We start from the raw sequence: 72,089 nt of genomic DNA, 5'->3' as shown, positions 1-72,089 counted from the left end.
TTCGCCAGGATGCTCAGTTAATCTCTGGCAAGTTCTTGTTGCTTCCCAGCTCTCTAAATACCCCTCCCTGGCAGCTACAGGTGTTCCCTATTGAGTTGGCGTCTAGTATAAATACGCAGAGATCTGCGCCGGGCCTCCTTTTCCGCCCTATGATGTCTAAACAACTGTGCAGGTAAGTTTGTTGTTTCTCCCTCTGTGTCTTCTGAATTGGCCAAGCTCCCTGCTGGTTTAATCACCGGCACACTGGTACTTGGCTCTGCTTCCCCTTCATTCTCTGAGTTGGCCCCACTCCCAGCTGGCACCAGTTCAGCAGCCGTGACACTAGCCTCTGCCTGCACAGGTTCTGTTTCCTCCTCCTCTGAGTCCATCCCCAGCAACTCCTCAGAGGGCCTAACAATGAGCTTCTGATAATAAAAAGTAAAAATAGATTCTTTAAGGAACTCTGAGTTTGCAGGCTTTCAAAAATTGGAGAAAAGGATGGGGGAAAACTTTTTTTAAAAAAACATTTTATGTTACTTGGATTCCCTGCTGTTGGACATGCCACAACAGCTGAGCTAAATTCTCATCCATCAGCACCAACCAAACTCAATAGGTACAGCTATTCCAGTATGGAAGGGGCCAGGTTGGATCTGCCAGCCATTCAGCTGTTAGAGATGAAGAGCCCTTCTGAAAAACGAAGCCCCAACCATAATTCAGTGCTACAAACCTGGTTGAACACACAGCCATCCAAAGCCAGACTTTTAAGAGTGTTTTTGGAGTGCAACTCCTATTGTCCTCCATTATTGACTATACTGGCTAGGCCCGATGGGAGTTGCAGTCCAACTACAGCTGGAAGGCCATATGTTCCCCATCTCTTCTTTAAAGTAAAATAAGCTTTGGGTCCAAGACTTACTCCTAGGAAAACGTGTATAGGTTCAATAGATGGTCACTTTTATCTATGAGCACTACTGAAATAACAGAGAAATGAAAACCTGCCTGAACACTATGAGCTTTTCTCTACATTTAAATACCCAATTTAAATTTCTAAAACCATGTTTTCATTTATGTTCTCATAACAGAGTTTAAAAGCAGATACAGGAAGGGATTAGCAGCAAATATTCCACACATTGGCACAAGATCCCCAAACAGATGTTATTTTAGTCCTCTGACGTTAAACACTATTATTACTTTTCTCTGCTATTTGCAGCATGCCCTATAGACAGGAATCACTATTCAAGACAGGTATTAAACAGTTTGCAGTTTTCAGAGATATTCACCAAATACCTTTTCAAATATAACTGACAGAATGAACATCACAATTACTCCATTAGGGAACTGGAGACAGACACAGGGGCCCTCTGTGTGTAGGGAAAGCCCCATGGTGGCTGTGGATCTGTGCTGCATTGGTTAGAGTATGCAAACGCCACTCCAGAGCCACCATGGAGGGTCCTGTTGTGAAAAAGTCAGGGATTTTCCCTGCTTGTTTCAAAGGAAGCACTTTTGCCATATAACATTGCTCTATGGCCAGTCCAGGGTCAATGCGTGAGCAGTGCCTGGTGGAAGGTGACTGGTGATTGGTTGACTTCCACCAGGAAGAGGACAGCAGAAAGACAGCTGCCATGACAGCCCTTGAATGAGTGGCAGCAGAGTAAAGAGCCTGCTCGCCTCTGTCTCTGCCTTCTTTCACTTTTCCGGAGCATGGAGGAACTGCTGGCAACAGTGGTGGCCATTACATCCTGGCATGCAGCGCCTTCATAAATTGCCCCTTGCTCCTCTCCCTGGGGTCAGGGGTGTGGTGAATAAGGGTGTGGGGGGGGCACCATTCTGTGACGGCTCTCATCTGCCTTCCGTCCCTGACATCTTTGGGGAAAGTGCAGGAAAAGGGCAGGGGTGGCTACCACCCAACCCAGAACCCATGCACTCCCTTCTTGGCATCAGGATTACCCGACTCCACCCCAGGAGAGGGAAAGCACGGGGTTTGAGAGGGAGGCAGTTGTACCCACCTGTAGGACCGAGAAGACATTCCAGAAAGGTTGCAATTGGGCTATTCACTTACTGGAACAAAATGAATCCAGTACACCAGAAGATTTCTAAAAAGCAATAAGGTACTGATAAAACATTGCATTTTGGGATTATTACATTTCTGAGATTAAAGAGCACAAATAAAAACAGGCTTGAAATTTTCGCAACTAGCCAAAACACAATCTTGCAGCATTTATTTGTTCATTACAGCTGAATCTACAATATGAATCCCATAAAGCAAAGAACTCAACAGTAATAAATGGTGTATGTTTTCCCATTGCTTTAGAGGGAAATAGCATTTTGAAACCAACCAAACAAGTGAACAGGGGATTTTACAAAAGGTTAATTTCTAGGCTTTTCAAATCCTCCTGTTTGTATCCTTTCATAGATTTGGCATCCACCCCGGTAAATGATTTGTCTTTAATATTCCTTCTGTTATTTGTCCTTCACATGTTAACATTCATGGAGATGAGCTGGCTTCCAAAATTCATTGAAAGAGGACTGCAAATATGTTTGTATAAGATGGTGAGCACAGTTTATAAAATAACTATTTTAAAATCTGTAGATAAACATTAGATTCCCCCCCCCACACACAATCCTTCATTGTTGACACTGAATGGAAGCTCCTTGCCAGAGTTTCAGGCAAGACTTTCTCCAGTCTCCTTCCCTGACTGCCTGAAATCTACAAGAGAACACCATGCAATTCTGCTATATAACAACTAATAGAGTGTTGTGTAGAAAGGGAATTGATCTATCTGCCTTCTTCCCCATCTGTGAGTAAAATATTTTAAGTGAAAAATAACTGCATATCTTGTGGCTAATTAGAATAGATCTTCAGATTTATCAGTCCTTGAACAAGAATAAACTTTAAAAGGTCTCTTTGCGCCTGGCTGCTCACCCACATCCCTTCCTCAGCTTCAAAACAATTACTTAATTCAATGTGTAATCTTTGCTGGCCAAATAAACCAGGAGAAGAGGGCCCAGATGTTCGATGCATTACTTGAACATTGGGACTACAATGTAAGTTCAGAAGAACATTGGAAAGAATTCCCTGGTGGTAGCTGATGTACTACATGACCAAAACAAGGTTTTCTTTGGTTGGACATGCTGAATGAAAAAGCTTTGCAGTGGGATTGTCCATTAAGGGTGTGCACGGACCCCCCGCTCCGCTTCTCTTCCAGATCCATGATTTGCGGATCGGGCCGCTCCACTCCGTCCCCGCTCCGCCTATGTCTGCTCCGCTCCGGATCCGGATCGGAGCTCCGTTTCCCCCCATAGGCTTGCATTGAAAGCTAAAAAAGTATACAACTTTTTTTCTGTTAAAGTTAGAAACCTCAAGTTTGGCACCATGACACCTCATGGACGTATACACACGCACGCCAAGTTTCAAGCCAATCCCATCATCCCCTAATTTTGGGGGAATTTTTGAAAATTGGGCACCCCATTCACACCCCTTTCGATAGCTCCGTCAATTTGCACGTTAGAAACCTCAAACTCGGCACCATGATAGCTTATCCAGGGATACACATGCACGCCAAGACTCAAGGCAATCCCATCATCCCCTGATTTTTGGCGGGGCTCTAACCTCTAACACACCACCCATAACCCCAATTCACACCCCTTTCGATAGCTCTGTCAATTTGCATGTTAGAAATCTCAAAATCGCTACCATGATAGCTTATCCATGTGTCCACATGGATGCCAAGTTTCAAGCCAATCCCATCATCCCCTGATTTTTGGCGGGGCTTAAACCTTTTAACTCACCCCAAATCAAGTCCCATTTTAAAACTACGTCAATTTGCATGTCAGAAACCTCACCTTCGGTCCCATAACAGCTTACCCATGTGTCCACATGGACGCTAAGTTTCAAGCCAATCCCATCATCCCGGGATTTTTGGGGAATTTATGAAAGTTGGACACCCCAATATCTGCAGACAGCTCAATGGGCCCATTTCAAAGGAAATCCCAACATGCCATGAATTGGGGAGTAGAGATAAACCTAAATATGAATCTTCTTCCACACTTGAAAAATTGATTTGGAACTTGAGCACAGGAAGGACTTCTCCCCTGAGTCAAAGCAAGACACACAAAAACCATCCCTGCGAGGTGGGCAGGGGAGGAGGGAGGGAAGGCAGGCAGGCAGCAGACATTTCTGGGGGCATAAGGAAGTGCGCCAAGGATAAGCCAGTAATGCATATAAAATGGAATAAATAAATAAATAAATAAACAAAGGAGGGGTGGAATTAAAAGCAGCAGTGTTGCTGAATAAACAACAAGAAGAATTTTTTTAAAAAGGCTATATCTGTCTTTTACCAGTAAGAGGGGAGTGGACGTGCCCAAGAGGAGGGGGAATCATCTGCCAATTTGACTGGTCCTGTCTAGGTACCAGTCTTTAAGAAGCAAATGCTCACTTCAACTCATGATAGGCATTCACTCCAGTGATTTACCTTTGGAGGGCTCTGATGGCCCTCCAAGGACAGGAGAGTGCACAGGGCACGTCCTTGCCCTGGGGGAGCTCATCCCCTTGCACCACATCTATTCAGTTGTTCCCCAAAGTTAGGGTGGGTAGCAGTGCTGTGCTTTTTCTATCTCTTATTATTGGCTTAGTATATGATTTCAGGTTGCGTTTGTGCATTTGGTGGGGCTACTGTTTTAAAAAACACTGGGAAATGTCCGTTCAGACTAAGAAAGAGAAGTTCCCAGAATCCTAAGTTACCCATTTTGCCTATCCCCTCCTCCAACTTTGGGATCATGTGATCATGACTGGGAGTTGACTCTGCCCCTCAGCCCTTCGAAAAAGGTATTTTCCCGCTGTTTTACCCGATTTTCCCATAAATTCTAGCAAGCGAACCGCAGCACACAGAGAGCTGAGCGTAGGCTCAAAATGACCCCCAGCCATGACTCTCTAAGCACAAGAAGTTTCAGAAAGATAGCTTAAAAAACAACACAGTTATCCCCTATTCTTTTCCGCAATGCAATCCTATGAGTGAAATTTTTCAAAATGGCGATTGGATCGGTCCGCGAAAAGAGAAGCGCTCTGCGTATGGCCGCTTCCCTTCGCCGTGCTTCTACGGGTCCCTGGTCCGCTTCTACTCCGCCTCTGTGCAAGGCGTAGCAGGCCAATTCGCTTCTGATTCTCCTCTTCTAATCGGAGTGGAGCACATCCCTATTGTCCATAGACATGCCACAGCCTTTTTGATTACAAGAATTGTCTTGCAGCAAGTGATCTTGATGATCACATGGCTTAATCTGAGGGCCTTGCTACACCTACCTTATAATCCGTCTGGGAGTCGGGGCGATGGTACGCTACAGCTAGCACGCGCTGTCGCCCTCTTCCAGATGTAAGACGCGGCGGGGCAAGGGGAAGACCCGTTGCGTCGGCCATTTTAGTTGGGAGCTTAAAGGGGCCATGTGTGCTGGAGCACCGCCGGAGAAGGTAAGTGTTTTTTTTTTAAAAAAATAAAGCCCCCCCGCTCCCTGATCCCCCCCACAATTCCTGATGCCCCTCTGCCCGCTTGCTCACCCGTCCTCCCCCCATGCCCGATGCCTTGTCCCGCGTCCTTCTTCCCCCACCCGCCCCCTTGCCATCCCTGATGCTTGTGCCCGTCCTTCTTCCCCCGTCCACCCCCTTGCCATCCCCGATGCCCATCCTTCTTCCCCCCTTGCCATCCCCGATGCCCACTGTTCTTCCCTTGCCCTGTCTGCCATTCCCGATGCCCGCTCTTCTCCCCCCCTCTCTCCTGCCGGGTCCGGCCCTCCCCCACGTCCCCTATCTCCCCGTCCCGGGATCCCCCCCGGCCCGATGGGCACAGCATTCCTATGAGCGCTGTGCCCAGTCCGTGGCTTTTCAGAAAAAGCCACGGACCCTGCTAGACATTCCGCAGCCCCGGCCTCAGGCTGGGGCTGCGGAAAAACAGGGCCATAAGCGAATCCGCTTATCCCGGTTTAAGGCAGGTTTTAGCATGGCCTGACCCCGGAATCCCCTGTGCGTCGTCTGGATGCACAGGAGGGAAACCAGGCCTCACACTGCGCTAACGCCTGGTCTAGCAACAGCCTAAGATTCATCCCAGGAACAGGTTTTCTGTGCTAAGGATCAATCCCAAAGAAAGATGTATGAGATGTATTTCAGTTTGTTTCCGATGAGTACTTACCCAATTTGCAGCTCTCAGATCTAAACACAGATCAGAACATAACCTGAGGTTAAAGGCTGAACACTTGCAAGCTTGCAAAGTGATTTACAGAATTAAAAGAAAATGTGTTTGAAAAATGCATACTTTTGAAATATGTGCCTGGGGAAAAATACTTTTGAAAAATGCATTCAAAGACATTCAAATTGATGGGAGGAGAATGTGTACATTTCAAAAATGCACCCAAGCTTGCACTCTGGAATAGACATGAATCAGAAGGAATTTTGAGTTAGAATACAAAGAATGCCAACTGGCTCAGCTTTTGCTGATTTGCACAACATTTCACAGCTGGAGAAAATCAACTGGGCTTTCCAATGGTCTGCTCCAAGCCCAGTGGCTGAGAGTTGGGCAGCACAGAGGTGAGCCTCCAAGCTATCCATTGTACTCATATAGGCCAGTGACAGCCATCTTTTGTAGCCAAGCTGCCTTGGGAGCTGTACTATTCCCAGCATTACATAATTGTGGGATCCAACATGTACGTGAGAGTGACATTAGAGTAGAAGTGTCTTGTTTTCCTTTACCAATCAACTTCAGTCAGGGTGGAACTTAAGAACGTAAACTGAGTTGGGCCATTGGTCCATTTAGCTCAGCAGTCTATAAATCAGGAGTGCAGCGCCTCAACCTTGAGGACCAAATCCAGCCTTCCTGGAGTCCCAATCTGGCCCTCTGGGGTTCCCTGGAAGGACACACCCCTTTCTCTGGCCTCAGCCAATTACTCCCCCAAACACTGAACATTTTGTGCTTTCCTGATTCTGTGCAGTTCTTACCCCCCTTCTAAAAGGAGGAAATGCCTCCCCTAATGCTTGTATTTTTTGTATTTTGGCCCCACCCTTTTCCTTTCAGCTCTACCCACCATAGGGATCATTCTCCAAGAGCTTCTCCAAAATGGAATTCAGCCCTCAGGCTGAAAGAAGTTCTGCAACCCTCCTATACACACTGATTGGCAACAGCTTTCCAAGGTTTCAGACAGGTCTTCTTTCTAACCCATACTGGGAGATGGGTTAGACCTTTGGCATGCAAAGCAGGTGGTCTTCCACTGAGCTACCGCCCAGTGAAACAGAAGCGCATCTGCCTCTTGCACTGTTTCCCTATGCTCTGAACCTGCTGGCAGGGCATCAAGTAGCGTAACAGGACGCATTGCCTGTGTTATGGTTATGGCTTGACTCCCTCCTGCCCAGTGCTTCTGAGGCTGGGACACTCATGGAAGGAGAGCAAACACAGCTAGGGGAAGCATGGGCCATGGAAGTCAGCCAAAGGTCACAGCAAAGAGAGAAAGATTTGCCACTGCTGTGAGGAGCAAAAAAGGGAAAGGTGTTGTCACAGCTTTGGGGAATAGAGAGCAGAAAGTAAATAGGTTATAGACCCAGGGGTTCAGATCGGTAATTTAGAACCTGGTCTTAATGGACTTAATGGCCATGTGTATTCGTTCCATTGTGAAGCACACAACTAACATTCCTCTTCTCCTTCTCCCTGCCATTGCATAGTTTCACAGTGCTTTTACAGTCCTGATAGATTAGGCCAAACAAACATTAAAAAAGAATGATTTCTCTACCCAGATAGATAGATAGAAGAAATGTTCTGGTCATGTGCAGTTTTGCATTTTAAATTCACTTAAATGAGGCGCCACCATGACTACAATGGAGTTTGCTTCACATCTACTTTTGTTGCAAAAGAGATAAATATATATTAAAAACATACTTAACAAGTATAATTATTGCACCATCATCTGTAGTTGTCTGGGTGGTCGTTTGGGGGCTACAGGGCCCTAGACTACTGCATAGATCAGTAACTTGGGTGGATAATACCCAGGAGTCCCATCTAAGAGTGGGATGAAAATACAATAAGTTAAAAAAAAAGTAACTATATCCAACCTGAAAGACAGGCTTTGCCCTTTAAACACTCTTTCAAATCAAGTGAATCTGCCAGATAAGGGAGAGGCTGTGGGATGATGCTAACAGAATTAGTGTCTTGTCCCAGTCCATTTTCTCTTCAGTCTCTCTATCTATTTCACAGCAGGAATCCTAAAGAATGGATGCTGATTAAAGTCATTGAATTTTCTGCCCACTCCTACCACTCAGTAATGTGCATTGTCCCTGTTATACTGTATAGTAATTTTCACAAATACACAGCTAATTCCACCTGAGAGGTAATCCCCCAAATGTGGGTATTTGGGCAAGAAAATAGCTGAGTATACTAACTACTGTTATTCATTCTGTGGTCATTAAGCAATTCCCAGTTCAGAAAATTTCCAAGTGAAGCTGAATCTAATAAAAACGTAGCCGTGTAATCCAAAACTCTACCTGCAAAAAAGAATAACCTAAGGACTCCAGCCCTTTTTGCATGCAATAACACACACACACACGTATACAGCTCTAATTTGTCATCAAAATACAATATGCTAGTGCGCATTTAGGGGGGGGGACTTAATCTCCTGGGAAAATGAAAAGGTGTTAACAAAAGGGCTATCTTGTCAACTCTATTCTCCTGGGAGACATTTTTCTAACTCTTTTTACCCATGCTTAATAACACACCCACAGACCATGTTGACTTTGCGCATTGTGGGCATCTGAAGCCAGGCCGAATAATCAATGTAAGTGTGTTTATGAAGTAATTGCTTAATTGAGAATGTGATGAGCTCTTGATAACAGATGGGAATGACATAAAGGGGAGAGGTTTTTTTCTGTAGCAGTACCCCAGTTATGGGACTCCGTAAGAGGGAAAGTCTTATCAACATGCAATGGTCAAAGGCACCCTTTTATCAGGCAACAGGGAGTCCCAAGAGAGAGGTCTGAGGAACAGCCAAGATCCAAACACAGAGAAGCAGTCAGATACAATACACAGTCCAAAAAGCAGAGTCAAGCAGAAGTCCAAGGGTTAGTTGCACAGAGGTTCAATCACAAGGCAAGGTCATGGAAACAAGACACTAAAAACTGGAGCTAGTAGAAAAATGTTGTTCCAGCAATGATTAGGCTGAAATTGAAAACTTATAGCCAAAGCTCAGTTGCAGTTCATTACTGGCCCTTTGGCAAAAGTCCTACTTGTGAGGAGGGCCTTGCTCATGAGGAGTCTTTTCCTCTTGAGGAGTCTTCATTTGTAATCTAGTACTTTCTCAAAGGAGTTCTACTGGCTTGCCTCTTGAGGCAATGACACTCTCAGGGGGCAGAGGGTCGCTCGGCCTCTGCTTCAGAGGTGGAATCTCTCACCTCTTGTAGGGATAGATCTGTTGCCAGATCCCCCCAGCGTCCACCCTCCTCCTGATCTTCTGACATGGGCTGTTCTGTGGTGTTCTTTATCTCTGGGAGCTCCAGTTCCTCCTCTGATGAAGATTCCTTCAGTGTGAGCATGACAAATATTTTAATTGAAAACAAAACCCTTCATTGAGACCAATGGAAGCTTCCCCACACCCACCCCACCCCACCCCTTTTTAGCTCCAGTCTGGGGAGGGGGTGAATTCTGGAAAACAAGCAGTGGAGATGATTACCCACATATCCCAATCCATATTGGGGCCTCACGTGCTTGCTTGTGAGTAAAAAAAAATGAAGATAGGGGCAGCTGCTCACTTCAAATTTAACATATTGTGTGGTTTGTCCAGAAATCTTCTATTCCTCGGCTAATGACTGAAAGAAACACAAGAATGGAAGCTGGAAGTGGAAATATAAACTTGAGGAAGATCAGCTGCAGTCTGCAACTGGAGTAGGAGGATCCTCTTTTTGGGCCTGTTCAGACAACATACTAATCCACTGTGGATTGCACAAAAATGCGACCCCCAGAGGCTTAGCATATGTATAATAGGAGAATTCCCTCCCCATGGTGGGTCAAGTACCCATGCCCACCATGCATCTTCCGCAAGTTGGGTAGTAGGCATCCATGGTGGTTCCCCTGATGTGTGACGGGACTCCCATGGGTTTCAGGGCTTGGAAAACTTTTTTTTTAATGGCAACCATAAAATCCGCCAGCAAGAGCAACTGCCACTTCTGGTGACACTTTTGCCACCGCAGCATTTTCTATGGTTGTGCAACCCTTTTGGCAACTGAGGAGGCTGATGTGGCCTGAGTCACACCATAGCATCCCTGGGATATGCGGGCACCACGGCAGAAGGCCGTGAAAATGTTCACAGAGCAGCAAGGTAAGTAAACCATGGTGCACTCTACAGGGTAATGATCATGTGGCAGGTGCAGAAGCATTGTGGTTTTCCTAGTCCTTCCCACTCTGTGGATAATTTACCATCCCTCTGTGATCATGTGAATGGAGCCATAGACTTCTTTACCCTTTACATACAGCAATGAAGGCCTTAATATATGGAGATACTACAGCTGTGTAACCTAAGAAAGCAGATGCATTAAAGCATCTCCCTTCAGACTCATCCTTCTGAACACGACTGCCAAATAAGGCAGGGCGGGGGGAGGGGGAAGGAAGATAGTATGTAGATAGATCATTAATCTTATGCCTGTGTTTTGAATGCATTTCTTCATCAAGTTAATTTCCCCCAAATCAGCTTCTGTATTTAAATTTCTTCTTTGTAATCAATAAATATGCCAACTGACTTGTCCCCAAAATCTTGTGAGCTTGTGTGGATCTTTGGGTTGTGAGATCCCTGTGTAGCCATAGAAGGTCTAAAGAACAATGCCTAAAGGTTTGAACACAGACAAGCATATACAGCTTGCAGAAAAAGGAACACGTTTGATAACACTGGTATTATTGTTTGACATGACAAAAGGGATCTGGAATGTAGCTGAGTCAGACAATGTGGCACCAATAAGATCTTCGGAGAAGACCAAGGTTCACCAAACCTGGAATTTATAGCAGATCTTTGAGTCCTAGTTAGGCCGAATCTGCCATAAATAGGAAAGCCCTTTAGAATTGCCAAAAAAGAGGAAAAACATCACTAAAGAAGAGGACAAATGGGGACAGTGATATGGGTAAAAAATCACATATGCTAATTCAAAGATGCAAATTTAGAAATAATCATTATAATTTAAATAGAAATATAGTACATCTCACCATAGACCGGATGTACACTACTGCTTTAAAGCGCTTTATAACAGTTTTGACAACTGTATATGCAGTGTGTCCTGGGCCCCAACAGTTGTCAAAACTGTTATAGAGCACTTTAAAGCAGTAGCGTAGATCCTGCCCAGGTGACCTCTGCGCCTGCCTGCAGTCTGCTGTCCGAGTGCTAATTGGTGATGAGCAATGGTTCTTGTGGTTCTTTTATCTTTAAAGTGGAATTGGAAAAGACAGCCCCTCAAATAGAGGACTGTCCTCTGTAAAAGAAAACACACAGGGCAGTATCCTATTGTGCCCACCACTTCCACAGCAGGCCATGGAGCTGGCTAATAAGCCCTCAACAGGGAGCTCTGCTGACCCATCCTGATCTGGAAACGAGCATTTCCAGGGTTATTTTGTAGTAGCGCAAAGGCGCAGTTGCACAAGCAGTGGGTCCCATGAATGCAAAGGAACATGTGGAGGTGGAGCGTCTCCACTAGATGCTGCCCATGGCAACTTTCGCCACAGAACATGAAGACTGTGCTGTGCGTGCAGAACTCCTAGCCAATACATGCATACAAACCAATGCTGCCATAGTAATTATGCCAGCCCAGCTCCCTATTTATTTATTTATTTATTTATTTAAACATTTGTATCCTACCCTATATCATAAGCATCTCAAGGAGGTGTACAGGTAAAATCATACAAACAATATAAAACAATAAATATACACAGCTAAAAATAAGTCAAACCATTAATAAGCTAAATCCAGTATAGAATTTAAAAACTGTAAAACCAATTAAAACAATTAAAACTGTGTACAGGCTTGGTGAATTTAGCCATTAAAAGCTTCCTTAAATATATGCACTTTAGGGATTTGGCTGCTATCATTAACAGGGCAGCATTAGCCAGTACACATGTGCCGTGGAGGCCTGGAGGTCTGTTCAGCACACCACCACCCAGCTGAGCTACATCCATTGTAGTGACAGGGCTTATAGCCCAGTGGCAGTGAGCCCTGCCAGGGCCCCAGCATTTGCCTCACCATGCTGGGTACTGGTGCCAGTCCTGCAAACCACCTTCAACTCTGTGAACAAGCTGCCTTCTTCAGCCCCACCCTGTTTTTTTTTAGCATCTTATTTGTTATTACTTCATATATTGCAGGGCTAGGGCTTGGAAACCCCAGCTCAAATGAAACCTTCCAGAGAGATGTCCCTGGGGATAAAGCATTAATCTCTAAGATGTTGATAGCAAAGTGGTAATACTAATCTCCTAGTAATTTCTTAAAAGAAGGTTGTGGGAGTACAGGAACAAACAGGGAGATGTTGTTATAGATGCGTACCACAAAAGAGATTTTCCTTTCCAATCTGCTGCTAGTTAGAACTTCTCCTACAGAATGGGTAATGGTATGCTGATTAAAAACTAATTTGATGTGCTAACTTTACTATTTTTTTATACTGTAATTTAATCAGGACTTCAGAAGTGCCATGGCCCTCTTTCCGTACTGATTCAGAAACACTGGTACCCAGGAGGTGAATCTTGATGCCTTGTTGCCTAGGAATTGAATTAACACTACACTACTAAATGGATACAAGAGTGATTCCACCCCCACCCCCCAGAATGCACTTTCCATGAGAACTGTATTCTACTGTGGGGAAATTAGCTATGTTTTTAGCAAAGACAGTTCTATAACCTAAAACAAAGGTGCTTTACAGATACATGTATAGTACACATATACACATGCATGTATAGTCCATTCAGTAGGGAGAGGAGTATGTCAGGAAGATGGCACCAGAAGGAGGAGATCAGGTAATGTAGAGTTCTTAACACTCATGAGGATAGGAAAAGAAATCACCATCATCGCCAGTTATAATGATGGCACACCTCGCTACTAAAAAAACTTACTTCTTATAGATTTTACACACACAAATAGATGTCACAACCAGTACGACACCCAAACTAAAGACTTGCAAAACCTGCCTATGAGCTGGAAGTCATTGTGCTTGACCCAACCTGATTACCCTTCCTGCAAAAAGCCATTATATGGGCAGAGTTTGGCTGGGTTCCAGTGGCAAAAGGAAGAAAACAAATGAGACACCTAGACTTAGCTAGGATAATGTTATTGACTTCCACTTGAATAGGCTTAGCAGTGTTATAGGACATGGAGTCTGTCTTTGGCCAGCCTGCCTGTTGCCAGGAGCACTGGTGGTTGATGGCAGGGCCAGGGGCACGCCATGATGCAGACCGCTAATGTGAACCCTTTCCCACCACACCAGGCATGGCCAGCTTCAGCCTCCATTGTGGGCTGGCCTTGGTGCCATGTCTCTGAGATCCCTTATAGAAATCCCCACCATGGGGGAGTGGAGAGCCCATCCCAGTCCCCCTCACCAATGGATTCAGCCCAATGACTATCACACCTATATAGCTGTGACAAATGTTATAAAATGTAGAATAAAGAATTGTCAGTCCAGCTCAACTTATTTACAAAGGAATTGAATTTGCATTGGGAAAGGCAAAAACAAACAAAACAAACAAACAAAAAACCACCCACCCCTTTGCCAATTGGTATTCCTTTTCAGCCCCATTAACTGGTGACTACTTTCACCACTGCAAGACATCATGCTACCGGGAGTGGGTGGATGCAGAAGTCAGCAACAGTAATGCTGCCGCCGTATCAGAGCCTGCCAATTGGTCCTCCCATTGGCCGCACCCCTGTCAAGCCCATCAAAGTGACGATGGGCTCAGCAGACTTCTCCCTGGGAAGGTGTTGGAGTCGGGCCTCAGCAGATGCTCCTTGACAGCCTTTCCTCCCTACTCAAATAATGCCTCCCCATTAAGTGGGGAACTCAGCTTCTTGATATGAAAAGAAGTACTTTGTGAATGTGGCTGTTTCAACTACACCCATTGAGAAAACCTATTCACAACAAATTGACATATTCCAGAGAGAAATCACCCTTTGTGTGAGACATGCCTACGTTGCTCAATTTTATCCCTCTTTCCTGATTAGGCGCATACTCACATCTGAAAATGCTAGATCTACCCTTGCAGTCTGTGTGATAGTCTCTTTGGACTTATACCTCTGTCTTTGTTTTTCTTGCCTTGCCAAGGTAGTACCACCCAGAGAGCTGCAGCTATTGGGCGGTATAAAAATGTAATAATAAATAAATAAATAAATAAATAGTAGGCGAAAGGCACCCTGCTTGCTGTTTTCTGGCCAAGATGGGGGCCTGTTTGAGTCACTGGAAAACTGAGCTACCATGGTTCTAAAAGTGATAGATCTCTGTGGACTATAACAAGCTCTTCTCCTAGGTGACTGTCATGGAAGAAACTCGTGAAAGTTCTAGCTTTTCTGTGATTGCTAACAGCAGCCTTTGTCAGTTTCCATGGAAGCAGATGTGCCAAAGAAAAGTTTTAAGTGCCAGGCATTTTAAAGCCCTAACCTTTCTCATTGCCATGGAAAGGGCAGTGGGATGTGTGGCATAGGCAGCTGAGCTACCTTTCTTCTTGGCTAATTTCAGTTATCAGCTTTGATAGCTCAGCTCATTACTGCAAGTGGCATTTTACAAAAACGGATTCAGAAGCATCAAGTCTGACAAGCATGCAGGGTGCTCATAGTGTACAGATAAATGACATGACTATCAACCATATAAGAATAGTTTCCGTGTGTGTGTGTGTAATTTTAGATAGAGAAAATGAAGAATGATAACTTCACGTTATTGGGCACGCAGCTACATTGAAAATGGTGGTTACAATCATTTGTGTTAACTTACCCCATGGCTGGATCAATTTGTCCATTACATCATTTGCATTCATCTCCAGGGCTGGATGAAAGCCTTTGTGTGTGTATATATGCACATGCAGAGAAAGTTATTTTATGGACAACAAAAAGTAGTTTGTCTTACTACTTATCTTCCTGGAAAAGTTCAGCTGTGCTTTCTTGGAAGCGAAAGACTAAACTTCATCCAGATTAGAAAACTCAAATACAAACATAAGCTCCCATTTATCATTTCCCGTCTTACAACATACAGACATAGGGAACATAAACTCACATAGAACCCATTGGTGCCAATGGAAGCTTCCATGAGACCAATATTAGCTTTGTGTGGGGTGGGGCTGGAGAGATTTTTGGCAGGACCATACACAAAGGGAAAGGGTTCAACTCTCTTCCCCATGTACTGTGGTCCCAATCCCTATGGGAGCCCTGCAGCTGATATGAATTAAGAAAACGTGACATTAAATGCTTACATGCGTTTTACCTGAATTAAATTTATGCCTAGATGAATTTAATGCCAAGTTTGGCCTTAAGTTTTGAAGTTGCCCTCTGCCCTACACTTGTCCCCCATCCTCCACTCACAAAGTTCCCAAAAAAACCCTATAACTATTGCTACCTTTCTTCCCCACTTGCAAACAGCTATAATTTCCTCCAAAAGGCCTGGCTGGCTGGGGAATACTGGAAGTTGTAGACATTTATAGTTGAGTCATATATAGGATTGTGCCTGTTGTTGTTATTTATTGCATTTCTATACCACCCCTATAGCTGAAGCTCTCTGGGCAGTTTGCAAATATAAATATTGTATAAAGAGTTTAAAACACACAAACAATACACACAAAAACATATTTGAACAGTCAACCATAACTATAGGACAGATCCAGGCTATATAGACACCCCGTCTATCTTCACTGACATGGATGGTTTTATTGATTTTTCAAATTTAATGATATATTAAATGACTTAACAACATGAGATATCAAGAAGAACACCCATACATCTTGAACTTGATCTATGTTATATACAATTATGTTGCTTGTCTGATCTCTTATCACTATCATGTTATACACTGTTAACCCAATAAATCAACCCTTAAGTGATTGGGATACACTGCACTGGTTTATATTACTTGCTCAAAGCCACCAGTAAGTTTTCTGGCTGAATAGGGAATTGAACTCAGGTCTTTCTGGTTCCACATACGAGACCCTATTTCACATTGGCTCTCCTTCCTGTGCATCTTCTGTGCACAGGAGAGGTTTCTAACCTTTTGGTAGTCAATTGAACCAGACACAGAAATATTATAAGATTGTTTCATATTACAATGGCAAAGGTCAAAACTTGGTTTTAAAGTAGAGTCCACTAAATTGCAATCCTAAATCATATAGCCAAAATAAAACAAAACTGCAAGCTGTGATTAGTGACACGGGTTGTTGCAGCCAATGGTGGCTGTTTGCGGAGCAAGAGTTGCCATCTATGTTGCTTGAGCAACATAGATGTCCATGGAGGGAGGGAGTGCAAAAAAGCCAGGCCACCCGCAATCATGTGGGTGATTGTTGGTGATGGTCTCCATCCCAAGGAGAAACATCTTGACCTCATGGAAGATGAAGATGAAGATGAAACAATGTGCAGATTTATGCAAAAGCAGGTTGGTAGTTGTAGTCATTAACTTGGCTGGGGTGGGGGTGAGGAAGCTTCGGCTGTTGGGCGGTATAAAAATGCAATAAATAATAATAATAACAACAACAACAATAATAATAACAAATGTGTATCTCTGTGTAAAGTGTACATTTCAGGAAAAAGCCTGGCCTTCATTGCAAGGCCTTCAGTCTTTAGGTTCATTTCTATTCGTTCCCCCTCTCCAGCATTTTACATAATTGTTCCTCCTCCTTTATTTCAAAAAGCAATTTCTTCAGAGAGGACATGCTCACAATATATGCTGAGCTTATCCAACTACACAATATACTTCATTTCTTTGATCTTGGTAATCCTGAGTTCAGATCAGTGTTATTCTCCCCATATTGCATTTGAGAGGCTGAGATGAAGACATATATGTATGTATTAATTATATAGTCTGCTTTTCCATTAATAGTACAGCTCCAGACACTTACAATAAAATAATAAAAATCAGATAACAGAAAAAATTATAATTAAGACATAACAACAAATCAATTAAAAAGATTTAAAAGAATTAAAAATATTTTTTTTAAAAAATAAATAACACGAACCCAGTTTGGAACTACATTTGGAACTAAAACCCACTAAAATCAATAGAAGTAACTCCTGACATGTATAGGATTGCACTGGACCAGTTACAATTCCTTGTCACAGATGTCAGCACAAAAACTTGAATGTTTCTCACCCTGTGGCATCTCATCTGTAGAACAAGACTTTTCTCAACGTAAAATGTAACCTTACAATTCCTGTGCTTGGGTATCCATGAGTCTATTTACATAGGGCAGTCCTCTATTTGAAGGGCTGCCAGAGGACTGTCCTCTATTTTGGAGGTGTCCTCTATTTTTTGTCCTGTCCAAGTCCTGTATAAAGATAAAGAACCATCAAAAGAAATAACTGGGCTTTCACATTGCTTATCAGCAGCCTCTAGTCAGCAAGGTACACAGCTCACCTGGGGTCACAGTCTTCCACACTATAATGATATGTGCTGTATTTCTTTTTAAAATAATAATTTCTAAATTTGCATGTAAACTTATGAATTAGCATATGCAAACGTTATGCAAATTGGTGTCCTTTATTTTTGGTGGTGCATGTCCTGTTTTTTGGAAATTCACAAGAGGCCACCTGTGGATTCTGCAGCAGACTGGCATCGTCTGAGTCACACAGACTTGTGGACTGTTTTTTGTTTTTGTTTTCTTTTTTCACTTTCCAGAATTGTCTTCTAATTTCGTTGTACAGAAGTAGAAAGTTACTGGAAAATATGCATATATGCTATTAAAACACACATACACACAACATTTTATAAATCTCTGATCTCTCTACAACCTCTATTGTGTGGAGACACAAAATACTTTTATTTTGTGTCTTTTCTGCTCATTGACTTCACCACTGAGCTAACAAAAATGCACAAATTGTTAGGTGCCCACAAAAGTTACATCAATTGTGGTGAACTTTTCCAAATCCAATCCCATCATTGAGAGAACACTGAAATAAAAGTCATCTGACAATCTTCAAAATGTGGATGGAATGGATTAAACAAAATCTGTACATCCCTAGTTTATAATCCTTTTTAGCGATATCATTCTCAGCAATTTAGATCATCAACAGGAAAGCTGCCATTTTAACCATGGTCTCTGTTAGCTTCCTTGCCTAATACTTTATTTTAATTAAACATAACTATGCTTTCCATTATGCTGTTTCTGATATGAATCCACAACCCAGCTAAATATAGCCATTGGAAAAAGATACCCATTTTGGCCTTACTGAAGCAAATAATGTGCAAGAATCCCATTTCAATCTTAATACTTTTATTGATTTATTTATTTTATTGCATTTTATCTTAACCAAGCTGTTGAATGCTCTATTAATTAACAGCTCTTCTTATTTTATTTTATTTTTTGCTTGATTGTACGTATTTGTCTTTTGTTTTCTAAAGTACAGTGCTGATGTAATTCTTTTCCCCCCCGCCCAAAAATGAAACTCCAGAAAGCCAGGCTGAACTCCACAACCTAATCCTACTGGATTCTGAATGCATGACAGATGTTTAAAAAGAGTTGTGTCAGTGTGCAATCAGGCAACAGCAAGCTGAGAGCCACAAAGGATTGACTGTCAGTTTAGTCAGACTACAAATGAGGCACCAACCAAGGATACTAAATCAATTTACAGCAGTTTTCAGTCCTATCTCAGAAAAAGTCTGGAGAAGATTTTTTTTAAGGTTCTTGCTGTCCTTTAAAAATGATGTGAAATATTCTGGGAGTGAGGAGGAAGAGGGAGCAGAACAGGTTGCTATTAAAGACAGCTTTGGGCACACGAGAAGTGGGCCATAGCAAAGAAAGTACACTTGGAAACCAGGTGTCAGGATCAGGCCCATTCTCCCTAGTGTGGTGGATTGGGTTTTGGGGAGACTGAAGAAGAACCAGAACCAGAAGTACACCAACCAAGACAGGAAGTGGGGGAGGAGATTCTCCAAGACTCTTCAGAAGTCAAGGATGAATCTTTGCAGGAGCTTATTGGACAGGATGCCCAGACTCAGAGAGCATCCTGCCCCCAGAAACTCAGGCCACAGCTAGACCTAAGGTTTATCCTGGGATCATCCAGGGTTCGCCCCTGCCTGAGCACTGGATCCCCTGTGTGTCACCTAGATGAACAGGTTTGACCCCTGGACGATCCGGGGATAAACCTTAGGTCTAGCTATGGCCTCAGTCTCCGTTGGAGGGGGAGAGAAGATCAGAGTTGACAGATCCCAGAGTCTGCTGCAGGGACGAGCAGGCATAGTTGAGAGGAGGTGGAAGGCAGTCCACTAGGATAGCCACTCACCTGAGATTTCAATTCAACCTCCCTGACCACAAATTATGCAGTCAAGTTTCCCACATTTGGGGAAATCGCAGGAGTCCGGACACCCAGAATGCAATACAGCAGAGAACTGAGGTGGCCACAGGGGCAATGGGAATTCAGGGGAAGGATTTGTTTGTTAGTACCTTCATCCCCCTGGGCGTCCCATTTGCTGCTGCAGGGAGGGCCAGCAAATCTGTCGAGGTGACCATAGAGAACATTATAGGATGCCTAGACTGTTGGAATTTGTGGCCAGTTTCATTGAAGCTGGCATGAGTGGCAGGCCACTGCCAAAGGTGGCCATCTCTTTGGTGACACATTGCTCCAGGGAGATCAAAAGGGCCAGGGCCTGGTCTTAAAGAAATGGTTGCCTCAGATGGAATTTAAAGATGGAATTTAACGTTGTATTTACTATCAAGCTGTCAAAAGCTGTACTTTCAGACTGGAGAACCAATACGTATTTGGGGGCTAGGAAGGGAGGACTATAGCTTCAGAACGAAAGAGACCACCATGTGTGATGTCAAGGGTGTTATGGTGATGGAGAGCAGAGCAATCTGCAAAGAGGGAGGCAAGGGAGACATCTGTGGGCTCGCTCTCCTTCCAGCCTACTTCCATGCTTAACAAAACTGGTGGCTTCTGTGTGTCTGTCTGAAAGTGCTCTGACTCCAGATCAGTAATCGGGAAGGGATTTTGCTCAATGTCTGAATGAAATACCCACCAGAGCATTGGGGAGGTGAAAGTCCTCCAGCTGAAGGAGGGGCAGATTTAAGAAAAATGTGTGTGTGTGTGCATGTGTTTGTTGCTGTGGCCATGTCTCCTATTTTTCAGAGAACATTTCTCTGCTCTATTTGAAAGGTTCTCAGAAAACAAACCTCTATTTAAAGAAATCTTCTAATTGAACGTCTACCCAGTCCAAGTCCATTTTAAAAAGAAAGAATTATAAGAAAGCATTGCAAATCTGCCTTCATGTAGGCCACTGTTGGTTATTTCATCGGCCACTTGCAAGGCAAGAGTAGTCAAAGTGGCAGCTGCCACTCTAGTCCAGCCGGCAGGATAGTTTTCTGGTAGCAATGGCTGATGGGATATTAGCAGGAGGACTGAGGGGGGAGAGAGGGTGGGGAATAAGTGAGTCAACTCAGCAACTCAGCATGGACAAATAGTCCACTCAACACTGATTCTAATCTACACCACAGTTGATTATTATCATGTTGTGTGGGGTGAACCCTCTAGATAAACAACTCTTGAGTTATTATCCCAGTGTTGACTATTGTGTTGTCCGAACACACCCAATATCTTCTCTTTAAAAAATAACTTCTTAAATGCAGTTGGTATCTCTCTCTCTCTCCCACCCTCCCTGTCTCTTCCGATAATACATAATGTTAACTCATTGAAACTGAGCTGCTGGAGTTTTATTGCTGGATTTTTTTTAAAAATGTAATAACACTTTCTATTCACATATTGATTTTTCTTGTTCACAGATAGGATGATTTATTTATAGACTTAACTTTTTTGGAGACTTGTGCAATATTCAGCATGCACTCAACAAGGAGATAGTTTTCAGTGAAAAAAAATAATGTCCATTGAGACTCTGATGCCACATATAACTAAATTTTGCTGCTGGTTTATTTCTAGTACCAATTTTGCTTTCCAGTGACAGAGTATAGGATCTGGGCCTTTGGCAGGTGGACAACATTCTGTGCTTTTGTATTTAAAACTTGTTGGGGAGGGGACCATAGTCCACATGCTTGGTTCATGCAAGGCTGCGGGTTCAATCTCAAGTTAAAAGGGGCAGGAGCAGGTGATGGAGAAGACCTCTGACTCTGACCCAGAAGAGGTTCTGCCCATCCGAGGAAGCAATAGTTATCTGGGTTTTATTCAGGCAGGCCTTTGGCATATAAGCTGGTCAGTTGCTGAGGGGTGGAGTGTGTGAATTTGCTAGTGCTGTTTATTTCTTTTTACTGTTTTACTGTGTCTTTAATATGTTTTCATTTTTTTTTTTTAAAAAAATAAGAATTTAACCTTTCCTTCTAGGGAACATACTGCAACAGTAATTCTGGTTCCTGTTCTGCACTTTTGCACTTTTTATTCTGCACTTTTTAATATATATATATATATATATATATATATATATATATATATATGCTACCTTTCAAGACCATGGCCTTCCCAAGGCTTTATACTCAGGTTTACTGTATTATAATGAAAACTGCCTTGGTATCTTCCCAACTAGAACCATGCTTTCAAAGAGTAAAAAAGAGAATTAGTACAAGTATTTATGGAAAGATATAGTGAAATTCATGAGAGGTTTGGGTGACAATCATTTATTCAAGAAAACGTGACATTAAATGCTTACATGCATTTTACCTGAATAAAATTTATGCCTAGATGAATTTAATGCCAAGTTTGGCCTTAAGTTTTGAAGTTGCCCTCTGCCCTACACTTGTCCCCCATCCCCCACTCACAAAGTTCCCAAAAAACCCCTATAACTATTGCTAGCTTTTTTCCCCACTTGCAAAGTTGTTAAATCATTGAATCATAGAATAGCAGAGTTGGAAGGGGCCTACATTTTAAAAATGAGCTACTTAAAATGAAAATAAGGTTTCAAATATTTTATGGCAACAAATACCTTCAAATTTTCCCAATTAAAAGCCAGAGAGCACAGATGTTTTTAATGTCCTCTTACAAGCAGCCATAGATGGAGCCAGCCATATCTCACTTAGGAGGGAATTCCAGAGGGGATGGGGCCACCATGGAGAAGGCCCTCTCTCTAGTGCCTGCCAACCTTACTGAACTTAATGGCAGGGCAATACGTAGGACCTCTAAAGATGATCTGAAAGCACAGTCAGGTTTACATAGGTGAAGGTGGTCCTTTTCCAGTTCTACAATATATTTCCAGAAGGTGAACAGAACCACACATTATTCCAGATGTAGGCAGATCATAGATTTTGAAAAGTGCATAATGATACTGGCTGTTTTATTTTCAATCCCTTTTCAATCCTTCCTGACATGAAATGGGTGCCGGCTCCAGTTTTTTGATGGCCCTTGGGAAGTCTCCCTCAGTGAGCCCCTCCCTCAGTGAACCTACCTTGTCAGCACCATTGTCACCAGCTGCAATTGCTCCTCACCCTCTTTCTCATCATTCTCACTTCATTGACAGGCAGAGAGCCAGAAAGCAAGTAAGCAGAGAGCCAGTAAGCAAGTAATCACCAGAGCAAGAGACAGGTATACAAGCGGGGTGGTGGTAACTTCACAGTACTGCTTTGCTACCTCTTCCTAGTAAAACCATGCGGTATCACTGGGGGTGGGTGGGAAATCCCCATGCCTGGAGGGAGCACGGGATCTCTGGCAGCCATTTGGTTAATCCCACCACCACCACCCTCTTCCTGGCTTCTGGCAACCTATCAGCTGTTGCCATCCAGCCCAGAATGCTCTCAGCTCAATGTTGAAGCAAGGTCACACAGCAGAAGGATCATGGTGGCCACTCTTCAAAGGAAAACGTTGGGGTAAGTTCCCAACTCTTTAAATGCGGAGCTTTGGGGAAAAGCTCTGTGGTGGCTATGAGTTGGCGGCTGCACCACAGCGCCACTGCGCAGCCACAGTGGGGCAAATAAGCCATACAGATAGAAACCAAGGGGCAAGTCCAGGGGGCTCTTGTCAGTGGGCCCGTGAGGGGTCTGGGCCTTGGGCAGGTGGCCAACTATACCCACCCTTGAAGCCAGCCTGCATGGAGTTCACCTTCTCAACTGGCAGATATCGGAAATCCCACTTGCATGAGAGGGGATGGCTTCTGTTTGTTAAAAGGGCAGTTTAAGATCTGTACCAATTGTTTAGGATCTGTCATATACACTATAAGTTATAGTCTACCGCTTTGAGGTGCAACCACTGCTACTGTTAATTATCAGTGAAGGAGTTGTGACATTAAGGTGGGCTGGGTTGATTTAGGATAAATACTTAATGGCCCATTTTATTGTTTATAAAAGGCAGGCAAAATTGGATGTGTCAGGCGTATGACTCTGCTCTTCAGATGTAAACACTGTATGAGGAACTACTCAATAAAACATTTTTTTTGGTTTTATTTTTCAGATAGGAAAACTGTACTGCTTTGATAGCATTTATCTTCCCAAACAGGTTTTTCTTTTAATGCGTCCTACTCTGCATCTCATTCCATGACAATGATGAAGTCTAAACACAATCTGCTATTGTATGCTTCTTAGAGATAAGGAGGATGGAGCCAGTTTAGATTGCATATAAACTAGATGGCATATGCTCTGGTATTTTAAAACACGATTCCTCATATTAGCTAAAGAAATTGAAAATGAAATGTTTCTCCTGATTTTTTTTTTATTTGGTTCTCTGCTGAAGTTTAAAGTACAAAAGACTTAAAGTACCAGAGCAGGGCAACAGCCAACTAGCAGGGGTCACTTCAGGAGAGGAGGTAATTTGCACCACTTTTGACCAGCGGTGTCGTAGCACCAGGGTGTGCAGGGATGCAGAGCCAGCCCTATTTTATGAGCAGGGATGCTGATGTCATCTGCCATCCCCACCCCTCAGAATTTCCTGTTTCCTCTGAGCTTAGATGCAATCCCATGGGGATAAATTAATTTTCTCACGAACACAGTTTTAGACTTTTCCTGGAGGTGTGGCTATGGGCAGTACCATGATGACCACTTGTACTTCAAAATTTACCACTTCACCACTGTTTGGGATGTGGTTACTGCTGGGTCTGCATGTCCTATGACCAGGAGGTGGCAAAATTGCCTGTTAGCTGATGGCACGCAGAATGCACCTTTCTGCACTCCACTGCTACTTTGGATTTACAGGATCTTGCTGTGACCTCAGAAGTGTTGCTAGGTTTGAGGGGTGGGGGGAGGTCCTGGCCAAGTTGGTTTCCCCTGCTGCTGCTGCTGCTGCTGAACCAACCTTCCTTGTTCTTTTTCTTTTACGAGGGGGGACACAGTGTTCAGAGGTGGTTCCTTCTCTTGCTTCTAGCCCACTGGTAAAACAAGTTCTATGGCAACTGGTGGGGGGGGGGGCTGCGGTCCCATGCCGTGCTATTTTAAATGAAATGCCCCCCTTAACTTTGAGTAGCAGCACTCTGAACCAATCAGATACTGCCTCTGAGGGGACATGACCAATGAGGGCACAGGAGTGATGAAAGGGTGGTCTTTACACCATTGATAAGATGATTCTTACATCCTATGATCCACTGCCTCAGTAATATAGTAATATGGCTGGTCAGTAATTGGGTAAAGTCAACCAATTTGAGCTCTCTGTTGGTCTGCTAAGCAAGGTGATCAAGGAACTTGAATCTTGGTCTGTTTTAAAATATTGCTCAGCTTTTGATCTATATAGTCAGGTTTTTAAAATGATCTATCTCCTCATGCTTTTGTAAATTACATAGATGATGTAATTTACAGGGCAGTATCCTGTTCTGCATTAGTGCTAACATAAATTACACTCTGCTAGCATAAAATGCTTCTTCTGCAATGCTAGTAGTGTTTGCTGGCAAACATTGTGCTAGACGTGGCTTACTAGCTCAACATAATGTACATTAGCAGTAGTGCTGAATAGGATACTGCCCATTGTTACCAAATATTAAAGTATGATTTATTTTTAGCAAATGCTTGGTCACTTAGATTAATAATATATGGTTTGAACCTAAGAGTCTTTCTACATGAGGCATTTGTTGTGCGCTTTTGATACCCCAGTCATGGGAGTTTGCTGGTGCTTTATATGACATAGTCATCCTCCAGGGGCTCGTCCATGTTTTGCAACCATTATAGCATTTGTTTGTTTATTTTTCTCATGAGGAAACACACAAATTGAGGCATACAACTCTGGGCCTTAGCTAGACCTAGGGTTTATCCCGGGATCATCCCTGTTCATGTAAATGACACACAGGGGATCCCAGGAGCAGGCAGGGATGACCCTAGGATGATCCCGAGATAAACCTTAGGTCTAGCTAAGACCCTGTTGTGCAATTCCATTATACCACAGTGTCATCTATTGGTTGTGTAGTGGAACATATAGAAAGGCAGAGAAGAAAACCCTTGTGTGTGGGGGGGAACACATGTATTATTATTTATTTATTTATTTATTTATTTATTTATTTATTTATATAGCACCATCAATGTACATGGTGCTGTACAGAGTAAAACAGTAAATAGCAAGACCCTGCCGCATAGGTGTAAAGGAGCCAATCTTAATCCCACAAAGGATCTGGAAGCAGAAACCTCAATACAGTGGCAGGTTAAAAGCCTCATATAGAAAAGCCCTTAATGTGCCTTTTCACTTTCAAAGGGATTGCATTACACTTCATAGTAGAGCGTTGTATCAAAAAAGGATATTGTTCTGCATGTACAACAGGTTGAACTATAGGACCCAGCTATGTGAATGCTTAAGCAATGGCTGAACAGCATTTGTGGCTTTTTTCCTTCTGTACACAGTTCTTTGGATTCAGCCCAACTGTTTGTATTGAAGGCGATGTTCCTAGAGAGCTATCCACTCATTCCTTTTGCCTCATGTATGCAGAATATACTGTATACAAGGGGAAGTGGAATTGCACCCGCTGGTCCTTTCCCTAATGTCAATATGCCTGCTTGCCTCAGGTCTGACCACCCTGTGTTCAGAACAAGCTCTGAAAGTGTCTCTATGTGTAAAGTTGAGTATGTGCTGGTTCTCCATATAATTGGGAATGGAGATTGGGCCCAGAGCTTCCACCACGGGAGCTCGAATTGACGGGTATGATGATGCTTCTGCTTGTACATACTCAGTATACACGCGGGAAGGAACAAATTAATAGCATGTTTGAATAACATCTTTTAGCACTGACACTGTTGTAATGATTGATGTGCCTTTATAACCCCCAATTAAAAGAGGATAAGAGAACCTCCAATCAAAGGTGGATAATTCTGCTGTCAATCAAACTGTGCTGAGGGAAAGATTAAGATAACAAGCATTCATAATCATCACAGAGGAGTTAATTTTCAGGACAGTGTAAGCTGCTTTTTCAGAGCAGGGTAAGCTGCAAGGCATAAGGGTTATCAGAGCATAGAGTTGTTTCAAAATATCTGGTAATATTGTGTGTGGGAGGGAAACCCTTAAACTCAACCTGACCTGCTCCTGGCGTTCTAGAATGTCTTGGATAAAATGTGATAGTCTTTGATGATGATAAAGGCTACAGCAAAAGGCCAGCAATGAATTAATATGAACTTTTCAAAGGACAACGGCATGTGTAGAGTTCTGCTTTTGCTGAAATACAAAAAAGAGTCCATCAGAAGATGACAGTTATTTCTGTAGATATATCTGCAGCATCTGCAGTGACTCAGCTAAGCGCATCTTTAGCAGACAAAGGAGAAAAGTGAAAACTTTTTCTTGCAATCAATAGAAAAAGGAACCAAAAAGGAACCGCAGGACTGGTGGGGAAAAATAAGTCTTGTGATACCTGTTCCTAGTGATGATAAAATGATTTTACTTTTCTCCTTTCTTACATCCTTTGATTTCAGAATCCATTAAAAAACAAAAACAAAGTGTGTGCGCACACACACACACTGCTACCCTATTTCTTGGCAATAGAAAATGCCAGAACAACGACACCCAGAGCCTTGACTTATAGAAGCAATTTTTTTAGTGGCCAGATTACTTTTGTTATATTTTAGGACTAACTGTGGTGGTTTATGTATTGCCCACTTACTGTCTTGGTATCTTCCCAACCAGAACCATGCTTTCAAAGAGTAAAAAAGAGAATTAGTACAAGTATTTATGGAAAGATATAGTGAAATTCATGAGAGGTTTGGGTGACAACCCTTTATTCAAGTTGTCTTTGCAGATATCCACTTCACTATTAAGCTTGGCAGCATTTTAATACATTTAGGCTGCAATCCTCTGAAGATAGTTGGCGGTCTCCAAACTTGGAGGCTGTCAAGTATTGAAGCAGGGCAGCTGAAGCAAAGAGACAATCTCCTCCTTCGCTCTCCAGCTGCCTTGCATTTCTATTAGGCAATTTCACCCATCTAGCAGTGGTGCTTTGGAGGGGGTGGCAATGAGGCTGGGCAGCCATTGGAAACATAGTATGGTCGCTCCCTGGGAACACCCCCTTTTCCCATCTCTGCTCCTTTTCTGAGTGTGGAGACATAGCCAGAAACATGCTGGCTATGAGGGGGATCACAGTTTCTGGAAGCATGGCCTTGGAGCCCAGAAAACTTAATACATGTCCTTCACATGACTCTCCATTTAGGCTCCTCCTCCTCTTCCTCCTCTTCTTCTTCCTCCTCTTTCTCCTCTTTTTCCTAAACATGGTTTAGCGTGTTGTCTGAACAGGGCCTATGTTTGGTAGGAATGTGATGGGGCCCTATATATGTACAGATGTATGCACATGAGTGGGAACTTTCACATTTATTTATTTATTTATTTATTTATTACATTTTTATACCGCCCAATAGCCAAAGCTCTCTGGGCAGTTCACAAAAGTTAAAACTATAATAAAACAACCAACAGGTTAAAAGCACAATTATGAAATACAGTATAAAAAGCACAACCAGGATAAAACCACGCAGCAAAATTGATATAAGATTAAAATACAGAGTTAGAACAGTAAAATTTAAATTAAAGTTAAAATTAAGTGTTAAAATACTGAGAGAATAAAAAGGTCTTCAGCTGGCGACGAAAGCAGTACAGTGTAGGCGCCAGGCGGACCTCTCTGGGGAGCTCATTCCACAACCGGGGTGCCACAGCGTAGAAAGCTGTGGGTATTGTTTCACATAACTGCCTTAAAGACTGACAAATGTATTATGCTACAAGCTTTTGTGGCAGGTATATAAAACACCTGGTCAATCTGAGTTCCCATGCATGTGGAGGAACCCTGCCATGAACATCTGTATACATACAGAGCTTCTCCACACTTCTGCCAACCATATGGGCAGCAAAAGGTGTTCAGGGGATCCCACTTCCTCCCCTACATGTTCTTTTAAGGTGTGAGAGAATTTATCTGGACTCCCATCCACACATTGTGAGTGGCTCACTGTGTCAGGTCCCAGCCTTAAATATATATTTGGGGTTCAAGTCCTACATGCCCTGACAAAGGCCAGATCTACACCAAGCAGGATATAACACTTTGAAAATGTTTTGAAAACTGTATGTGGAGTGTGTCTTGGGCCCCAACAGATGTCACTACTGTTATAAACTGCTGGACATCAGAAAAAACTTCCTGGCTGTTAGAGCAGTATGACAATGGAACCAATTACCAAGGGAGGTTGTGGGCTCTCTCACACTAGAGGCATTCAAGAGGCATCTGGACAGCCATACTTCAGGGATGCTTTAAGGAAGATTCCTGCATTGAGCAGTGGGTTGGACTCAGTGGCCTTATAGACCTCTTTCAACTTGACTATTCCATGATTCTATGAAAGCAATGGTGTAGTTCCTGACAAAGTCTAAGATTTAGATCTCTGGAGGAAGAATAATTGTATCAGAGAAGAAAGGAAACACTAACTGGAAAGAATAGTATCTCTCATGACAGTAGTGTCCTATTTACAATCTCCATGACAAGGCCCTTTGGGATTCAACATTAAACCCTACAGATGGCATTTGCAATGCACTAAATCTATTTGCAAGACTGTCATATCCCCAGGTCTTATATGCTTCTCCTTACAAGGATTTTTTATGTCTTTTCCCCCATGAGTTGCATGACAGCCAGATTCCCCACAGACATCTAAGATTTTTGAATCTGTACTATAAGCAGGAAAACTAGGTTCCCTTAGCAACCAGAGCTGCATGAAAGGTCTTAAAACATCTCCTTCCATTATTGAGTCTTTTCTTCCTTTGTTGGTCCATGAGATGTTAAGACATATATTTAGAAGCGCTCAAGTGTATCGAACAGCCACACCATGCATGGATAGATGCATGCTGTTTATATTAAATTGGCAATGTATTCTCTCCCTTGTGTCAATCTCTGGATTGCGAATCCCTTGGGGTAGGATTTTCTTCTTCTTGTAATTTGTAAAATGCCGTGTGCGAATAAATTGTGCTAGAATTTTAATAATATTAATAATGACAGCAATAATAATACCAATCTTATATATTAGCCATGCTTACTGGTCATTGCATGGCTTATGGGATGTTGCCAGATAGCATCATAGGCCTTCTCAGTGGTGGCATCCATCTTTTGGAACACTCTCTCATGTGTGGTTTGAGTGGCAGAGATGGGGGCAAGTTTTAAATGCCTCTTGAAAACATACCCATTCACACAGAGTTTCCTTGACCTGTGAGGGACTTTGTCACCACCTTGTTTTATTGTTCTGGTATCATCATCATATTGTTTTTATAATTTAATGTTGTATTTCAATGTGAACTGCTTTGGGATTTTAATATATTAAGTGGTATAAAAGTATTATAATAAATAAACAATCACTGTATTCAGTTGAGGTGACAGTATGGATTGGTGTGCTTTCCTCAGGCTTAACATGTGGAAATACTATTTTTTGTTTGTTAGGAAATACAAAACAGGAAAATGTTAGGGGAAAACACAGCTTTACATTGCAGTGTAATGTGTGTTCATTCCCCAAAAATAAAATAAAGAAGAGTGCAATCAGAACTTATATATGGGTTTCTTGACACATTTCTCACCTTTTGACATAGAACTATTAGCCCCGGACTCACCATCAAAGGCCCACAGCTTCAACCTTTTACTCTGGATAGCCTCATATAGGGCAAGTGATAGCTCTACAGTAGCCATACCTGAAATATTCTCCTTGTGCTCCTCCTCCTGTATATTCTGGTCAATGGCCAACATTGCAAGAAGGAGATTCTGCTTCCTTTTTCAATTATTATGTAGTGTGCAGTTCAGTAATTTTAGGTTCTGGACTTCATGGCATGCCTCCCCTTTAGGTAGTAACTTGTATTATTTCACTTATTTCAAAATGTGGTAAACCAGCTCTACTCTTTTGGGCCCCCCTCCTTCTCACTCTGCTGAATTGGGCCTTGAACTTCTGCTCCCAAAATCTTGTCCTACAGCACTACTTGCAGCATAGCATTTCATATGAATACTAATCTATGGTTAATCTTTAAATGCTATACCCAAATATTTATATGACCCAACTTGCTCCAATTTCCATCAGTTAAAGCCCCCTACTCTCCCACAAGCAATTTTGATGTGCTCAGTGTGAACAAGAATCCTGTTCCAAAATTGTGAAACAAGTGCAAGTCTTCTAGGTTCATAACTAAAACTTCTCCAGATAGCATTCCTATTCATAAGCCTCTACCAGTGGGAGCTTAGCTCTTAACTCCCTCTGTATTCAGATCTCATTTTCTTGTGAGGCGAGTGGAGCCTAATGCTTTGCATCTATCAGCAGGGGATATCACACTGCAGATCATAGCAATCCCCCGAGAAAATAGCCACGCTGCTTATTAACACCCTGCCCTGGAATATGGCAAGATAGGCTAATAATAAATGAGAAGCAAAGGATTTTCTTGACTATATTGCACAATTCTAAATTACCTTGTGACATAAAGCTTGGGCTATTGAAGCAGATTTTATTCAGCTACAGGCTTATGCCATTCTTTCAGACCTAGCAAATAAGTCACTTGTTAAGTGCAGTAGGATTGCAATGTTAATTTTTAGTGAATTAAGGTCTGCTGTGAAAATGTTATTATCTTACTCCCTCTCCTGCCCTTTGATTGTACAATTAGATGACATATGATGGTTTTGTCTAAATATTCATATTCCTTTAGAATATTGCTAATAAGAATTAAATACTGGGCTGTCAGCCCTTTTACCTATTTATTAAGGTCCTCTCATTTTGTTGGAAGGGAGTTTATTTTAGTGCTAGATTTTAGGTTGATGATATGGTTCTTTGGAAAGCATGGGTATTCATTTGGAAAATATAACAATTTAATTTCTTAGATGGGTGTTGCATCACTTTCAGCTGGAGAGTTGAATTCAATTTTGGGGAAGGTCTTGTGGGGGTACATTCCAGTGGTAAGTAGGAGCAAAGACAAGGTGTGGAGGGGGGAGGGAGCAAAGGAGCTGGACAGACTCTAAAGAAAAAGATAACAATGAGGTTGGACATTTAATTGAGTCCTTAAAGATCAACTTGAGGTATGAGGATAGGAGACCCTGAGGTGCCACATTGTTGACATCTCCAGGTTCAAGTGTGCTTAATTATAATTTTCATGCTGCTGCATTCCTTCCTCCACCCCACCCCAATTGTGTAATAGTGGACTTGACAGGGAACACAAACTCATTCACATTAGCATGTACGGCTTCTTTAGATTAAATGGAAATCACATTTGCTTACCTGCTCTTTGATTCCTGCTTCTCCTCCATAATTGTAATAAGCTGAATTACATGGAAGGAGAGGGGTGACCATATGGTCTGTAATTGAAAATATCAGTGCTCATAGTATTGAATGAGACAGTGCCCTCTAGTGCATGGTTTGTAGTGCAACTTCCCCTGCACACAGTAGGAAATCCCGAGATATTTCAGAAGAATTGAAATATCCATTTTATTTTTTAAACAGAGTAACTGGGGGAAGGAGCAGGAGACATGCAGGAGGTTCACAATGTTATCAAAAGGACCTGCAAACTTCCATGAGTGGCCAGTCACAACCATGCCTTATTTCACTTGTGTGAAGAAACTAGTAGGTGTGTGTATGGAGGACAGTTCTACTCTTAGATGTGATATTATAGTTTGTGGGGTTGAGACAGATAAGGTGGAGTAATCAAGTTCATGTTAGTATAGCTCATAATACCATACAGCTTCCAAACAGAGAATCATAATCTACTTTATCATAGCAGACAGGAATCCCATATGATGCTGTTGCATGGAATGTAAAATCTACGTCTCATCCATATCCAACCTACATTGTCAAGGGGGTGAACAAAGGGATGGCTTGACAGAGGCTGTCAAGCTGTGAGGCAGTAGTTAATCAGGCCATCAGACAACTAATATACAAAAAATAAATAAATGAATGACTGGAGAATTTTAAAAAGAAATGGAGAGCTTATAAAAGTATCTTGAGAAAGACGTCTGCATTCTAAGTGCAGCTTTTGTTGGACTTAGGAGTTGCTTCACAAAACAAGAATTCAGTTACGTTGTGGGCCTAAAGATCTCATCGCTTGCATAAAACCAAATTTTGACCAAATATTCAAGTGTCACCAAAATAATAGGAAATTATTTTCCTTTAGTATTCAGCTGAATGGTTCTGCAGCAAGTACTTGTCATCATAAGTTGATTTTCAGGAGATCACATTTACACCTATTATCTGTTATGGTGAACAACATGCAGAAGTTAGCTCCTTGTTGTGTCCAGCAACCCTCAGAGACTGAAGGAGGCACCAGAACCAGTGTCTTTTGAAGACCCTTTGCTTTGGATTTAATATCTATCCATGTTACCCCAGGAAGTGTCACTACCCTTAACTCTGAGAAGTGGACCTCTAACTCCTCTAGCGAACGGGGAGATCCTAAGTAGCAGTCCCCAAACCAGATTCTCATCCCTACAACCTTTGCTCCCCAGGAGAAGCCAGCATTTACAGGAAAAGGCTGCTGACCCTTTAATAGCCAGATCCAGCACTTGAGGGGGGTGTATCTTCCAGAATATTTGCTCAACACGACTATAAATCCCTGCCAGTTGCTCTCAGCTAGTGCTGAAGTAACTTCTCAGCTTTTCAGCTCTGCTGTCCAGGGTCCTGAAATTCACTCAAGCCTCAGATGTGATCCAGCCACCTGTCCCACATAGTGCGTCATCCAGAACAGATGATGGAATCCCAGATGAAGCTGAGTTGCCAAACTCCTCTATAGAATAAAGATTATTATTATTAGTCAAATCCTTATATAACGATGCCAACTTGCAGTTTATTTCAGTTTATTTTCATAAACTGAAAATCTCTGGTATTAACAGAACAGTCTAATTTTTTCAAGTATGTGGCTGGGGGAATTCATAAAAAATCTAACTGGAAAGGTCAAAACAGCCAGGCGTCAGGCTCTGAGAATGCCTAATACCATTTCGCAAGAACAAGAGAGAGTAAAGTGTTATCACCTAACTTGAAGGATCTTCAGGGATAATTGAACCTCAATTGATTTATAGTATTTATATTTGGTGTCTTTAGAAGTTTTTTAGAACTCTTTTTTGGAGGTTCCTCCATAAGGTTTTTCAGAACTCTTTTTTGAAGGTTCTTCCAGAAGTCTCATATAAGAACAGAAGAAGGGCTATGCTGGATCAGACACAGAGCAAAGGCCCATTTAGTCCCGCATTTTGTTCCCACGGTGGCCAACCAGCTGCCTGTGGGAAGCCCATAAGTAGTAGGACATGTGTGCAGTAGCACCCTCCTGCTCATGTTCACTAGAAACTGGCATTCTGAGGTGCACTGCCTCTGATGCTGGAGGTAATATATAGCCAGTAGGACCAGTAGCCATTGATAGACTTAAGACCCCTGAGTTTGCCTAACCCTCTTTAAAGCCATCAAAACTGGTGGCCATCACTACATCTTGTGGCAATGAATCCCACAGATTAACTATGCATTTTGTGAAGAAATTCTTCCTTTTATCTGTCCTGAATCTTCCACCTTTCAACTTTGCAAGATGACCCTGGGTTTTAGTATGATGGGAAAGTGAGGAAAACCTCTCCTTCACTTTCCTCACACCATACATAATTTTGTACCCCTCTATCATGCCTTCCTGTATTTCCATGCCCCCTAAGCTAAACAGACCCATTGTAACTTTTCCTCATTAGGAGTTGCTCCAGCCCCTATGGCTTCTGCAGAAGCTGGTATTTGTTCAGGTAAATTTTGTATACTTACTTATATTTTTTCTTTAAGGAGCTACAACATATGAATGGTAACATACTCCCCAATAAATTTTATTTGGGAACACCCACCCACTAAGGATAACATGCATAGTTGGGACAAGAAATGTGATGGTACTATGCTTAATTATAGATTACCCCTTAATGAATGAACTGCTGTCTTGGTAAATACAGCTACTGTATGTAGACTATTAAGAACAGGATTAAAAAAAATGTCATCTAGGCCATAGTTAGACCTAAGTGTTATCCCTGGATCGTCCAGGGGTCAAACCTGTTCATCTAGTTGACACACAGGGGATCCAGTGCTCAGGCAGGGGTGAACCCTGGATGATCCCAGGATAAACCTTAGGTCTAACTGTGGCCACAGTCTGATATAGATGATGCAAACTTCTCAGTGTCATAGGATTATTATGTTTAATCACCCCCTTGAGTTATACCTGCACAATCAAACTTTCTGCACTTGTACATTGCATTTACTTCTCTGTACTTTCTTTCAGTCTATGCCCTTGGCATCTTTGCTATGTCAAATGGCCTGTTTGTGAACAATTTAACATTTGATTACTTGGCCATACACAAAGCATTTCCCCAGAGGTGTAGCAAAGTGTGTTCTTAGTTGCTTGCTTTATTTTAGTCCTAGTGGGGGAAACAGAGAGATTTCCTGCCAATATTTTCTTCATAATTTCTGAATGAGACATTAAAAAAATAAAAATAAATTCTTCTACCACTCATTGGATCAGGAGACATTTATAACTTGTGTAGTCTCCATGTTTGCTTCTGCCATCCAGTAATGAAGATGAATCCCCCCCCACAACATTTGAAGCCATGTTGTTGAGATTAAGTAATCTGAATATACTTGGGGAAATTCTTACTGATCCTAATTGTGTGGTTCACTAACTCAGTTAATGCTTCCTCTGCTATGGATATATCTATTTATATGGACTTGAAGAAGTTGAAAAACCCTCTCTGGTACACTGCATGAAGCAGAAGCAGTACACTAGCACCCATCTCGCCCCTGATCTATCTCACCCTGTCATCTATGGAGGAAAAGGCAGTTGCTAGAGAAGAGGTGAGTTCCTCTCTGCTTTCATCCTACCTTACTCCAACTTTTGTGTTTGGGGGATTCAGGAGAAGTTTAATCTTGAACTTCTCCTTCCCAACTAAGACACTCCTGCAGGTGAACTGTAAATGAACTAGTAGGATGTAATTAGCATCCTGGAGTAATCACTGTCATGGTCACCCCATTGAAATCTACATGCAGTTTGGGGCAGTCCTGGGTCATTTCACACCGCATGGTCCTTGCTTAACATGGTAGAGAAGTATCTCCATCAATCCCTTCACCCACTTTCTGCAACTGAATAGTAGTGCAAGTGTGAAAGTAATACCAACAATGCCTTATTTGGCCATATCCCAAACCCAGATGTGATCAATCACTTCTGTCTGTGTGAAGTTGATTTCTTTTAAGCAGCCAGAGCAGTGATTGAGCCAATCTCCTGGACCAAGTGGGGAGATAAGCTGTCCAGATTATTTAGAATTGGGTTAGAAAGGCTATGGGAGAAGTTTCCTCTCTGAGCTGTTGCACCAATAACTAACAGAAGTTTTATAAGAAACCAGGCAGCTCCACATCTTTCTGGAGCTTAGCAGGCCATGATCTGGGTCAGATGCTACAACTCATGAGTAGAGCTGAGGGAGAGGAGGCCTCAGGCTGCCAAATGGGCACTGCTTCTCTGGTGTGGGGTTTTGGCATAGGACTAAAACCTCCTCTGCTTCTGCGGTCCTGGGGGTGACGGTGGAGGCACACCAACTTTGGATCCCTCAGTTTCACAGCATGCTGATGTGGTGGAGCTGGGGCTACAATAAGATCCTGCTCCTCCCCCTCCTCTTTGGAGAAGGTCTCATCAGGATTAAGACTGATGTGGGCTGAATCCTTGATTTCTTGATAGACAAACAATTTCCCTCTTGACTTGTGGACATTCATTACAACAAAGTTGGACAACTGTTAGTTTATGAGGCTATCTCTACAAACTTTGTGAAAAGCGAAATAGCTTCTAGAACTAGATAAACAGTGTCAAACTGTTTTGTCCTTTCCACAAATCTACTTATGATATAATATGAAAAAGTGGCAAAATCGTGATCTAACACGTATGTAATGTATCTTTCAGGTTGTAATGTGATTCTGTCCTATCCTTTCAGCATTATTACAGGGGAGACCATTCTGCCTTGTTTCCTTGATTTGAATTGAATGAAACAGGGGACACTATGCCAGCACATCAAAGAACAAACCTGAAAGCTTGCAAAATGTATTATCTGGGCAGTCAAGTGGGCTTTATCTGAATTTCCCTTTTTCATTGTCATGGTATACCATTCACACCAAAGCAATTAACAGCAACGGACAGACGAGGAAACCCAGTCACTGAAAACCTTTAAAAGCTAGGGAAAGGTTAGGATGGGGTGCGGGAAGGAAACTACATGAACTGTCTGCCTCCCTGTTGCCTAATACTTTGCCTGCCTTTTGGTGTTAAGTCATGTGAGCTTGGAGGAGAATGTGTGCAAGGGCTGCCAGAGTATGGAGCTGGCAGAGTGAGAGTGGGAGACGTGTGTGTGTGTGTGAGTGAGAGAGAGAGAGAGAGAGAGAGAGAGAGAGCAAGCGAGTGAGAGAGAGAGAGAGAGATTGCTTGGTACAAAGGTAAAGTGCAGGCAGCAGTTACTGCTTCTGCAGCCTTGGAGCTAATGCTTGTGATCCAGCTTGGTACCCAGTCTGCTCCTCATCCCCAGGACTGCCACCCCTCCAGGTACAAGACTCCATTTCCAAGACTGAAACAGAGACAGCCAAGAAGAGGATGCTTTTCAACTTATGAGAATATTTGTTGGGGGGTCCTTGCCCCCCTTTCCTGATTTTGTTTTTTAAAAGGTAATGTAACTACTCTTTTGTTTTTCTCCATTTATTTATTGTTTTTATTTCACTGATATGCAATCTGCGCTGTCCCCGATATCTGAAAAATACCTGTTCTTTTAAAAGCTTATTGGTCTTCTTTTTAGCTTACCTAAGACAGAGAAATCCTTTCTTGTCCAGAGATGCAAATGAAAGGATTGATGAGAAGGGATCTGATTGAAATGTACTTTGCATCTTGAGCTAATGTTACGGCGTGCCTCAGTCTAAAGAAGATCAAACTTATCTAGGCAATTCATTAGTATTTTGGTGCCGCAACCCAGGAGTTTAATAGCCCCAAGGAGTTTCAAACCTTTTAATGACTGTGGTTCTGTTCCCTAACCTAGCATCTGAAGAACTTGGAGCAAATCCAGTTTTGTCTCTTTGATTTCTGCAGGGCTAAATTAGTTTAAATCAAAGAACACTTTGGCACAGCAGGGATGTGGTAAAGATATTAATTTTTTAGAGGGTTGTGTAGTTGAAACTATGTTTTTATGAATGCCGCTACTGTGAGCTTTTCTCTTACCCCTCCTGTTCTCTCCTCTGAAAATGTGTCTGAAGCTGCTCAGGACTGTAGGAATGACAACTTTAGAATCTTTAGCAATCTCATCCCTGATTGATGAGATTACTAAAGATTCTAAAGTTTTACTTTGTACTTTGAATCCCTGATTGCACATGTATATGTTACACTCTTCTTTTTTCAGAGTATTCATTGGTGCCGATCTTTCTCCTTGCACATGATCTTCTCTGCCTGGGCTTGAAGTAGAATCCTCCATGGAATCCCCAGTATATATTTTTCGTGAGGAGCCGGGTCCCACCTGCTCCCCAGGACCCTGCCCACTTCCAAGCAGTAGCTGGCTTGTGGACTGGGCAGAATATGGCAACAGCAGCAGCAGCAGCAGCAGCAGCAGCAGCATGTATGAGGACTTACAACAGAATCACACCAACATCTCCCCAGCTATTCCCATAATCATCACTGCTGTCTACTCCATGGTCTTTGTGGTGGGCTTGGTTGGCAACTCTCTGGTCATGTTTGTCATCATAAGGTAAGGGGTATGAGGGAGTTTTATGGTGGCTTTTTAGGTCTCATCATCAGGAGAAATTCAGATAACTGAGAGGGGAAATAAACTAAGGGAAGAGGTAATGAGGGGGAAAAGAATGCTTGTTGCTGGCTGAGCCTCTTAGGGCATGTCTAGACCTAGGGATTGGAGGGGGAGGATCTCATGATATGGTGATCATGTCATCCTCCCCCTCAGTCTACACATGGTGCATGACGTCCTGGGAGGAAGAGGACGTTGCACCTGCCATTTTATGTTTTTAATTGAAACTGAGCGCACAAGTGCTAAAAGTAGGTGGGTTGGTTTTTTTTTTAAAAAAAAGACCCCGGTCTCCCCTCCCACCCATGATGGGCACGGAGCTCCTGAAGAGCTCCGTGCCCTATGCCTGGTTCTTGGCTCCTCACATTTACTAGTGAGGAGCTGGGAAGAAACCAGAATGGCTGCCCACACTTCCCGCAGTTTCGGGACGATTTCAAGACCACGGGAAAAGTCAGGATTAAAGCCGTTCCGGCTATCCCGGGGAAAGGGAGGGATCATCCCTCCCTGCCTCCGGGGTCCCTTGTGTGTCATGTGGACGCACAGGGACAATCCTGAGACAATCCCTGGGATATTGCCCCATCTAGACATACCCTTAGAAGTTAGAGTTCTAGGATATTCTAATTTCTGGAGAGTTCTAGAATTCTGCTCTTGTTCTAGAAGTCTGGCTGAAGTATCTTCGAGTGCCAGATCCAAACAACAGAGCAGTGTGTGGCAGGATCAGTGCTCGCCTGTGGATGGCAAAATCCCAAAGAGTAACTCTCGTGGGGAAATAGCCTCACTTGATATGATATTCATTTTTCCTTGAGATAAATTTCCCTGCAGTTCTGGTTTGGCATTCCTAAACTAAACCAACCATGTGGGAATCTTCCCTCTGGGCAAAGTCATAGGTGTTTATGCATTGGTCACAAACTGTCTGTGTTTGGTTGTGAGACTATAGTTAGTGAAAGCTGAAACAGAAAACTGACTTCGAAGTTGTAAGGTGTACAGGCTGGACAATGTGTCTGGGGAGTTGGGAAGAACTGCAGAAATATGTGAGTAGAGCTCCCCCTGGGGATAAGAAACAGTTAATGTTTTCTATATAATTAATTACTAATGTTATATATATCACACACACACACACACACACACACACACACACACACACACGTCCATTGACCTAGTGTTTATAATGTTCTTTCCTACTTTTCACTTTTAAAAAACACAGCCTTTAAAAAAGCCTGTATTCAGTTTATGATTCCCCCCCCGCAAATAAGATGTATGTTTCAGTTCACCATAAATACCAAACTTGTGCAAGGAAGATTTCCCTGAGCTCAATAGAGCCCTATTTTACCCCTTCCATGTGTGCATAAATACATGTGCAGGCAGTCATTGGAGTGAATGTGAGGTTGCTGTGAGGTTCATCCAGCCTCCTCTCATTTCAATACAAATTGCTTATGCCCCTGTGCATGAGTAACTTGCATAACTTGCTTATGTTCCTGTGCACAAATAATTTGCATTGAGTGTATATGGGGGCAGGGGAGGGACTGATAGGAAATATGGGGTGTGTGTGCAGTGACCTCCCACTCATGGTATTGGCCCCAAATGATGCCTCTGTGCACGTCTCTATAGGTTGGGGAAAATGGGTTCAGTTGAGCCTATGGAAATCATCCATCCATGGATATTGCACTGGTTTTATTAAGGTGTGTGTGTGTGTGTTTATGGTTTGAATTCAAGACTGCTTTCAGGTTTTATAAAATCATTATTAAAGGTTTGTGCTCCATACAAAGCTGATGTTTAAATGCCCTTTTGTTTTCAGTACATATGAAAAATATTTGGAGGGGGCAAAGCCAGATGCAATTGAAACCTGTAATCAGATCTCATGTAGTTTGGGGTGTTGTTGTTTTGCTTTTTACTTTAAAGCAGCTACTGGGTTTTTTATTTATTTTGACTGAAACCTTGCTGCTGAGAGAGGTGTGTTTAACTTTCACCACCCATGCCATTTTCCGGTTCTAAAATGCCCCCTTTCCCACTAAGCACCTAATATCCCTGCTGGGTAAAATGCAAGCATCAGTGGGTGTGGGTGTGGGTGGGGGGTAATTTAGATCAATACAAAGATGGGAGAAGGTTAAACATTCCCACCCTTGCACTTCTTCTCAATCAAAACCAGAGTCCAAAGCAGCTATTTTAAACTAAAGAAAAAACACAATTCTCAGAGAACTGATCACAAATAGCTGTTTTAGTTCCCCATTTTGCCTCTTTGTTTTCTCTCTATTTAAAATAATAATAATTTCTTGTACCGACTTTGCAGGCAGATTGCAACACATTTCCAGCACATTCCACATGGCGATTGAAACCTTTCCACATGGCTATTGAAACCTTTCACCTTGTTTGTCACAGCATTCTCAAATCCTTCAGTTTTGTTCTGTGTTTGATTGTTTGAAGGTAAAACATGTCTCAGGTTGATGTATCAGTGCTCAGCAAGCCAGACTGGTGAAGAGCGTGGGCAAAGAAGAAATACACAAATGGTGAAAAAAAAAGTTTCAGAACAGAATTAAGCAGACATCTGAATAACATTTACATTTCATTGTAATCTTCCAGAAGAAAGCTCTCTCAATCACCGGAATACATGAATATTTTAAATTAGGATTGATAAAATATACAATCTAAAGTATATATCAAAGAGGCAGTGTGAGATAGAGGGTATTTCTTTGTGTTTGTGTGAAAAAGTGTGTAGGACCACGAATTTATCTGTATCTACAGAAAGTGTATATGTGTACAGTGGGTGAATTAATTTCTAGATGCTTAATTACTTGGCTGGACACTTAAGTATGCTAGTTGTCACTAAGTTGGCTCGTTTTCTTCCATGTTCTCTTCCATGGCCTTGCTAATTGTCTTTCAGACAAGAAACTTTCATTATCAGAGTTTCTCATCTGTAAAATGGATGTGTGTTTCCTCAAATATCTTCTATATTTTCTCAAATAACTTCTATATTAACTTTTCAAAGTTAAACAGTCTGAGACAAAACTTTTCCTCTCATGGTAGCTGCTCTTCTTATGTTGTTTTGTTGCCCTACTCCTGGTTGCCCATTCAAGAATATATGTGCAGGAATATTTAATTCTTTTTAAAATCAATTCTTATTGTGATTTGTTAGCAACATAAAAACCTTAAAGGAGCAACAACAATAATAAATGGTCATATGCAATTGCATACTTCTAAAGCCTCAGTTTCAAATATCACAACATTCTAAATGAAAAAAGAAAAAAGGGTGAAAGTAGCATAAATTACACATAAACATCCATGAAGGGCAGAGCAAATATCTGAGTATAAGTCCATTTGTAATTGGCATGTTTATACCACTCTTCCAAATGTTACTAATGTAAAACCTTCAACCCATTGCACTATAGGCAGTGTTTCCAATGTTGTAGAATCAGTCTTTTGGTGGTCAAAAGGGTGTGAAAAATCCATTTACATTGACTGGGGAATATTTCATTCTGATTATGTTGGTGTGAATACTTGAACAACATAGGCCCCTAAGGGTTATCGCAGGAAAATGGAGGTATCGTCTCTACCTGCTTCCAGGATCCCCTGTATGGCATTTGGATGCACAGGGATGATCTAGGGAGGATCCTGGGAGAAAAAGGCAGGAGTAGAACCGTTCATATTTGTGTAAGAGCCTTGAATGGATGACAAAGAAAGGTTAGTCTACAAGAAGACTGGAATTCTGATGACGGCTGCACAAAGAAAGTGAGAGGGTAAAAAGCAAACATATAGAGCTGCCTTATACTGAATCAAAAGTCAACAAAAATACTAGTGCTGTGCCAAAAATGTCTCTCACATTTTTGACTATTCTCATTCAATTTGAAATAAAAGAAATTGCTTTCAAAAAGAAATTCAGGGGAGAAGAAATTCTGAAGGGTTTGGTTTCAGATTTTTGTGCTTTCCTTACTTATGAGGTGACTGAGCCATGTGTGAGTGTCCTGTCTTTCATTGCCTAATCATCTGTCCGGCAGTCTGTAGCCTCCTCAGCTTCCCAGACCTCAATGAAAGCCCAGGGGAAGATATCATGAAGTGATTCCTCCCATAGGGCTTTTTCAGTTCAGGAAGCACAGACAGCCTGGAAGGCTGCAGAGCAATGGAGAGATGTCTAACAGAAAGAAAAATCTCATTCTCTCTCTCTCTCTCTTTCCCCTTTTATTTTATTTTATTTATTTATTATAATTATTTAACAACAACACATAATAAATCATATACATACATAACATAACATTCCTCTTATTTCTTAGCTATACATTCTACTTCTTAACTAACTCACATTAATAAGTGCCCCCCACCCTCGGGATCTTATTCTAGTTTCCAAAATTGCATTGAGTCTTCTGGACATGTTCTTCCTCTCCCTTTTAACAATACATATTCTAGGAACAATTTCCATATCTCTTCAAAATCATTGTTTTTATTATTCCCCTTCTAAATCTAATATTGCATGTTAATTTATCATTTATAGCAATATCCCATATTTCTTTATACCAATCTTCTATATCATAATCTCCTTGAACCTTCCAATTTCTAGATATCATTAACCTTGCAGCTGTTAACAAGTTCGTTATTAATTCTTTTTCCATCTGATTACATTTAAGATTTCCATACATTGATAGTAATGCTACACTTGGTGTTTCTTCTAAATCCATTCCAGTTATTTCATTTATTTCTCTATACACCATTTTCCATAATTTTTGTACATTTTCACAATTCCACCACATATGTATATACGTTCCTTTCTCCTGACATCCTCTCCAACAAAGTATCGAGTTCTCTTTATTTATTAAGTTTAATTTTACTGGAGTTAGATACCACCTCCAAATTATCTTATAATAATTTTCTTTTATCCTTACAGACATATTTTTCAACACTCTTTGTTTCCATATCCTCCCCCAGTCCTGTTGCTCTATTTTCTCATTCATATCTGTTTCCCATACCATCCTAACAGAATCTTCTTGAGTTTCCATTTCCAATAATATCTTATATATTTCACTCATTAATCCTTTTATCAATTTATTTTCTTTCTCTTTTTGTAAGATCAAATCTTCAAATTTAGTATTCTTTCTGCAATCTCTATTATCCTTTAGCCATTTTTTGGTCCATTGTTCCATTTGGATACAATTGAACCATGATATATTTCCCCCTTTTAATTTTTCTTTTATTTCTTCCTTAGTTCCCATCTTCTCCATCCAATCTCTTATTTTAAGTACTTTCTCATCTTTTAATTTCTTTACTAATCCCTCTTTTTAATTTTCAGGAAACTTCCTCATTACCACCAGCGGTGTTATTGGGGAAATGACTGGAACCAATTTCCTTTTACATATTCGCCATATTTCTAACACATTCTTTAAAAGAGGGTTCTCAATTCCCCCCCTCTCTCTCTGCCCATTTCTACCCCTGCCTTCCCCACCCCCCAGGATCATCCCTGGATCATTCCTGTGCATCCAAATACCACAGAGGGGATCCCGGGAGCAGGCAGGGATGTTCCCTCCATTTTCCTGGGATAGCCCTTAGGTGTAGAAAGGGCCTCTCTGCCTCCCTTTCTCCGTCTTTCTCTCTCTCTGTCTCTCTGTCTGTCTGTCTGTCTGTCTCTCTCTCTCTCTCTCTCTCTCACACACACACACACACACACCACCCTCACAGTGATTAAGCTCAAAAACACCAAATTTAAAATAAGCTATAAAACACCTTGAGGCAGAAAAATGGAAACCTCTATAATGCAGGAAGAAAACTGTTAGGAAATTGGAGGGCAGAATTTGGCACAGCACTAGCTCCACCTCTTCCCCACAGCTGGATACAACACTAGCCCTCTAATACCTACATTATGGAGGATGCAAAATGGGGGCTGGCTGCCAGCACAGCTAATGCTATTGCCACTTGCAGTGGCAATGCAAAAGCCCCCCCCCAAAAAAAAACCACCTTAGGAAAAAGAACAGAGGCTGTGCTACAAACATTGCTGATGTAGAGCCCAACCTGTGAGAAAATGTTGGAGATTTTGTCCTGCTTCTGAAGAAATTCAGTGAAATTGTTTCTCTGATTTCAAAAAGGGTGGAGAATTTTGAGAAGTCATTTGTGCACAGCTCTAATTCTAACACACCCTCTTTACACCGTGGGGTCTTCTCTGGAGATGTTTTGAGCTTGCTTAACACTTTTGGTAGGAGTGATAGACTAAAAATTCAGCTTGCAAGGGAAGTGGAGCTTCAACATTATGTTTTTTTTTTCATTATGATACCATCATCGACTAGTAATGGCTGCCATAGGCACAGTGTGACTCATCCCATAATTCTGAATCCATTTCCCCAGTACTGGTCTCCATTGCCCCAGGATGCCATTTAATCAGAAGAAAAGCTTGCAGACATCAAGCTCCAAGGTGGCCACTTTTTAAAATTATCTTGAGAGGCTCCACCGACCAGAATAATTTTCATATATATATACACATATATATTTGCAAGGATCAATATATGGATACAATCTAGATGGGAGAAAAGTGCTTTTGTTTCTCTGATGTGTCTTACATGTCTGTACTCACAATCACCTGTTCAATTTACAGCCCAATCTCTTATGGCATTTGCACGGGCTCAGGCTTTAAAAATTCCCACTGCAGCTTTAGGAATAAATTAAAAGAGTCGGAAAAGTCTTCTTTTTGCCACCTCGACCACATGTGTATACTGTAGTTATGCTACTGTTAAAGCAGCATTAAGAGATCCTGAGTACAATGTCTTGATGTACAACAGTATAGATGCAGTACCCTGACAATTGTTTGAACTTTTTGACCACTGAGATGGAACTGCAGAGGTGGGGTGGGGTGGGGAGGTTAAAGCTCCCCCCTTACGAGCAACCGCCCCCTCCACAAGTCAAATCTATTAGTTGCAGGGAAATGGCAATCTTGACAGTGCCAGGATTGCTGTGGATGGAGAAGGCTAAAGTCTCCCCCATCACTCAGTCATCCCATCTGAGATAGCTGTGTTCCGACGCTGTGATTGTTGGGGGGAACAATGGTCTCAGCAGCAGTATCAGAACTGCTGAGGAGGAGTAACTAAAGCTTCTTCCACTGTCCCAGTGACCCCAGTTTTGATTGCTGTCCTGGCACTGCAAACAGCAGGGCTGGAACAGAGGTCTTCTCTGAATAGTCCAGCTGTGATGAAAAGTAAGTGAGGCCTCCCAGGGCTTGGCAGGCCAAACTACGAGAAGCAGAGGTGGCCCACAAGCTACAGGTTCTCCATTAGTGATGCATATGAACAATCTTTTGGATTGACATCTGGTTACCCAATACTTGCCATAGGTTTCATTTGGATGTGAATGAAATCCTATAATTCTTGTTTACATGCTCCTTGATTTTGGGGGAGGAAGTTTGGGGGAAGCAAATAACTGGCTGCTTCCTCCTCCTTCTCCTCTTCCAGATGCTATTGCCTGAACAGACATTCATCATTACCCTTTCCAAATATTAACAAAACCACTAATTTGAATGAGCTGTTGCAATCCTTAAGTGTGAGAATTAATCAAAATGGCATTTTTGTATATAGTTTTAATTAAGGAAAGGGATCCATGCTGTCAAAGTGCTCTTCTCTCCCTCCTTGACTAGGGAGGGTGGCAATTCCTCCCCACTGTCATGACCCAGGAGTCCAGCAGTGACATGGACTCTGAAGCCGAAGAACCAGTGGTGCCAACAGAAGAAACTTCATCTCCAAGCACCCCTACAGAGCTGCTAGAGATTCTCCCCAGCTTAGCTCCAGCACCCCTTTCTACAACAGCCCTGCATTCCATCAAGCTGATATGCCAATGCTGGCAGTGTAACAGGCATAATAAAGAGATGGAGAAGTGCTAGACTGCAGGCCTGAGGCATTTCCCTTTAAGGCTTCTATTTTGTAGGAAAGCAGGGAGCCTGAGGCCTTAGCTAGACCTAAGGTTAATCCTGGGATCATCCCTGTTCATGTAAATGACACACAGGATATCCTGGGAAAAGGCAGGAACGATTCCAGGATGATCCCGGGATAAACCTTAGGTCTAGCTAAGGCCTGAGACTGTAGCATTAAAAGGCTTCAATTTGGTCTCAGACCTTGCTGGAGCAAGTTGCTCACTAGGAGCTCTCCTGGGTGCTGAAACTTCAAGCCTGCCTTGTTACTTTGCTGCCTCGTATTGACCCTGTGGGCTCTTGCTTGGTCCAGAACATGACACCCACTTAGGTAGGGAAGGCTTTGGAAAATGCTGAGCGGATGAGATCTGAGCTATCAAAATGTTCTTGTCCCCTTGCTCAGAGAGGAAGGAACTGCTCCCAGCAACTCTCTAGATTTTGCAGTCATTCAACATTTTAAATAGCAAACATATAGGTCATCCTTCTCTACCTGTTGGCCATGCTCACTGGAGATAATGGGAGTTTTAGTTCAATTAAACATTTTCAGATATATGTTGTCTCTGTGTGTGCTGTCTGTTTTTATGTCAGTGGCTTTGTATAATGTATTTTTAATGGTTTTTAATCTTTGTGAACTGCTCGGAGGATTTTGGCTATGGGACGGTATAGAGATATAATTAATGGATGGATGAATGAATTAATGAAATTGGATATCTCTGTGGCTTCTATATGCTAACATTATACAGTCAGTCAATCTGATCAAGTATCTCTTGTTGACTTCATCTTGTCTAGTTTGGCACACATACAGCTCTCCATAGAAACCAGATTTGTCCTAGGATCTTCAAACTTGAAGTGTTGTTAAACCTGCGTGATTCACCAAACAGTACTGAAGCATCTCCACAGTGCCTCCAAATTATTAAAAATTAGCATGTAGATGACAGCCTGGATAACTTAGTATCTGGATAACTCAGTATCTCCATCAACCCCCACAAAGACAAGGCAGATCCCCTTGGAGTTAGGACTGCACTTGTTTTGTACATTGCAAGCACATATATGTGGTTAGTATGTATGGCAGATGTAGAATTTGTTATCTGAGGTCTGTTCTGTACATACAGCTTGCTATGTGGTGGCCCCTTGAAATACAACCACCTGCCATCAGCTCCACATGGCAAGTCATTCATGTGGAACTGCTCACCAGCCATGCTGTCTGAATGGCTTTCACCGATGCAAATGATAAATACTAGCACAACTTGTAAGGAGGAAAACCAGCAGTATGGATTGACAAACTGCTTCTTGGATACAAGTCGTCATGTGGGGAAGCCCCTACATGTACACACTCAGAGGCTGGCATGCTACTGTTTGCATGTATGAATATTCTAAACACAAGAGACCAAAATATGAATGAATATCATCAGATAGGAGTGGCGATGCTCAGTCATTAGGTCAAGTTAACATTTGATCATGAATAATAATAATAATAATAATAATAATAATAATTTTATGCCCTTAAATGCTGTTGGGACTATGGTAACTGCTTCCTGAATAACTCTCAAAGATTCCTATAAAGAAGGGAAATGCTTGGGAAGGTCTACTTGTCACCAGCAGAGAAAACTATATCCTGATTTAGCTGTTTGATTTTATTGGGTGAAAATAAATCTAGTGGCTTTATGATAACTTGATTAATTTGCATAATCTAATTAAAATCACTCATCAATTCAGTTCTGCCTGTGGCAAGTAAAACTTAACTGGTAACACAGCAGTGTAACAATAAATCAGTTAAATCAGTTAAATATACAGGATGCAATTCAAACGTCGGTAAATGCAAGGAGTTCTGTTTTTAAAGTAGAAGTCGTTGCCTGCCCAAAGCTGCTCCAAATTTTCTCCTGCAAAACAAAAAAGGTGTGTGTGTGCATGTGTGTGTGTGTGTGAGAGAGAAAAAAGTGGTCTTGCAGGAGATGTGAAATGTCCCTTGAACCCCACCAAATAACTTATTCAAATATTTCCCTCCATTTTTGTTTTAGCCACTGTGTTCCTCCCTCTGCTTTTTCTCTCTCACTTTCCATGTTTCCAGCCAATCAGGGATCAAGTAGAGAGTTAGATGATGATGGTTTTATTTATACTTATCTACCTACCTTCTTATTTATCCTGTTTTCTTGTAACAAGTTAGACCCAGAGGAGCTAACAGCATGAAATCAACAATCAATTCAATACAACAATGAACATATTAGAAAAACGTAAAAGAATACAAAAACAAAACAATATAATTGCAGCATCCTTGCTCTCCTTATTTGTTTCCTAATTATAAACAAACACAAAGAATCAACATGCTGTGTTAAATCCAGCTTTAGAAATACTTAAATTGTTTCCATTAAAACTGATGGGGCTTATGGTAATCATAACGAATTTAACTTATATTGAGTCCTCGAAGTGTAACTAAGGCTCAATTCCTTTGATGAAGTCTAAAATATGACAACGTAGCCACTCAGGTATGGCAATAAACTGCAGCATCACTATCTCTGAGGGCCAAAAAATAAGCCTTGTCCTTTGGTGGGGATGCAAGGATAAGGGAGCGAATCTCCTCTAGGGATGTCCATTGCCAAGAAATCACCCCCTTTTGGGCTTGCTGACCTTCCACAGCACCCCCCAACTCAGCTTGCATTTGTGGGCCAAACCGCAGGTTTCTTCTGGAACTTTGATAGGTTGTTTTTTAAAATTTGCATAAATAGCCATTTATGCAAATTGCAGGTGCAATCTGCATAATTTGCACAAGTTTTGATCACAATTTGCGTAATTTATGCAAGTTACAGCTGCAATAAGCACAAGTAACCCAAGTTGCAGGTTCAATTTGTGCAAATGACTATTTATACAAATACACCCCCCTCAAATCTGCAAACTGGCCCAACTTGATTCAGATTGAGTTGCGCCAGCTTGTGGGAAAATGAGCCGAAGTCCTGGGGGGGGGGGCTGAGCTACTGCAACCTCAGTAAGCTCCACCCCATGGATGGATTCCTCTGACGTCTCTAATCTCCTCTACATTGCTGAGACCTGAAATTGGTGCAGTGCCACATGGACAGGCAGGGATGTGCTCCTTTCTCATGGAAACAAGAAAATACTTTCAACCTTATTAGTGCACTCCATCCAAAAATCACTGAAATGGGAGGAATTTGAATAGTTGTGTGTGAAAGCTTTCATGGAAAGTACCTGTTCCTCATAAGCCATTATTTCAACCCAGTTAAATGGCCTTTACAAAATATTGTCCATACTGAACTAAATTATGGGGAATTGTTGTTATTGTGACTTTATATTATTATTTAAAAGTTTCCTCTTGTGTTCCAGGTACACAAAGATGAAGACAGCAACCAACATCTATATCTTTAATCTGGCTCTAGCAGATGCCCTCGTTACCACAACAATGCCTTTCCAAAGTACTGAGTACTTAATGAACTCTTGGCCATTTGGGGATGCACTGTGTAAAATAGTTATTTCCATTGACTACTATAACATGTTCACTAGCATATTTACGCTGACCATGATGAGTGTTGACCGGTACATTGCTGTGTGCCACCCTGTGAAGGCTCTGGACTTCCGTACACCTCTGAAGGCAAAGATCATCAACATCTGTATCTGGCTCTTATCTTCATCAGTTGGCATATCGGCCATAGTCCTTGGAGGCACCAAGGTCAGGGAAGGTGAGTACAGGCTCTCTTTTTTTTTTTACACATCATGATTGCTCTTTGGCCTAGTGCAATTGCTTCAGAGGACAAATTCATGCTAGCCAGACAGGTGAAGGGAAGCATAGGTTAGGCATCCCAGCGCTACAGTATACCACAAATGTGTCCAAGTCTATCCATTAGGCCACCACATTCATTACAGAGAGTAAAGCAAGGTTTGGCCCAACCATGTGGATGAGTTGGAAACTGTCTTACTGTGGAAGGTGCACCATGCCACTGCCAAAATGAGTAGATTGCTATGCAGACTGCCCATTTTGGGTGGAAGAGTTTCCAGGCCATCATCAGATAGATCTGGAAGTGGCGTGGAGATCTATCACACAATGTGGCCATTCTACATGGGATTTATATGACACATTGCATGCAGTAGATCAGGGATGGGAATCTCTGCCCCATGGGGCTAATCTAGCCTGTGGAGGTTCCAACCCCCCCAAAGGAACCATCACTGTTATCTCTAATTATCAGAGAGGACAGCTAGGATTCGCCTGCATGCCACTCCCCTTCTCAACTGAGGATAATGAGCAGAGCGTGAAGCCAACTTCCCCCTGTTCTCTCCAAATTGTGTTGGAGATTCCTCTTAGTGCAGTTGGAGCTCCATGCTCTCTCAGTATGAAGAAAAGGACTCAGCAAGCACTAGTCCACAAGAATGGACACAGTGCCAGCTGAGGCCATTCTTGTGCAGCCACCTTTAAGAGTGGAATTTTCTCAAGCTAGCATTCTCTCAAGTCAGAGAAAAACCGTGCAGAACAGATATAGTGGAAATTCAATAAATATGTATTCAATGAAAATTCCATAAAAACAGTGAATGCCAGTACAAAAAAGAATAAATATAGATAGTAGGGTTTCTCCTGATCAAGTCCTGCAGCACTTGAGTCTAACATTGTAAACTGCCACATCTTGGAGTGACACAATTTTTGAATAATAAAAACTATGCTATCTTTTACTGTCAAACTGTGTTTGCTTAACTTAATTTGTGTGTTTTCTTATTGGCCCTTTTATTTACAGATACAGGCAGTACCGAGTGTTCTTTGCAGTTTCCAGACAATGACTATGTCTGGTGGGACATCTTTATGAAAATCTGTGTCTTTGTCTTTGCGTTTATTATCCCAGTGCTAATTATAGTTGTTTGTTATACCCTGATGATTCTGCGTTTGAAGAGTGTGCGACTTCTGTCTGGATCTCGAGAGAAAGACCGAAATCTCCGTCGCATCACCAGATTGGTTCTCGTTGTTGTTGCAGTTTTCATTATCTGTTGGACCCCAATCCACATCTTTGTGCTGGTCGAGGCCCTTGGAGATGTATCGCACAGTACGGCCGCCATTTCTAGCTATTACTTCTGCATTGCATTGGGCTACACCAATAGCAGTCTAAATCCCATCCTGTATGCTTTTCTGGATGAAAACTTCAAGCGGTGTTTCAAAGATTTCTGCTTTCCTTTTAAGATGAAGACGGACAGACAAAGCACCAGCAGAGTTCGAAACACCATTCAAGGCCCTGCTTATGCCAGGGAAGCTGATGGTACAAACAAGCCGGTATGACTAGTCGTGGAAATGTCATCTTACTGTCCTCCTGGCCGAGAGGAATCTAATGATCTTGGACTAACTCAGATAACTACTGCAGTGTGAAATGGACAATCAGAGACCAATTTGATAATATGTAAGAACTCCCACTGAATGAACTGAAATATGGCTTTTGCTGATAAGGGTTTCTTTCCTCCCATATGCTCACTGATGAACAATTTTTGGATCATATTAACAACCGATCTTTGTACATAGCAAAATATCCATTTTTGGCAGAAGAAGGAAAAGCCCTTTACAATGCTGATGTCTTTATAGCCAGGGAAGTAGCAAGTTTTTTCTGCTTTCTGCTCTTATTTGACAGATGCTTTCTGCTCTTATTTAGATGCCATATGGTTACTAAAATGTGGCTTTTAGTGATTTGACTGATTAATTAAGGAATAAGGATCTTATTTTACAGTACTATGTCACAATGCACTGTCTGTCAATTTTAAGCCTATAGAATCTGCCGAAACTACAAAAATCAATATTTTCCTTATATTCATGGAGTGCTAAGCATATTTTCAGACATTTATATGGCCATGCATCATGTAGCGAATTATGGAATCTAGTCTTCTGTTCACACAGTCATGGTTTCTATGACGATTGCATCTATTACTTGATATGCTGATCAGCTGGGAACCAGTCCAGCAGTTTTATTATGAATATAACACTTTTACTATGTGCAGTTAATACAGATTCATCTTGAGGGAACCATACTGTATATGATACAATTGTCATATAATTATTGCATTAATGGATTGTGTGATTTTTTATATCCCAACTTTCCTGCTTCTCTGGGAAGCCCAACAGGGAGGAACTAGAGCTTATTGGTAGAAGGTCCCTGACTCAGCCCCTTGTACATCCAAGCAAAAAAAGACCAGGAATTAAGGTGATGGGAATTGGGAAAGGCCTCTGCTAGGGATTCTTGAGAGCTACTGTCAATCAAAGTAGACAATACAGGGCTGAATGGATAAATAGATCGACCAGGGTAAGACAGCTTAGTATTTTTGATATGTATGTGGACACTAATAACAGTGAATGACCAAAATGTGCTGAAGGGTAGCAATCTCAGATGAACTTCATAAATATTTTTTTAAAATGGATACTTTCACAAAATTGGTCTGGGATTGGTCTGGGAGTTCACCAACTTTCAGTCATTCACTGTAATTATATCATTATGCAATCCTGTGCCTACTCACATAGGGTCTGGGTAGGCACAGGATGCTGCAGATGACCTCCCCTGCAGATGTAGAAAGAATTATGTCTGGGGAGGAGGCCCAGTCATAGATCTCCCCCTTCCCCAAGTCCCCGCATCTTCCCCGACTTCAGTGGAAATCTCTGTAGTGGCTTCTCTTCTGAAGTCACAACTGCAACCTCAGAAGAGATGTCAGAGAGGGAGAAAATGGGGCGGGGTTGTGGGCAGGGAGGAGGAGAGGCCTACTCATAGAATCATAGAATAGTAGAGTTGGAAGGGACCTATAAGGCCATCGAGTGCAACCCCCTGCTCAATGCAGGATCTACCCTAGATCTTCTTAATTCAAGAGTGGCTTCAACAGTGCTGCCCACTCCCTGGTGAGAAAGCTAGGTGAACTGATCACCGAGGCCTGTCTGGCTAAAAAAAGAAGAAGAAAAATGTTAATGGAGGCTGGAGGACCTGCAATAGCCCCTGTTTTTCTCCCTCCCTGTCTGGTTCTTTCTGGCAGGACTTTGGATATGTAGAGGGCTCTAACATTGGAGCCATCTCTCTATCAAGCAGCAATCCATTAGAAGTGAGTTCTAAATTAAAATAACCACAGTCATCATACACTAAATACAAACTGAGACTGTAAACAAACAACCCAATGATCCAACAAAAGTTGTTTTCACTCAAAAAGGGGGCGCGCGGAAAGACTATAATAATGTTGGGTTTAGGATATGGGATAGTCTTCTATCAGGAGCTTCGTAATGGAAGTAGTATGGCCAAAAATGAATGTGCAGAAATCATGTGGACAAGGCATGAGGCTGGTCTTTCTATTCATGGAGTTAAAATCTTTGTCTGCAGGAGGCTCAGGAACCGAAATCATCTGGGTGTAGATTTAAGAGTGAGGCCAAGTCGAGGGACTCAGTGCCAGATCCAGGTTTTTGAGGGCCCTCAAGCAAGACCTCCTCAAGGGGACCCCTCCCTCAGTGAGTCTCTCATCACTGCCATTGTTGCCAGCTGCTATTGCTCCTCAGCCTCTTTCTCATTATTACTACTTGCTTGCTCGATAGGCAGAGAAACAGTGACCACGGAGGCATCTATTGCCCCTCCTTCTCACCACTCCCACTCTGGGTCAGAGTGAGAAGTGGGTGAAGAAGCAGGTTGCAATGGTGCAGAGGAGGAGCAACTCCAGAGGGCTCTTGACAGGGTGCCTCTGAAGGGATGAGGGCCCATGGCAGGGGCCCAACCTTGCCTATCCTTGACACCAGCTGTGGAAGGAATGCTTGTCCTTCTTCTTTCACCTCACTACTCTGAAGCCTTCACCCTGACCTGAGAAGTAACGCTTCCCAGCATCCTAGCTTCCCACTCCCATCTGTTCTTTTCCTCTGATATTCCCAAAATGATATGCACAAAAGCCACACGCATTTCCCGGCCAAAATATGGTGTGTAAATAAGAACAATTTATTCCAAGTAGGATTTTCGGCCTGAAAAATATTGTGGACTGATTGCATATGTTTGTGCTGTGAGGTTTCTGGTTTCAGCATGATCCCTGTCTTTTGTTTTTGTGTCTATCTTCAACAAAAGGACTTCAGCATTCTTTTTAATCCCCCCCCCCAAATTACAAATACAGGAACACATATAATACACTGTGATCATTAGAGCTTTTGTGTGTGTGAATTTCCAAAAATAGTCCCACCTATGGATTGTGAGAGTGACAGTTTGCCTTTCATCAAAATGGAATTGTTGATAAAGACTATCAATCACCTGGAGTAGAATAGAGTAAAAAAAAAAAAGTTTTCTTACTTAGATGTTGATGAGAGAAGCACATTTCTTTTAAAATCTTTCAAGTACTTATATTCTAGGCTTCTACTAAGGTTTTTGTTCTTAGACTGCGATAATGAGAAATTGCATAGAACTGTCCCATTTTTTAATGCTGTCATGCAGTATTCAGATATTTTGCTCTTCTTAATAAATTGTGCTGCACAATCCTGTGCATGTTTGGACAGAAAAAGTCCTACAGCCTACAGCATTCTGCAGCTAGCCAAAACTAAGGATGAAATAGCTAACCTTGCATCTAGCCCAAATTAAGAACTTTTGTCAGTCAAAAAATACCCCATAGGTTAATACTACCCAGTTAATAGTTATCAAAAGTATTTGATTGTCAAAACCATCCATGTAAAAAGAGTGCAGCAAGCTAGGGCTGTGCACAGTCCCAATTCACCTCCAAATTGGCCCCAATTCAGCTTGGGTCACCTCGGAGCCACCCTGGCCCTCTTCGGATTTGGTTTCCGAATCTGAAATGGGTTGGCTGTTGCAGTTTTGGTGACGATTGGCTTGAGGCCAATCAGGAGTCTATAGAACACCCCTGCCCTGCTACTTTCCCTGATCCCCTCCCCTCCTCTCCCTCTTGCCTCCTGAACCTGGCAAGCCACTGCTCCCCCCACTTGACCATGGGAAAATGGCCTATTCTGGCCACCCCATAGTTTGCAAAAGTAGATCAATGGCAGATCAGAGTGTTAGATCAATGTTCTTTTCACCCAAGGACGAGATCCAAACAGCCCTTAAGCACGACTCCACCATTCCAGCGACAGAGGGTTCAAAAGCGCTTTATTGATTAGTAATCAAGGCCTGGTCTCTTCAAAGGGAGCAATCAGACAAAAGACATAGGGAATATGGTACAGTATTAAAGCTTTCAAGGGGCAGGGCCCAGTAGCAGCATTAACCAATCAGAACATAACACTGAGGCATAGCTAATTATGCTAAACAGTCCTGTAAACAATACCTTTGGCCTGACAGTAAGTTACAGAGAGTTAACTTCGACACAGACAGCTGGAGCCAGGACTCTTGTTTATATTAGTAATCAACGATGCAAGGACGCACACAAGGAGACATTCTCATACAGGGCATTATGACATTTTGCTTGGTGTGCAATGGAGATTTTACAGTTTCCTGTTAAAAATGGAGGTGGTTCTGCTAACAAGAGCCATAATCTTCCTTTAAGATGGCGGCTCTCCTGGAGGATGTGAGGCTTGCTGGCGTGAGCGGAGGGGTAAGGTAACTCCCACAGATGGCCAGCTGGGTGGGGGGCAGTGGCTCACCATTGGGCGGAGGTGACCCAAAGTGCTTTGACCTCTTTGGGCCAAGGCAGCTCAATCCAGTCCCAACTTGGTTGAGGAGTTTAGGACTGAGGCGGTGCACACCCTAGCAAACTATAACAGTCATTATCTATAATGATCTACTACATTACTTTCTAGAATATTTCAATGCAGCTTAATCCCCCTCTCCCTCTTTCTTTCGTTTTGTTGAATTGACCAAAATGTGGACTTTTAAAATGTCGTTGATTCATGGGACTCAGGAGAGAGATTATTTGTACACATTGATGCCCTGACTCGTAAGCATGCTTTTTAGCAAATAAGAACAGAATTGTTTAGCTAAAAAGTATAGAAACGCTAATAAATAAATATTCAGCAGTGTTGTTATTTAATTGATATTCTGTAATAGATGGGCAGAAAAGTCAGTAAATTTATTCACTGTGCTCCTTGAGAGCAAAAGTTTCTTGACTTTGTCCATTATGAGTCAGTGTTCTGTTTGAAGGACTAACAACGTAAGTGGAGTACATTGTTCTCAATTTGCCTGCAACTCAGCAATTTCCCCACATGTGGACAATCTGAAGTCAGCAAATCTCTTTTACCATCTTTTGGTGAACCTATAATTGCTGGCCACAAAAAGAAACTGTGCTTGTTACCTTGAATCATGTAATAACTATAGATTTTGGCATGAGCTGTACAGCATCATCTCAGAACTAATGCAGAGACCTGTAATTCCCCCCTCCCACCAAAGAGTATAATATGACCTGCCAATGGATTATCATGATCATGGGAATGCCTGGTGCTCCAATCATGTCAGGTTCCTCCTCTCATTCCCCAGTGCCTGCTCATGGGCACAAGGAGTGCACCAGGTGGGAAGTTGCAGAATGACAACCGAGTGCTCCACATGAGGCTTGTAGGTGAACCCTTCAAAGACCTTAGTTCTTCAAGCAAGGAGGCGGAGCCTGGGAGGGATGGGTAGTCAAGGCCTGGAGAGATAGGGCCAAGGGTGGAGAGGAGACTGCAATGGAGCAAGTTGCTCACTCCCAGTCCATAATTCTGTAAGCCCCGTGTGTCTGACTGACCATCTTTACACCTTAAGCCCTGGCGCTACGTCTGTGTATGTGTGTGTGAGTCTAGAGTTCACCAGCTTCCGAGGATGATGGAGAACACCATAGTGAACTATCCACCTTGTTGTCCCTGATTCTCTGCAGCACCTCAGTCTTCTGCCTCCCTTGCCATCTGCAGGCTCTGTCTTCTGTAAGATGGGACGCAAACCTGGAGATCATCCCCCACCATCAATCCTTGATATGTGGAACATGGTAGATAATTAGTGGGAAAAGGCACACTATGCATTCATCACAGGTAAAAATAGGGATACTCTTGTGTCCTTGTAACAGTAATATCCCTGTTTCCATGACAAGTTTCACTGCATCAGCTTCCCATTATGCATTTCTGTGTGCTGTTCTCAACCTGCAGCATGTTAAAGTATACGTGGATAGGCAATTATGGGTAGGTGAGATATTGCTATCTTAGTCCCTTTTTATGCAAGTGCATTAGAGCCAAGATGCATCTACTCTCCACTCAAAGGCTGTCAGGAGCTACTGAATCTGTGTGTCCAGCTTCTCCGGGGGCGAGCCACCAAAGTGCAGGTGGCAGCTTCTCAATGCAGTACCTTCAGGCCCTGGACTGATCCCTCCTACTCAGGCTAGTCATTGGATCCTCTTGGGAGAAAGGAGTAGAAGACAGTTTCTTCTTACAGCCATGCTCAAGCAATACAGTCTTTTTGAGCTTTGGTGTTTTTCTGTATATTTGGTTTTTCTTTGCTCCTAACTTCTGGCTTGCTCCTCACCCTTTGCATCCAGGTTTGTCCTTCAGTCCTGACTTGTTCTTCAGTCCTGCCTTCTGCTCTTTGGTCCTAACTTCTGCCTGTCTCATTGGCGTTTTCCCAGATTCTGGCTCACCTCAACTGCTGCCTACAACCCAGCCCTGACAGAGGCTTATCGAGAGAGGGCTGAGATTACACACATGTGCAAACTGATGCAATTTTAAAAAAATAATTTCTGATATCTTCCCCAAAAACAAAAATATAGACCAGGTAGGAACAGTGTTTTACCTGGTGCAGAAAAATTGGGACTTTCTATAGTAAATAGCGCCTGTGAGAGCACAAGTCAGTGTGCTCTATATTACAATTCAGCAATGGAGGGCTAAGTCCTAACACTGCAAACAGATTCTATAGCTACACCATAAGGTGTTCTTGTTGAAGTATTCTTTTATTATTTCTGTTTCATGTATGAAAAATAACAAATTTCACACATTATAGACAGAACTGTTTGGCAATGGCCAGAATAGATTGTATCTGTATCTGCCTATCTAAAATAAAACAATGTGCACTTTTAGCCTCTGTGAATAATTTCATAGAGAGGTAATAATACTATCATTTTCAGTACTTGGGGCACCTTAAGGATTAATATAATAAATTTGGCAGAAAGCTCTTTGCTGTTGCTGCTGCTGCTGCTGCTGCTGCAGTTCTGTTTTACAAAATGATGTATTTATTTATTTATTTACTTATTACATTTCTGTACCGGCCAATAGCTGAAGCTCTCTGGGCAGTTCACAAAACAAACCATAAAATCATTAAGTTTCTCAACTAAGCACTTGATTTCGAAAAAGAAACAGGGTAACTGCAGAAATAAGGACCAAAGCAGGCATTATTTTAAATTTGTATGTATTTTTGTCGTCTTTTACTGGAGAGGAGGCACAGAGCGTCCAATCCAGATCTTAAAAGCCCCTTACCCACCCACCCCATACCAGGTTCCTTATCTGGATTGGACTCCTTTCACCTACCCTAGAGTAAAATAAATAAATAAAAATTAATTAAATAAATAACAACATTGCTGTTAGATATGGATTTAAAGTGATGTAACGTTGGACCTAGCTTAGCTCATTAACATGGCTTCTGTTCACTTTAATTCTCCTTTAGTACAGGGAGAAGCCAGCCCCTCTGAGGCTTGTACTTCTCAGATCCTTAGTTCTGTTAAGTAGAGCTTTCATTTACATTGCAGAAAGCACACTTGTAGCTGCCATTTATAGGAGATCAAATGCCCCATTCTTTGCTCCCAGGTCCATATCATAAGTGGAGCCTTAGTTGGGACTATCCCTATGGATTGAGGAAGCCGTTAGCTATGGTGACCATATGGAAAGGGGGACAGGGCTCTTGTATCTTTAACAGTTGTATAGAAAAAAAGGAATTTCAGCAGGTGTCATTTGTATGCATGTAGCACCTGGTGAAGTTCCCTCTTCATCACAAGAGTTAAAGCTGCAGGAGCCCTGCCCTCTTTTGTATCTGGTCATTCTAGTATAGCTCCTGCAGCATTAACTGTTGTGATGAAGAGGGAATTTCACCAGATGCATATATGCATACAAATGACACCTTCTGAAATTCCCTTTTCTAGACAACTGTTAAAGATACAACAGCCCTGTCCTCTTTTTCATATGGTCATCCTACCTTAACGAAGAGCCCTCTAGTGCATTCCCTTTTATGTCGGTAAGCCCCAGTGGGCTTGTTTTGGCAGCAGCAGTGAATTAATTTAGAACTGCCATTTCAAATTTCCCACAATGCCCCTGATGAAGTGCATTTCAGGGTATTGTGGGAAACGTGAAATGGCAGCTCTGGGCTGCTCAGCATGAGGGCCCAAGGTAGTGTCAGTGCAGCAGTGGGCCCTGATGGGACACCGGTAGCTGCCCAAGGATGTTCTGTGCTGCTGACACCAAGCCTAGATGTGTGAACAATTTTGTTTCCTTCAACCAGTTTGTTACTGTCATTTTAAAAACATTTCTTGTGAGAATGTCTAGGGAAGGTAAGGAAAAACAGAAGGAGGTGAGCATCCAAAGCAGGAGAGAAACACGTTCTCAGGATGCAAAATGTTTATTCATGAGAAGCCCAATGCGTTGTGGACTACTTTTTATTCTAAGGCCTACTTCAGGGAGCTGTAACATTAATAATAAAACACAAATGAGGCAACACATATGAGAAAACATATTTTCAAAATAGGTTAAACAAACACATTGCCACGGGGGCCTCTGCCTAGATATTAACATTAAAAAGAAAAAAGTATAATTCTGACCCATTGCCACCAGGGCCTATGCATATGTATTGATATTAAAAGTCGTATAAATCTGGCATAGTGCAAAAGTTTAACAAGCAATTTCTTACATATTAGAAAGAAATATCTGCCAAGTTTTTTCCCAGCAAAAAGATTGTCTCATGCATGACTCTACAGGCGACTAGAAGTACCCTACTGCTTCACAATGGTTTATAACAATAGTGCCAACTGTTGGGGCTCAGAACACACTCCAAATCCAGTTTTCAAACCATTTTCCAACAGTCATATCCTGCTTGGTGTAGCTCTGGATAGTTTACCACTTCTGTGACCCAAGGGTGATATGAAAACACTACCTAGCTTTATCCAGGGAAGATAGCCTCTTGGTATGTAGTAGGGGTGTGCAGAACGGGTCTTCGGGGTGGAGATCCACTGAGGCAATTCTCTGCCCTGATTTCGGAGCAGCTCCCCGTACTCCACCCCATCAGATTACCCATCGGAGAACCACCCATTTTGGGATAACCACTAGTCAATGTAAATCAATGAAATGCTTACAGCTCCCTCACTTTTAGAGATAAAGAGATGAAACTTGGTACAGTGCTAGCTCTCAAGTACTTCTTTAGGCATGTCAAAGTTTGGAGCAAGTCTTGATTTTTAAGGAATTTATCTAAAGTTTGTGTTTTTAAAATTATTATTTTTTTAAAGCCACGGTCATTTTTAAAGATAAAGAGATGAAACTTGGCATGATGATAGCTCTAGGCATGCCAAGTTTGTAACAAATCCATTCATGCCTTAATTTTTTAGGAATTTTTATATTCCCCCCTCAAATTTATTATTATTTATTTATTAATTACATTTCTATACCACCCAATAGCTGGAGCTCTCTGGGCGGTTTTCAAACCATTTCCATCCTCCTTAATCAGATGCACATGCACACACACACACACACACTAATCCACCTCTGCACATTTATGGAGGGAGCTTTTCTCCTTTACTTTGCTGGTGCAGAGCTCCACTGTTGCTGGTGGAAGTTTCTACTCCAGCCTTCTCCAACCTGGTGCTCTTCAGATCCATTGGACGGAGGATACCCCCCTGCACTGGAAACCCAGCCAGCCAGCCAGTAGAAGTAATAGTTTAACTGAAATAAAGAGCCTGTCTGACTCAGGTGTAGAAGCTTACTCATGATGCCAGCCTGCCCAGCAGCACTTTCACACTGTGGATGATTGACTTCTATGAGTCCGAGCAGAAACATGCTCCCTCTTCCCCCAATGGCCAGAACAAGCAGCTAGTTAGTGTTTCTACTCCCCCAAACACTGTGATTGGATGAGAACATGGTCACAGACAGTACTGTGGCAATTCCTAATTGGTTAGCCACAGATGTCAATATCAAAGCTACTTCTCACCGCACTCAGCATCTTCCAAATATGGAGATAGTCAACACACACACACACACACACACGACCTTTGAAGAACAGTTGGATAATTTCTGAGACATTAGAAGCTTTGATTGGGCACGCCTCCACTCTGAAATTATTCGATGGGTTTGGAAGTGGCCAATCTCCATTCTGGAAGATTGAATGCTCTGTAGATGTTTGCAGTTACCAGATCTTTTCAGTGCAGTGTGCACAACCCTAGTATGTAGCAGTGAAAAACAAAAACAAAAAACAAGGCTTGTGGCATCTTAACGACTAACAGAATTATTATGGAGAAGCAAGTGTTTGTGCATCCAATTAAGTGTACTCTAGTCCACAAAAGTGTATGTTGTAATAAATCTATTAGATCTTTAAAGGTGGCACAAATATCTTGTGAGAGTTAAATATTTTGTTGTTGTTTTGAAACCAACTAAACTAATAGCTTATTTACAATGTAAAAATTTAAAAACAAAACAAAAAAGGTGCACTTTCCCGAGACCCCAAAAATGTGTCACCTGCTCCCCACACCTGCACCTTTTCCAGAGATTTCTCAATTTTTTTAAAAAAGTATCACCCTAGAGCCTCCCCTTCCTGAGGGCCCCAAAACCCAGAGATTTCCAGGGAACACCAGTGGCTTGGTCACCCTACACTGTGTATTATTGATAGGTGAAATGAAATAATCTCCATGATTGGAACTAATGTCACTATTCAAATCAGAAGCAAAAGCTTCAAAGTACAGCAAAAACTACAAAAGTAGGAGTGAGTGAAGTTAATTTCAGATACATTGAATATCTCACTTGTTCTTTATTTCAGTGATTTTAACATTAAGATGTTATGTAGAACAGGTTTGTCTTAATTGTGTGCTGTAAAATCAGACATGTGACCAAGGCTATGTTTGGGTGGGCACGCCCCGTTGGTGCTGGACATGCCCCCTTGGGGGCCAGACATGATGATGGGCATGCCTCTTTCAGGGCCAGCCATGTTGTCTTCCTTTTTGGTTGTTGATCACCCTAACACAGTGACACCCTCCCCGCATCCTAGTCCAATGGTACCTGGGAGGGCATCCCTGGGGAAATATAATTTTTTGGATCTTCCCTTCCAAGGAGAGAGAGAGAGAGAGAGAAAGAGAAAGAGAGAGAGGTGTGTGGGAGAGATCCACCCTTGGAGAGGAAGACCTGACCTCGCAAACCTCCTCTATGAGGTTAGAAAAAGATCAGCAGCCATGGCTTCTCTGAAGTTAGAAAGCACAATTAGGAGGCATTCCGGGAAAGGCTGCAGAGTGCAGAAAAGCCCTCCATTGTTGGCAAAATGCCCTCAGAATGGATGGAAATCTATGCCAGGCCTGGAGCTGGTTTAGTTCATTTTTCTCACATTTGAATCAATGAGAGTGAATCTATTTAAAGAGGTGGGGTGTAATATATAGAAATAGTCAAGAATGCATTGTCTCATTGTCATTGCTTCTTTGGCATTTCTTTTTTGATATTCCAAATCTGTGGAGCACTTGGAGATCATATCTTCTATCTGAGCACTTATCCCTGGCCAATGTAGTATATCTCAGGCTCATCTTGGAAAAGGGGAAAAAAGTAAAGGTAAATCACCAGTCTTCCCTCCCTTCCACCCTGACACCAGACTGCTCCATGGCTTTGGATAAGCTAGTTCCTCTGCCTTCAGGTTCCTCCCTGCAGCCCAACATGTCAGGATGTAAGTCGAACAAACTCTGCCCATGGTGTAAGGTAGTAGCTGAACAAGGACACAAAAGGTTTATCTAAAACCATCCTCGGTTATGATATCAGAGCCTCGGAATTTCGGTATGTGGACATTTTATTGTGAGATAAGTTGTACTGAGGAGATTTGTCTGTTTTAAACTAGTGAAATTATCAGTATGAAAAATGCCAACTATATCACTAAAGTCCACACAGGAAGCAGGATCTGAGGTCAAATACACAGTTCCACCAAGAGCAGAATGTTGCAAAGTGGGTGTTGTTAGTTTGAATAGTATTTATTTATTTATTTATTTGTTGCATTTCTATACCACCCAATAGCCAAAGCTCTCTGGGCAGTTTACAAAATTAAGACAATTCAAAATAAAACAGCAGTATAAAACCATAATATAAAATACAATATAAAAGCACAACCAAGATAAAAACAGCAATGCAAAAATACAAATTTAAAATAGCAAAATTAATTTATAGACTGTTAAAATACTGGGAGAATAAAAAGGTCTTCACCTGGTGTCTAAAGGCATATAATGTAGGTGCCAAGCGAACCTCCTTAGGGAGCTCATTCCACAGCCGGGGTGCCACAGTAGAGAAGGCCCTCCTCCTGGTAGCCACCTGCTTCACTTCCTTTGGCAGGGGCTCATGGAGAAGGACCCCCTGAGGATGACCTTAGGGTCCGGGCAGGTACATATGGGAGGAGGCATTCCTTCCTTATAAGCCACAGTAGGCCTTTCTGTGGATGTGCACAAGCTCCCAGCACCTTATGTCGTATTGCCATGTTGGCATAGTAGTCTCTGTAGATGTATACTGGGGTCTACTACATCACAAAGACTTTATAAATGCTGATATTTACTTATTCCCCTCTCTCACACACGCACATACATCCTGCTTTCTGGTATGTTCAAAGGCATACTGGGGTCTCCACAATACAAAATGGATTCCAGAAGAGGGGTGGCATATTTGGAAGAACCATGGATAATAATAATAATAATAATAATAATAATAATAATAATAATAATAATAATAATAATTTCTTACCTGAATCTCCATTTTGATCAAGGCGGGGAACAACAGTAAATATAAAATACATAAAACTAAATTAAAACATAATATACATTGTTAAAACATCCTAAAATAATTTTAAAATCATCCTGAAATTACACTGGATAGGCCTGCCACAAGAGATCAGTCTTAATAGCTTTTTAAAATGCTGATAGACTGTTAAGTTGACGAGTCTCCTCTGGCAAGCCATTCCACAGTCTGGGAGCAGCAGAACCTGACGACAATATCAGGTTTGTGGAACCTTTTCCATGGTAGTTCTGCTGATTTCTATGGCTAGAAGCACTGTCAGCATATTTTGCAAAGATTTTACAATTATTTTGCTCATTGCCATAGATTGCCTTTCCTGGAGCTGTACAGATGGGTTGGAAATAGAAAGCACAATTCTTATTCAGTGCTCATTTCCTAGGATATGAAATCTTTTCTGTGGATGATTATCCATGTGGTGAGATGATCAATAAATGACAAAGTGGAGATAACCTGTCTGTAATTACCCACACTTACCTCCCCGTCTCTCGCTCTGCCCTGCCCTGCCTGCCCTGCCCAATCTTAAATAAGGGTACAATCTTGTGCATGTTTAGACAGAGAAATGGCCTACAACAGCCAGTATTCTCCAGCCAGCCATACTGGCTGGGGAATCATAGGAGTTGTAGGATTTCTTTCTGTGGAAACATGCATAGGATTATGCCCCCTAGGTCACTTGCATGGCACAGTTATACAAATTCAGCTTCTTGCTGCAGTTTTATCTATATATTATCTATATTGATTGTGCTGATGGTTTTATTGTATTTTATTATATATATGTGATTTTAATGTCTATGTGATGTATTTTATATAGGTTGTTAGCTGCCTTGGGCTCTAAAATTAGTATTTTAGACTGCTGTAATAATATGAAGTAGAAGGGCACTCACGGATATTTGCGGGTCCCTCTTATGACATCACCTGCCTCCTGCACATCTCCCACCTCTTCTAGCCTACTTCGCATGACAAAAAAACACCCCAGTAAGTCCGACTTACTTTTAAAGATGGAAGTTGCCACTATCTCCTGCTGTGTGCAGGAGAAGGAGCAGGATCAAAACGGCCCACTGAATGGGCCATGCACATGTTGTTTATTTCCTCTTTCAAAAGTGGAAGTAATGAGGGACAAATGTGCAGGCGGAGAAGCGATGCTAAGCAAACACGATTTCCCCCTGGGTGATGATGCTTATAGTCTCTGAGTGTACAGGAACTAGCATGTGGGTATAGTAGTACTTCCGATTAAACAAAAGAGAATTTCATCTGAAAAGAACTCTTGACACCCACTTTTCTGCAGCAATAAATGTAATGGTACAAACACAGTTGTTAGTGATTTGTCATTATAACAATTTTTTTTTAAGGCACTTAATAAAATATAACAGCAGCCTGCAGTTTTTTTCACTTCACATGAAACACTTTACTATTTCCTGTTTAGGATTCTGTGTTTCTGAGATCCTAGCATTCAGTTGCAACTGCCATTTTTGCATTTAAACCAAGAGTGTCCAAGGAAATAGAGCTGTCAGGGGAGCGTGGCTACAGGCAGAGCTAGAATATTCTGGATGTGGGATCAGAACTGAAGATTTGACCCTTCCAGTATGTAAATCATTGTCCAACAATATTTGCAAAGAAGCTGATATTTAATTAACTTAGACATATGTGTTCCACTTGAACTGGCTTTAGATTTATATAGGCAAACATGTTCCAGCTTAATTGGATTTTGTATTATACTTTGGTCTTGTCAAAATATGGGATCTATTAACAGCAGTGGTGTAGTACAGACAGGGCATGCAGGAATACAGTGCCAGGATATTTTGATTAGCAGGGATTGTGATGTCATCTGCCACCCACCCACCCCCTCTCACAGTTCCCTCTTCCCTTTGAGCTTACCTGCAGTTCTCACAGTAACTAGGGAGGGGGGTGAGATATATATTTATATTTCTCTTATCTAGAGAGGAGTTTGAGATCTCAGCATTTCCTAAGCCCCCTCATACTATAATTATGTGAAGAGGTTCCATATAATTACTGGGATGGGCCACTCTGCAGGTTCCACCCCAAGCATCATCATGCACACCACTGTCCCCACCCACTGGAATCCATGTATTGTGCATGGGCATCTGGAAATGGGGCTTATACACAAGTGTGCTCCACACAATCAGGACCTCTGGTGATGCATTCATTTCATTTCAGTTATTAGTAATGCAATGCGAAGGACAGGACAGCCCTACTTCTTAGTGGAGCCCCTTCCTGGTAATCATATGGGGGGTTTGAGTTCCATACAGATTGATCATATCACATGTTTGACACCTAGTTGATACATGGTTTTCTACCATGTTTCAGCCTTGACTTTATTTTATTTTATAACCAATCTTTTGACTTTAATAAATCCATGAGGTGGCTTACAAAAACAACCAACCAAGCACAATAAAAACCTCTATTAATGAAAAAGGGGGGAAACAAGTATTAAAAGAGGCAATGGGCAAAGGACTGGCACACTACACCAGTGGTCTTTGGTTGTTTGGCATGACCATTCAGCAGATTGCTATTCAGTCTTCATCCCGATGCCATCACATCTCTTACAAAGTCAACACTGCAGTGCTGGCTCCTTCCCTGACTTTCGGAAACCAATGACTTGAAATATTGAGCAACTCTACCACAGAGCTAGTGTAGAGAAACAGCAGAGAAAAGAGCCCCATCAGCATAAGCAGCATGGACAAGAGAAGTTCATGAAGTACGGCTATATGGCACCACCTCTTCTGAGAGTCTAGAATGGCATATGCTTTCCAACTAAGCCTGCTTCGCAGCTGTTATCTGTATACCAGCAGAAGGGTAATGTGTATTAGCTCACACTAGAGAATAACATGCTTCATTGCAATAATAACATACTGTATTGCTAGACAGGGCTCGTGACTAATGAAGATCCAAGGGGACAAAATGAATGGAAGGAAATCCTACAAGTAATTTTTGTGTAAGGGATTATTTTGTTATTATTTTTGTCAGTCATCTTTAGAACTGATTGGGGATATATCCACTAGTTTTAGGATTTTAGTATTGTTTATTTTATGCTGTAAGCTGCCTTGGCAATAAATGTTGAAAGGTGTCTGCACATTTTGTAAACAAATAATACACAAAAACCAGTGGTTGGAAGAGTTTGCTTGCACCTCCTCATATAATAAAATTATATTTTAAAATATATTGGTATGTTTTGATATAGGACCTCCCCCTTAGAAATTAGTTTTGGATTTCAACCTCAGATAGCTATCAAGAATTTCAAATTCCATGTTTGCCATTTGGAATTCAGTAGTGGATATTTGTCGTTTGACTATCGTGACACAGCTTTCTAAATCTGGCATATTTCTCTGAATTTGGGAGGAGGTCCTTGCCCCCAAAGTCTTGCCCCCAACTTCAACTTGCTGGTTGGCCCTAGACAAGGCAGCAGGTCATAGTGGGCATTAGCCAAGTGCAGGGAAGCCAAGACAATCAGAAAGTAGAAAGGAAGATAAGGGGGCATGAGAGGCTTTCCTCTGAGGAGGGACACCAAAGGCAAGTCATGTCTCTCTCTGGCTATCATCAGAAACAGTAGCCTCACGAGTGAGGTAATGGGTACACAAGGCCTCCTTCCATTTCTGAAGCCAACCTACTGCTCTGGTGTCAAGGCCTTGGCATATTTCTTGCACATATTTAGTCTAGGTGTGGAAGGGAGACTAGGCATGCTGGCCCTCCTCCTACCATCCCCCTTCACTGTCTCCACATCCAGTGACTGCATGTTCAGCCTCAATCTCTTACCCCCCCCCCCCACCATATTTGGATAATCCATGGACTTTTTCGTTTCATCCAGTGGTGGCCTTCTGTCAGTGGAACAGACATCGCTGGTGGATTGAATTTTCTACCATCTCTTAGTCTCCCTTACATGTCCCAATTCTGTTCCAATGGGTTGGAAGATTGAGGAGAGTATGTGGGAAAGGGAGGGAGGCTTGCAAAAGGAGTAAGGAAGAGAAACGCCTGTTGTGCAAGTGTAAGTCTGCTTTTGTGCAATGTTGGATTTGGCACACAATGTTGACATTAGATTTTTTAAATGTCATTTATATCATCAAAACTTGCTCATTGCATCCTCATCATTGGAATCTTGAGGGAATTAAGCGGAGTAACATTTATACAGCCGTGGCCTCAGGACTTCAGAAGTACAGAGGGTCATTGGGAATCCTAGTTGCCCTGAGCTTTTCAAAATTTATTGATAGCCCAAGGATGTATATACTGCGTGAGCTTCAGGGAGCTATAGATAAAAATGCCCAAAGAACCTGGCACCTTTAGATTTATAAAAGCACAGGCAGGAGGCAGCTGCGGAGTTGTCATAAACTATTTATGTGCCTTATGGGTTACCCAATGGAACATACTAGAAATTCTTCATCACCATATGTTTTGCCAGCAGACTAAATTCAGCTAAGCCTTCCACAACAGTTTCTTAATTTTGAGAGAACTGAGAGATGGTTTGGATTCCAAAGGAATTGTAATCAACAGACTCACTGATACTTCGGAATTTCTAAGACTGGGCTTCTAAAACACACTACCCCACACTTTTATTTTAAAAGCAAATGATTTTTTTTCTGAACTTCTCTCTGCTTGTTTCTTGAATAAATAATATGCGCAACAGGAAAACTGGACCATCGGCCACCACCTACGTTTAAAAAGGTAAGAGGAAATCCTGTCATCTTTCCCAAGGAGAAAGTTACTCAAAATTCTCCCCTCCCCAGCCGCTTTCACCAGAGTTTCCATCCTGCTATCCCCAAATGCTGAAAACTGAAGAATTGACATTTTTGGCACAGCGCTATTTTTCATCCAATTACTCTCACAACTACTAGTGCCCAGGGCAACATGGGCTTTAAACTAGCTTAACGTAATAAACAAAAAAGCTTGGAAGAACTATCCATTTGAAAGCTGCCTTGTAGCAGTTTATCAGATGCCCATTTAACTTCTTGAAGAAATAACTAAGTCTTTTATGTTCTAATGGAGGGCATCTCCACCCACAAAATGCAGCTCACCATAAGACTCCAGTGTCTTTCACACAGGTTTGGTACTTTTATTGGGGGGGGGGGATACCGCAATGTCTTTGATAATGTGGCAGCTATTCTTTAAAAAGAAAGAGGAATTATTATTATTATTATTCATTTGAAAAATGACAATTTCATTTCAGATTTAAGTGCAGTTTTTTAAAAGGGAATTGGGGGAAATGATTTTCTTACATGCTATCTTCTCCTGGGCAGGAGCATTTGAAAAGCAAGGTCAGAATGCAATCACCAAAGTAATTGAGAGGACTTGAAAGTAGCTCATTAGTCACAAATGCTTTTGTGAAGAAGGTCACAAGAGGCCTAAGAGCCTTTTCTATAGTTAGTATCTCTACCATTTGATACCATTCTGTTGTCAGGAGCTGCCTCATTTCAGCATATAACAGCATATAATTGCACTGGCTACCTATTGGCTGCCAGGCTAGGTTTAAGGTTTTGGTACTAGTGTACCAAAGCCCTGAACAACATGGGACCAGGATACCTGAGAGAGTGCCTTCTCCTTTACCAACCTGCCCAATCACTGAGGTTGTCAGAGGGCATGCTCCTGGTGGTTCCACATGGACCTGTGGCCCAATTGGAATCCACTAGGAGAAGAGACTTTAGTGTAGTGGCCCCTTCTATGTGGAACTCTCTGCCCCTGGAGGTCAGGCAGGCGCCAGCACTAGGCTGCTACCAGCGCTTCTCAAAAACAACTCTGTTTCGAGAAGCCTTCCTCAACTGACTAGCCACTGTTTTTCTGGTTCCTTTGTTTTAAATTGAACTATTTTAATTTGCTTTTTAAATCTTCTTTCTTGTACTGTTTATACCTATGTTCACTGCTCTGGAATCTGTGTTAGATAATTGAGTGGTATATAAATATTGTAAATAATAATAATAATAATAATAATAATAATAATAATAATAATAATAATAATAAGGCTAAAAGAGCAGGCTTTTCACTTCTACTCTAGGAAAAACCCAGTCTGACTTGGGCAAAAATGGTAACTTTTGACAGAGTGGTTACACAGAAATGGTAGCTGATTAACATATTCCAGATCAGACAAAACAAAGGATGGGAACACTCCCAAATTTCACTATAGGAAAAATGGCTTTTATCCAATGGTGGTCATTCCACTGATGGAAGATGTCCAATGGCAGAATGGGGAGGGTGGCAATTTTTGTTGATTCTCCCCCCCCCCAGCAACCCCCACCTCCAAATCCTCTCTCCTTCACAAAGAGTTTGGCAACACTTCAGATAGGTACAAAACTCAGCCAGAACAGTAAAACACTCTACTGAGTTTTTGAGGCAGGCAAGAGTCACCTCAGGCAAGAGTCACCTCAGATTCTGAGACAGTCCGAATATCTCCTCTGTGGACGCATGCCTGGTTCGGGATTTTTGCACAGCCCTAATGTTTAGGGACGAATCTTGAAAATAAGAAGTTTGTGAGGTGCAATCAGAGAGAAGGAGCCAATGCTGAGACTTAGGAATGAAATGGATGCATGAAATGAGGAGAATACCATGGGGAGGACAGAATGCAAACAAAGAGAGAGATGATGAAAAGAGGAACTAGATGACTAATGATTCAAATACAGACAACAGTAAAGGCATAAAGAGGGAAGGTCAGATCTTTGAGATGTTGTAGAGGAATAAGAGGTAGGATTAGGCAAGAAAACGGGAGGAAGTGGAGAACCTGTGGGATGGAGGAGGCCATAGCTCTAATTATGACAGAAGGTCAGTAAAGGCTGGAAAGATCTCAGCTCTCTCTTCTTCATGTTCAGCCCTTTACAGTGCTTAGATCAATATATACTATTAAATTGCTATTTCTTGTCATTAGAAATTATACTCTTGGAAATCATAGTCATTTCAAGCTAATTTATTCTCCTCGCATGCACATTTTAATTTTGTTTGATTTGCACATGTAGCAGCTGTGCACTCTGGAACCAAATCACAGACTTGCTTTACCACAGTATTAATTTTAATTCTTTGATCATCTTTCTCAATATTAGGTTCCTGCTAGGTGCTTGCCAAGTAAACAGGTGACAAGAGCATTTTTGTCTTTCCTCTAATCACAAAGGAGGGGGATAGCATGTTCTTAAAGGAACCATGGCCATATGTGATGTGGAGACATCTCCGGCCTCGCTCTGAGAGTGTGGTTGGGGTGCATAGAATGAAGAGGTTGCAGGAGGCTAGCAGAAAGTCATAGTGGGTGATGGCTAAGTATAGGGAAATCAAGACACTCAAAATATAAAGCAAAGCTGTTGAACTTCTTTCAGCCCAAGGGGCCAAATTTGGTTTTGCAAAAGCTCCCAGGGACTGCACTCCAGTGGTGGGCAGTGAGGGCCAAAATACCAAAAATTACCAGCGTATTTTAGCTTCAATCTCTTCCTGCTACTAACTAAGCCTTAGGGGAAGCGTTCCAGCCTTTTAGAATAGGGGGAAACTTGTGCAAAATCCAGGAAACCACCAAACTGTTGATATTTTGAAATTGTGTAAATAATCAAATGTATATTTTACAAAGAATGGGTATAGTTAAAGATTGAAAATAGGGAAATGCAGCAGCAAATTAGGCAGGTGTCTATAATGAAGGCAAGAAACACCTGAGTTAATTGATGTAAGTTTGCTAACAGTTTAAAAAGGGAGTGTCTTAAACAGTTGGTAGGAGGGGGTCAGAAGAAGGAAAAGAATTGCCAAAAGGAACTAATTGGTGAAGGAAAATTGCTGCAGAAGGAGTTGGAAACAAGGTTGCTGATACTGCATCGTTTGGCTGGCGCGGGAGGAAAGCTTCAAAGCAAAAGGTCTGAAAAATGAAACTCCCATAGACTAATTGCTGGTAGGAAAGTTTGTTTAAAAGTTCTCAGAAGAAAGGAAGGAGAACTATGCAATCTGAATATGCAATGTAAAGAATTGTATGTTGTTCTATTGCCAATGCTGAAAAGTAAAGCTATACTCCTATTAAACTACTTGGTGTAAGAACTTATCTTTACAGCAGCGTGAGGGAGTAAGCTTGAATGAGGAAAGAGTATAAACACAACACAAACAGCCCATGGTCATTGGATGGGGGCATG

At 42.0% G+C, this 72,089-nt stretch overlaps 1 protein-coding gene across 3 annotated transcripts; it reads left to right on the top strand.

The window, feature by feature from the left end:
- Positions 1–37,937: 37,937 nt before the first annotated feature.
- Positions 37,938–51,390, top strand: OPRK1 (opioid receptor kappa 1). Of its 3 annotated transcripts, XM_063129839.1 has the most exons (4): positions 37,938–38,020; positions 38,078–38,209; positions 49,461–49,813; positions 50,858–51,390. In XM_063129839.1, exons 1-4 carry the CDS (start codon positions 37,938–37,940, stop codon positions 51,388–51,390), a joined length of 1,101 nt encoding a protein of 366 aa, XP_062985909.1. The 3 variants fall into 3 exon arrangements, with proteins under 3 accessions (XP_062985909.1, XP_062985908.1, XP_062985907.1); XM_063129838.1 differs by having other exon boundaries at positions 37,938–38,209; positions 50,864–51,390; XM_063129837.1 differs by having other exon boundaries at positions 37,938–38,209.
- The last annotated feature ends 20,699 nt before the right edge of the window (positions 51,391–72,089 follow it).

This window comes from Elgaria multicarinata, chromosome 7 (genome assembly GCF_023053635.1).
Source record: "Elgaria multicarinata webbii isolate HBS135686 ecotype San Diego chromosome 7, rElgMul1.1.pri, whole genome shotgun sequence".
Lineage (NCBI taxonomy): Eukaryota > Metazoa > Chordata > Lepidosauria > Squamata > Anguidae > Elgaria > Elgaria multicarinata.
Note: the sequence above shows the minus strand (reverse complement) of the source record. Positions and strands in the feature narration are given on the sequence as shown.

What these genes read in the sequence shown, in the direction of transcription:
- OPRK1 (XM_063129837.1), top strand. Translation starts at nt 37,938, where the DNA reads ATGGAATCCCCAGTATATATTTTTCGTGAGGAGCCGGGTCCCACCTGC. An exon ending in GTCATGTTTGTCATCATAAG is followed by an intron (nt 38,210 to 49,460) that starts GTAAGGGGTATG and finishes CTTGTGTTCCAG; the next exon opens with GTACACAAAGATGAAGACAG. An exon ending in AGGCACCAAGGTCAGGGAAG is followed by an intron (nt 49,814 to 50,857) that starts GTGAGTACAGGC and finishes TTTTATTTACAG; the next exon opens with ATACAGGCAGTACCGAGTGT.